Source organism: Mixophyes fleayi, chromosome 1, assembly GCF_038048845.1.
Source record: "Mixophyes fleayi isolate aMixFle1 chromosome 1, aMixFle1.hap1, whole genome shotgun sequence".
Taxonomy (NCBI): domain Eukaryota; kingdom Metazoa; phylum Chordata; class Amphibia; order Anura; family Limnodynastidae; genus Mixophyes; species Mixophyes fleayi.
Window position 1 is genome coordinate 245770684 of NC_134402.1, and position 72089 is coordinate 245842772.

Below are 72089 nucleotides of genomic sequence, written 5' to 3' on the forward strand. Positions count from 1 at the left end.
TGCAGCTAGAAAAATTATTGTTTCACACTGGGGAATATGGGACACCCCAAAGCACTTGTAGTGCAAAATATTAAAAAAAATGCCTCCTCTATCCTCCTCTCTTCCTGCTCTAACAATTGCTAATAGAATTGATAGCAGAATTTCAATAATAATTGAAAGAATAAGGTATACAATAATTGCTCTGTCCCTGCTCTAATACAGCCTGTGACCTAACCCTGCTCTCTCCCTCTGTCAAATGGCGATGGATTGCTCTGGAGGCTGGTATTTATGCATTTCAAATATTGCGAGAACCGAGCTCCGAGATCCGACTATGTCACAATGACGTTTTGCCTCGATTTCAAATCCGAATGGGCGGGAGAGTCTGTGCTCGGTTCGGTACTGTCAGGCGCCGCCCAGCTCTCTAACCTAGTGCCGGGACGGACTCCTTCTCGATGGCCACTCTTCCCGTTGCTAGGCAACGGGACGTCACTTCCGGCACCACCGGAGGTTTGGGCGCATGCGCCCGAACATCGCGTCTCGTTGCTAGGCAACGAGGACGCTCAGCAGCAGTTCCTGTCGGCGGTCAGATCAGCTGACCGCCGACCTCCACTCCACCAATGGGTAAGGACTCAGCACTATTTAAACCAGACTCTGGCATCTCTAGGGTGCCAGAGTATCTAGTCTTATAGCTTGTCTCTAGGCTTTCCTGTGTTAGTGCATACCAGTTACCTGCTTTTCCCAGATTTGACTTTCTGCCTGTTTTGACTACTCTTCGGATTTCCCTTGGTTCCTGTTTGTTATCCTGGTTTGACCCTTGGCTTCCTGACGATTCTTCTGCTTCATCCTTCTGTACTTCGCTGCCTGCACGGATTTGACCCCGGACTGTTTACTACGTTTTGTTCACGTTACCTCGCTGGTGGCTACCTGGGAGAACCGCGACCGGCACGTCTTAGCCGCTAAGTCCAAAACTCCTTGCGGGGTTCCCTGGTGAAGACCTGGGGCGTGGTGTCACACTGCTTTTAATACCTGCCTCAAGCTGTGCTCTGTGCAGTTCATCCCGTTAGTTCCTGCTCTGTGTATACTTACCTGCTCAGTTCCCCTTCTCTGCCTTTGGATTGATCTTGCTGTGTATGACCTTGGACCGTGTACTGGACTCTGCTGTATTGCCTGTGACCTCAATCTCTGCCTGTTTCCTGGATTTGTTGTTTGCCGCCAGCCCTGACCTTTTTGACTGACTTCTGGACCTCGCTTATTTGCCTCATCTCAACCTGGCTATTTGGATTTATTGTCGGATCACTGCTTGATCCCTGGACTCTGTCTACTCTCCTGGACTGCCTTGTGCCTTTTGGACTGGGGTAATATTTATTTTATCAGTACCTGCCATTGTTGCTATACAGTCTCTTTAGGAAACCTGTTCAACCCTGTGGATCTTTTATTTGTGTATTTACTTTAATAAGACACTTTGCTTTACATTTTTGTTGCTATTAGTAAATACACTGGAATCATAACAGTAAGGCCTTCCAAATTATCTAACTCGTGACAGGTACCCGGATAGGCTAAGTTCGGACGGGTTCGTATCTTGGGGAACCGAGCCGGCCCATCTCTACTCAGAAGTAACTTATACAGCTGTCTTCACAAACCATCGTTATGAAAAGTTTTCTTTGGTTCCTGTAAGAAATATATAATAAACGTAGAGTGACCCAAATATGGTCTTTTCTAGCCAATGGAATTTAGCAAATTTTTTAGCATCTGTGGAGCTCTAAAGTGGGCAATGAACAAAAGTATTGACACTCTCCATGTGTGACACCACGCATCTCTGTATAAACAACCAAAACCAGGTAACTTAAAGTAGGCTTCTGAATCCTACTTAAAAATAAATAAATAAAATGCATTAAACGCTTGTTTGCCTTCAGTGACTTGCTGGAAATCATGTTATCTCAAGAAACTTCAGGCTTTGGATTGATCATGACTACGTTAATATAATAATTTTCCTATGACATTCTATAGTTTGCCATTAGGCTGTTATTCTATATGCTTTCCACTGTCCTAGAGCTCCAGGACATGTCTTACTGCTTTGCATAATGAGGAAAGGGAAATACGCTGAAATGTAGTTTGTATTAAAGCTGTAGCACAAAGCCAGTGGCTTTTCCATTCTGACATATACCAAATCTTGTGCTGTACTTTCCTCTGCTTGGCAGATTTGTGTAGAGCAACCTGCTCAAATTTTCACCAGTCCTGTTCTTCAATGGCAAGGCTTTTTGCTGTATATATGGGGAGTTTGCAAATGGCGTTGAAGGGAAGGTAACACCACTGATGCAGCAATCAGGCCTAGCTGTGGCCCCCACCGCTAAACTACAAAGGTTCAGGATGGATGCCCTCTTTTTACACTATGTATATATATATATATATATATATATATATATATATATATATATATATATGACCTAGTTAGAGGGCTTTGTAAATGTGACCACTTCCGCAAGCATACAGAACCAGACTGCCTCCTGTATCACATACAGAGATCGTGCTTTGACTGGCCTATGTCCTTCTCCACCTCCTGGTTCCCTTTGATAAAGGGATTAACCAAGTGAAGAAAGGGAGCAAAATACAAATGGGCAGGAGGATACCTCAAAAGAAGTGGATGTTGGTGACTCAGATTTTGTATCGGAGGCTGTTAGCTTGCCACTGTTTGTGTATGTCCAGATTGAACAGGTGACTTGGACACCTAGTCAGATTGTAAAGGTGATATACATCTGTTCTACAGACACCTTTCCTTGGGAATAGAATATAGTGTGGTATTCTTGCTGCCTGTAGATTACTAAAGACCCTCCCACAATCTAGTTTAATTGGTCCCATCAAATAGATGGCCACCTATGCTTTAACATTAACATTTTCTGAAATGTCTGACCTCATAATCTCTTGCTCTATGACCTCACTTGCTAGTGCTGATATGTGTTAGGTGAATGCTTAGCTGCATAAGTCCTGTTTAGTAGGACTGGGATGTGAGGACTCCTAAAGATGAAGGAAAGTGTTTTGGTTCTCCGACCCAAGAAGAAAATAAGGACTAAATATCAGGTATGTGACTTGTGAGACTTTGCAGGAAAGTAAAGTATCTACTTTTCAGTTGAGGAGTTGTGTTTTCCAGAGCAGAATATGAATACATTTTGTAGTATAACAAATGGCATGTTTTAAAGGCTCTCCTTATTAAATGTCCTTGAGGACCTATGTGGGTAGAACAAGGATTTACGTTGAATGGGTCCTTTACTACGTTCACAATGGAGGCTTGCCACAGACCATTGGTAGGTGGATTACTTTGGTAATTTGTTCGGTTTACATTTGGGTGGGACAACCTGTCCCTTAAAATTGTGTGGGTGCATTCCACTAGATTGATAAAAATATAATAATAAAAATACACTGCTTAATTGGATTCTGATAAAAAGGACCCGTTGGTAGATATTTAGAATGTACGCTCCATTTGGAACTGATGTGAATAATTTATCTGTAAGCGCTGCATAATATGATTGGCCGCACGCACACCCACACGCGATGGTTGTCACCAAAACTGGTAGTAAATTCACAGTGCAGGGTTCAAAGTGTATATTCTGGAGGAAGATAAGGATCAATGCAGCTGTTTATGGAATCTGCACAGCTGGAGATCAAATTTCCATATATTGTTTTTTTGCCAAAAGCTGAGCAAATGCAAAGGGATTCCTTAGTCGGCAAAATTATTTCTATTCTTCCAGTAAAGTATTTGTTTCCCTATGTGTCAGATACATATTTCCATTTGCATGTGCTGGTGGAGCCAGCCATATGGGATTTTAATGAGCCCAAAGCACTTGTAGTGCAAAATATTCAATAGATACTGCTGCTATATATGACTTTTTGCAGCCAGATAAATTATTGTTTCACACTGGGGAATATGAGACACCCCAAAGCACTTGACAGCAAAATATTCAAAATATACTGCTGCTAAATATGACTTTTTGCAGCCAGAAATATTATTGTTTCACACTGGGGAATATGAGACACCCCAAAGCACTTGTAGTGCAAAATATTCAATAGATACTGCTGCTAGATAATACTTTTTGCAGCCAGAAAAATTATTGTTTCACACTGGGGAATATGGGACACCAGAAAGCACTTGTAGTGCAAAATATTCAATAGATAGAGCTGCTAGATATGACTTTTTGCAGCCAGAAATATTATTCTTTCACACTGTGGAATATGGGACACCCCAAAGCACTTGTAGTTCAAAATATTCAATAGATACTGCTGCTATATATGACTTTTTGCAGCCAGAAAAATTATTGTTTCACACTGGGGAATATGGGACACCAGAAAGCACTTGTAGTGCAAAATATTCAATAGATAGAGCTGCTAGATATGACTTTTTGCAGCCAGAAATATTATTCTTTCACACTGTGGAATATGGGACGCCCCAAAGCACTTGTAGTTCAAAATATTCAATAGATTCTGCTGCTATATATGACTTTTTGCAGCCAGAAAAATTATTGTTTCACACTGGGGAATATGGGACACCAGAAAGCACTTGTAGTGCAAAATATTCAATAGATACTGCTGCTATATATGACTTTTTACAGCCAGATAAATTATTGTTTCACACTGGGGAATATGAGACACCCCAAAGCACTTGACAGCAAAATATTCAAAAGATACTGCTGCTAAATATGACTTTTTGCAGCCAGAAAAATTATTGTTTCACACTGGGGAATATGAGACACCCCAAAGCTTTTGTAGTGCAAAATATTCAAAAAAATGCCTCCTCCTCTCTTCCTGCTCCAACAATTGCTAATAGAATTGATAGCAGAATTTCAATAATAATTGAAAGAATAAGATATACAATAATTGCTCTGTCCCTGCTCTAATACAGCCTGTGACCTAACCCTGCTCTCTCCCTCTGTCAAATGGCGATGGATTGCTCTGGAGGCTGGTATTAATGCATTTCAAATATCGCGAGAACCGAGCTCCGAGATCCGACTACGTCACGATGACGTTTTGCCTCGATTTCAAATCCGAATGGGCGGGAGAGTCTACTCGGTTCGGTACTCGGATAGGCTAAGTTCGGACGGGTTCGTATCTCGGGGAACCGAGCCCGCCCATCTCTACTCAGAAGTAACTTATACAGCTGTCTTCACAAACAATCGTTATGAAAAGTATGCTTTGGTTCCTGTAAGGAATATATAATAAACTTAGAGTGACCCAAATATGGTCTTTTCTAGCCAATGGAATTTAGCAAATTTTCTAGCATCTGTGGAGCTCTAAAGTGGGCAATGAACAAAAGTATTGACTCTCTCCATCTGTGACACCACGCATCTCTGTATAAACAACCAAAACCAGGTAGCTTAAAGTAGACTTCTTAATCCTACTTAAAAATAAATAAATAAAATGCATTAAACGCTTGTTTGCCTTCAGTGACTTGCTGGAAATCATGTTATCTAAAGAAACTTCAGGCTTTGGATTGATCATGACTACGTTAATATAATAATTTTCCTATGACATTCTATAGTTTGCCATTAGGCTGTTATTCTATATGCTTTCCACTGTCCTAGAGCTCCAGGACATGTCTAACTGCTTTGCATAATGAGGAAAGGGTAATACGCTGAAATGTAGTTTGTATTAAAGCTGTAGCGCAAAGTCAGTGGCTTTTCCATTCTGACATATACCAAATCTTGTGCTGTACTTTCCTCTGCTTGGCAGATTTGTGTAGAGCAACCTGCTCAAATTTTCACCAGTCCTGTTCTTCAATGGCAAGGCTTTTTGCTGTATATATGGGGAGTTTGCAAATGGCGTTGAAGGGAAGGTGACACCACTGATGCAGCAATCAGGCCTAGCTGTGGCCCCCACCGCTAAACTACAAAGGTTCAGGACGGATGCCCTCTTTTTACACTATATATATATATATATATATATATATATATATATATGACCTAGTTAGAGGGCTTTGTAAATGTGACCACTCCCGCAAGCATACAGAACCAGACTGTCTCCTGTATCACATACAGAGATCATGCTTTGACTGGCCTATGTCCTTCTCCACCTCCTGGTTCCCTTTGATAAAGGGATTAACCAAATGAAGAAAGGGAGCAAAATACAAATGGGCAGGAGGATACCTCAAAAAGAGTGGATGTTGGTGACTCAGATTTTGTATCGGAGGCTGTTAGCTTGCCACTGTTTCTGTATGTCCAGATTGAACAGGTGCCTTGGACACCTAGTCAGATTGTAAAGGTGATATACATCTGTTCTACAGACACCTTTCCTTGGGAATAGAATATAGTGTGGTATTTTTGCTGCCTGTAGATTACTAAAGACCCTCCAACAATCTAGTTTAATTGGTCCCATCAAATAGATGGCCACCTATGCTTTAACATTAACATTTTCTGAAATGTCTGACCTCACAATCTCTTGCTCTATGACCTCACTTGCTAGTGCTGATATGTGTTAGGTGAATGCTTAGCTGCATAAGTCCTGTTTAGTAGGACTGGGATGTGAGGACTCCTAAAGATGAAGGAAAGTGTTTTGGTTCTCCGACCCAAGAAGAAAATAAGGACTAAATATCAGGTATGTGACTTGTGAGACTTTGCAGGAAAGTAAAGTATCTACTTTTCAGTTGAGGAGTTGTGTTTTCCAGAGCAGAATATGAATACATTTTGTAGTATAACAAATGGCATGTTTTAAAGGCTCTCCTTATTAAATGTCCTTGAGGACCTATGTGGGTAGAACAAGGATTTATGTTGAATGGGTCCTTTACTACGTTCACAATGGAGGTTTGCCACAGACCATTGGTAGGGGGATTACTTTGGTAATTTGTTCAGTTTACATTGGGTGGGACAACCTGTCCCTTAAAATTGTGTGGGTGCATTCCACTAGATTGATAAAAATATAATAATAAAAATACACTGCTTAATTGGATTCTGATAAAAAGGACCCGTTGGTAGACATTTAGAATGTACGCTCCATTTGGAACTGATGTGAATAATTTGTCTGTAAGCGCTGCATAATATGATTGGCCGCACGCACACCCACACGCGATGGTTGTCACCAAAACTGGTAGTAAATTCACAGTGCAGGGTTCAAAGTGTATATTCTGGAGGAAGATAAGGATCAATGCAGCTGTTTATGGAATCTGCACAGCTGGAGATCAAATTTCCATATATTGTTTTTTTTGCCAAAAGCTGAGCAAATGCAAAGGGATTCCTTAGTCGGCAAAATTATTTCTATTCTTCCAGTAAAGTATTTGTTTCCCTATGTGTCAGATACATATTTCCATTTGCATGTGCTGGTGGAGCCAGCCATATGGGATTTAAATGAACTGTACAGACAATGTAACACTACCCTTTTAAAATGCTATTTTGTACTCTGCAGTAACTCTTTAAGTTGTACCGATCACTACAATGTGTGTTGGGTCAAGGGTTCTTAATAACTTCATGAACAGTATTCTAATGAATTTTGGTTCAGCTGACAGAATTGGCTTCTTGGTGCAGAGGAGGCTCTTACTACACCCTATAGCAACCATCAGAGGTTTTAATTTTTTTTTTTTTTAAATACACTGGGAAAGACAGAATCTGGTTCATATGGTTACAGTAGTCTTTTGTGTTTACCCCACCTTCTCTATGTAACCGTTTGAGAGCTTTAATCTGTTGAAATACAAGGTATTGCAGTCTTGTTAGCATGGTAAAATACAGGAAGTATAGATAAATATACTCACTGGAAGAGTCCAAATTCTTTTAAAATTCTCTACCTTAACACTTGGAATGTAGTAAAGTTGCTATCTGCTAAATGCCTGTTACATCACCCTTATTTCTTGTTGGCGGCTGTGTTCTAATTTAAAATGTTGGCAACTGCATACTTCACATGTTTGTTATTTTACTGAAAATGTGTCCATGGATTTTGTAGCATACACACACTAGTCGGACCAAGAAAAAATATTGGTGGGGATATTTGTTTTCATGGTTTGGAATGTTCCTAGTACCTTCCACAAAACAATGAAATTACTAAATCTGTTCCAAGGTGAGTATAATTATTTCTGCTTGGATACTACATGGGGTGTAGTTATTTTGGAATGTGTCCAAAGATGAGCTGATAGGATTTCAAGGGAATCTTTTCTCTCACAAACATGATAAATCTCACTGGTATAAACAAGTCCAGTGTGTTCTAGGTTCAAACACACAATAGTAAAGCTCTTCATGTACAGTGGATGCTTGACATAAGCTGAGAAATATTCAGAAATATGACCATTGGCAGCTAGATGTGACTTTCGTGGCTCACAGCTGTAAATGAGAAAGCTGCCAGAATGTTGAGCTGCATTATCTTCAATACATATTACTTATTGTAAGGGATTATAACCAAACATGTATTTAACCTACAACAAAACAAGTAGTAGAATAGACATTATAATGGGAATGCTAGCTGGACCAGACAATAATGGCTTTCACTCACAAACGTGCATGTGAAAAACATAGGAATTATATGATTTAAAACACACTTTGTTTTTGTGGGTAGTTTTTTCACAAAAATTGGAAATTACCTAATTGAATCATCCCCAAAAAAGAAGATATTGTAAGCTAATTTAGGCAGAAATATCTAAATCCCTAATATTACAAGGGAAATACATACAGCATGGAAATAGAATGTATATACATAAAAGGGTAATAAAAATTGCTCCTGGATGAGTTATAAACAGCTAAGGGCAAACATTGCATTGAGATTGCCAAATGCTGGGGTCCCTCTCCCATTCAAATTCTTTTTGACGTGCACAGCTTTTAGTGTGGATTTAATAAAAGTCATTGTAATGGTGGGGGGCATCATATTTTAATAATTCTGTATGCTTCCAATTGCTGGTATCAAACATCTGCAACACCAGACATCTTCGGTACTCACTAGCTTCTAAGTGTCAAGCTCCACTATGACTCCATAGCAGAACAGGGATTTAAGATTTGTCACCAAATAATTATCTCGCCAACAGCCTAAAATACTCAAACACCAGCTAACCCCAAATTATAGGGATTAAAAACCACAATGGGTCAATTAAAAAAAACATTTTTCTCCTCAGTGATTAAGAACTACTGTGGGTGGATCTGAGCTCATTGCTCGCATAGATTGTAACCTTGCAGGCAGGGCCTTCTCACCTCTTTGTCTCTATTACCTAGTATTGTCTATTACTACGTTTCTCCCCAATTGTAAAGCGCTAGAGAATTTGCTGGCGCTATATAAAAAAATGTTGATTTGTGCCAGTTTTAATTTGTAATATTTACCAAACACAAGGCCTATAGAAAACATCAATTAGCTTGAGACCTCTAGTATAACACATAGGGGGGAATTGAATTCTCCGAGTTGTTGTTTAGATCAACACGGGGAGCGCACTGTTATTTACTACGGTAATAGATGTGCATAATTACTGTTCGTACAGTAATTTCAACACTCATTTGTACTTGCAGCTCTGTGAGTAGTCGGCAAAAATCTGTTAAAATTACCGTATGAACGGTAATTCGCGCCCCATGTTTTTATTTAGGAAGACACGGAAATTAAATATGCCCATAGAGTAAGAATCTTTGTTTACAGTTAATTGAACCCACAATTATACAAGCTACAGCAGTGGTTTGCAACCACTTTGATGTAGACATACCTGCTATACAGATGACACATTCATAACATTAATGTCAAAATATTGTAATAAATCCAGAAAGTTTAATAAATCCTCAGTTTGATGTCCTAAGGGAATTATAGCTACCTTGTTTACTTTTACTATTAAAGTATAGTTCACACATAGTCCTGTGGCACATCTTCAACTTAAGTAAGTTTCCTCCTATTACTAAAGGTCTCTTGTGATACAGCCAGCCTTATATACTAGTTGTGTAGCAATGAATTATAGTAACAGATTTTGTTTGGACATGGCAATATGAGCAAAAATTGTATTGCAAACACTATGAACCCGATTCATCTTTAGACATAAATCCCGTTGCGTACAGTTTCTTGCGTGAAATTGCTCTGCCCATTCTCAAACTGCGTTTTCGCCAGGAAATGCAATTGCTCCAATTCATGTCCAAACACAAATGATATTTCTAACTGCCTGTGACTTGAATGCACATAGATAATGTACAGTAAGGGCATGCTGAGATCGAGTGCACATGTTTTTTAGCTAGATCACTTGCACCAGTTACATGGCAGGTGATAGTGATGACTACTTGTATGCCAGAACACATGTTTGCAAGTAAGAGGAATTATAAAAATGCATTTTATGTACAGTACACATTAAGAACTTTCTCTATTTCATGTGTTTAAATATATATTTTTGATTATTAAAGCAATGTACAACTATTATAGAGTGTTTGTGTTCATGTGTTCTGATGGGACTTGTTGATATTGCATATATGCATGCGTGTATTCTGCACGGTGTTCTGTCTGCATACCGTAATTAACATATAGCCAGAGTGTACCTGTGTGCTGGGTTTATAGCTTTGATTTGTCTGCAACAGGTGACATTGGAGAAGGTTCTGGGCATCACAGTGTCAGCTGGAAGAGGTCTATCCTGTGACCCAAAGACTGGTCTTGTCGCATATCCAGCTGGGTAAGTTGATTTTTATTTTTGTCATTTCATAGGGTGTTTTGTACAGCAGAGTGTGTAGTACTTTGTCAGAGAGGTGAAAACAGCAATGTTCTATGTTCTTGCATTTTTAATGTGTCGCACTTCTTACTTTCATAACTAATTTGCGTTAATTCAGTTAGAAGTACCAGTAGGGTCTGTCTCTCTCATAAAGGGCTCTCTCTCCTTTAATAAAATGTCAACAAGAGGAAACATTTGCAATTTAGAAAATTAAGCATGTCCAAGTTATAAACCAAGAATAAGAAAATGGTCCCCATGGGGACAACCCCAGAATACTATGTGTCTATTCTTTACAAACCTAATATTGTGCACATGATGCTGCTCTGAAAGTATACATAATATTCTGTTGGCTATTAAGTGAATGGGAAATGCTGGGTAGTATGGGAGAAGGGGAAAGAGAACTGCTGATTGGCCAGACCAGTTTTCTAATTTTGAAATATGGGGATTTTCTTTAACAGTTTGTGCAATTTGATCGGTTACTAAATTGCTCCCTGTAAGGTTTTTGTAGAAGCTTTGCAACTCATACATAACATTCCTTTCCATTGATGGTACAAGGTTTCTTTTTTTTTTGCATCAATATTTTTATTGAACATTTTCAAAGATATATGGGGTACAGAAAAAAAAAGAGGGGAAGAGAAAATACAAACAAAGGAAAACACATAGGGAATCCCAGCGGTACAAGGTTTCTTATACATTTGTAACCCTTCATACACACCCCTCCCTCCTTCCATGTCGTGACAGCTATGTTTTTCTGTCTTGTAGATGCGTTTTTTCTTTTTTGATGGTTCTTGTATTTAACCCTGTTTGGTGATTAGGGAGGGCACTTCCAATAATTCCTCATGATCTATTGAAAGCTGACTCCAAGATTCTGTCTTCTGTTAGACAGCTATGTGAAGTGTAGAGAAGGTGATACTGTTTTCCTGCTCCAATTTTCCTTTTCATTTACTAGATAAAGTACTAAAGACTGACCACATGATTATGTACAAAGGTGCCCAGTTCTCATTCGTACTGTCAAAGTGCTAAAAGTACACATTGTGTAAGCTGCCCTGTTGTCATTTACTGCATCTGAATAACATGGGATTCTGCCTCAGAAATTGAAGACTAAGATGCGTTTTGTTTCAATTCCCTTCTACAAGTGAAACAACTGGCTCACAAAGTTGGGGCCAGAGTTCTTTTGACATTACATTAAGCCGTTTAATTTGTAAAGGCTAACCACCACAATAAAAATTACAGAGATAGATATATATCGATGGGTAGATCGATAGATGGGTAGGTATATAATTACATCTTCATGTCAAAACAACAATGTTCAGTAATGATAAATTTGCCAGGTGGAGGAGACTTCAGAACTTCGATTTCCAGCAATACGAAACCTGGGGGTAAATGTATGAATACATTTACCCCCTGGTGTCAAAAATGCCGATGGTACAGCTGCTGCGGCATCCATTCATTGTACTTGATACACAATGGTTTTAAGGTGTCAAATTCAGTGTTCCTTTCCCTTCAGCAGGTGAATGGACCACTACATAGTACTGGTTAGTATCTGAGAAACAGGTTCTGCTCGCCAACCAAGCAATTTTCCCTTTGGGGAAGGGGAGTTTCTACTCTAATTTGATGTTCGAGCAGTGATGTACAAACAGGCAGGCCTCAGAGCCCTCCTAATTTATTGTCCGATTTGTTTGTTATAGCTTTTTAACACTGGTTTAAATGCCTGCTGATATGTTGTTCAAGATGGACAATATATTGTTTTAATTTGCTACTGAGTTTGAGTGTAACGTGCTGCACTCTTGAAGGATAGCATTGCCCATGCTGCCCCTGAAGGGTATGGAGTTGCAGTTGCACTAATACATTAATTACCATGGTCATTATTTAATAAGCAGCAATTAATTTACATTGTGTTTATGATATGGCATCTGTCATCAATCAGCTTTGTAGCAGTCTGTCATTACAGATATACTGACTGATATCCAAGTGTCCCATTTCTTTATTTACTAATAAGTCTTTATTTCAGTGTATGGATGTCTGCTCTAGCTCTTTTCTCAGGCCAAGGACCAGACAGGACCAGGTGACCTACAATGAGCCTGGGGCACCCTGTGTCCTTTTCTTCAATTTAGATTTAACACATTCACAAAAAAATGCAATACTGGGTCTAGTACAAAACATTATTGTTTTATTTGCTGTAACTATAAAATATCTTTAATGTGATATTTTTTTTTTTTTAATTGTGATGTTTGATATGTGTTCCAAGAACATGTGTATATGTATGGGAAGAGAGCTATTTGTTTACCTGTGTTGGGTACTATCTTGGAGCGGTGAATATAGCTGATCAGAAACCCTGTGATTGGCACTAGTTACACTGTATTCTTGTTAAAAAGATTGGCAGCACTATTTAACTAGGTGCACTTATATTTATTATAAAACAATGTGCAGTTTCTAATTTAGAATGTTGGCAGTGGCAAACAATACATCTTTTTTAGAGTTTTAAGACGATAGTGCAATTAGTATCTTGTACTTTCAGAGCATCATTTAAAGTAATTGAATCTAAAACAAGAAATGAAAAGTGAAAAGTGATGCATGAGCGTTCCTTTGCAATGTCTTCTGTATGGTATAACTGGTTAATATGTATAAACTTGTGTTGTCACTTGATTATTTGCCATGATATCACAAAATGAGTGGAACCATGTTCGCTATGTTGAGTGCAATATTACATTCTTTTGTATCGGAAAATTTAATACATGGTTAAGGCTTTCTCCATTATGTATTGAAAGAGCAAAGCCAGAGGCTTTGATGGCCAATCATGCAATCCTGTTGTGTGTTTTAATACTGCTGATTTCACCTTCATAAAGATATATAAATAGAGAAGTTGTAAAAAGTGCTGCAAAAATGTGGCAGGGTGGTTAGCACATGAAGAGAAGGGAAACAAGTAATACAATTAGGGAGTAGTGCTCCTAAGGTTTGGAAATGCAGCCCTCTTCTTTCTGAAGAGATTAAATATATAAAAATTTGGAATTAAGACACAGGTATCGGGGAAATAATGGGTATTGTGCATTCAGTGCACTGTGTTAGTCCATTATAAGAACCTCACCTGGGGGTAAATGTATCAAGCTGAGAGTTTTTCAGCGGGTTTGAAAAACCAATCAGATTCTAGTTATTTATTTAGTACATTCTACAAAATGACAGCTAGAATCTGCTTGGTTGCTATAGGCAACATCTCCACTTTTCAAACCCATCGGAAAACTATCAGCTTGGCACATTTACCCCCTGATGTTATTTAATTCCCCCTTTTTACCCAATATCCATCTTTTCCCTGACACCTATGCCTTAATCACAAATTTTTATATATTTAACATGAAGATAAGGGCCAGTTGACATGTGTGCTTGGGGGAACAGTACTTTAAACCTTAAAAGCATTTTTACAAATGAAAGTGAGTGTTTACCCTCCAGTACGGGTACTTGCGACACAGGAGCACAATGTGGCTTCTCCAAAGTCACAAGGAGCCAATACAGAGTTTTGAGTAAGGTCTCAAAGTCTGTATTGTTATCCAATCGTGCCAAAGCATCTAACCCATGAGTATTTTCCCAGCCTAGATCTCCTTTTCAACTTTTGTGATTGTAACTAACCAGTGTTTTGTACTTTTCTTGTAGGTATGTCGTAGTGTTGTTAAATCCCAGGAAGAACAAGCAAACTTATATCCTGAACAGCTCCAGGTGAGTAACTGACTGCAGCCAATATATTATTATTGACTTCTTTGGTAACAATTATGTATGAGCCCTAAATGTGCCCAGTGATTGGTGGTGGTTTGATTTAATAACAGTGCAGGGAGGGTTGGCAGACAATGGCATAAGTGAAGGGGAGAGCTATTCCAAGGGTTTGCTGGTGATGTAGTAAGTTTAAAGGAGTCAGGATTAATTATATTGTCAGTACAATGGGGGCTGGCCATATGTTCAGCAAAGTGATCTGAGAATGGGACCAATGCAAGGTAGAAGGAGGCAATGGAATCAAGGCGAGAACCACTAAAGTATCGCTAGAGCTGGAATAAGGCTCTGGGGGACCCGGGGCACTTAAGACAGGGGGGGTTATCATATATGACAAATAAACAGGCAAAACTGTGTGCACTGCTGTTAGGTACACCCAGCTCTGCCTTCACAAGTAGTGCAGTGTGAAGCAGGGCATACCTCCCAACTGTCCTTTCAGTAGGACCAAATCCTAAGTGAGACAGTCACCGAAATTCTGGACTGTCCCACCAGATTCAGGACAGTTGGCAGACTGTCCTCCTCTCTCCTACCTGTTCTTGCCACAGTCACCACCTGTGGCTGTTGGATCAGTTGCTGCTTGTCTGGATCCTGGAATGTTGGCGGCCCTACATGGAAAAAAAATGGGTACATAAAATTTAGAAAACTCCAACCATCCCTGGCATTTAATCAATAGCACCCACATTTAATAATTAGGCCTATTTCGCTCCCTCCAAACAGCCCCAGCAATAAATTAATAGCGTTTACATTTAATATAACCATTTCCAAAAACATCACGGCATTACATAATTAATATTCACATTTAAATAATAAATAGCTCTCCTTCCCAAACTCAGCCCCACATTCAAATAATAGCCCCAAACCATCCCAGCATTAAATTAAAGGTCCCTTCACTCCATATTAATTTAATAGGCCCAGTATTAAATGAAATTGTCCCACCAATAAATTAAATTGCCCCACCAACACCCCACAAATATTAGCACCCATTAAATAATTAGCCCCAACATAAACTCCACCATTAAATTAATACCCTATCTTCCACCCATGAACTATTACGACAGCCCCCTCCCTTCCCTCTTATCACACAATATATTAAGACCCTCCCATTCCAACCTTTAGCAGCCCCCACTCCTATCCTACACACCCTTTAGTAGCCCCACTCCTATCTTACATACCTTTTAGCAGCCCCCACTCCTATCCTAAACACCCTTTAGCAGCCCTCACTCCTATCCTACATACCCTTTAGCAGCTCCCACTCCTATCTTACATACCCTTTAGCAGCCCCCACTCCTATCTTAAACACCCTTTAGCAGCCCCAACTCCTATCCTAAACACCCTTTAGTAGCCCCCTCCTATCCTACATACTCTTTAGTAGCCCCCCTCACACACACTTTAGCAGAGAGACAAACACACAGTTTAGCAGAGAGACACACACTTTAGCAGGGACACACACTTTAGCAGTGACACACACACACACACACACACACACACACACACACACACACACACACACACACACACTTTAGCAGAGAGAGAGACACATACACACACACACTCTATAGCAGAGAGACACACACACTTTAGCAGTGACACACACTTTAGCAGAGAGAGAGACACATACATACACACACACACACACACACACACACACACACACACACACACACACTTTAGCAGAGAGAGAGAGAGAGACACATACACACTCACTCTATAGCAGAGAGACACACACATACACTTTAGCAGACATACACTTACCTTGTTCCTTCTGCAGAGTCCCCTCACTGCACACATGGGACGGCATCTGTCATGTGACCTGTGTAGGAGACTGCAGCCACAGAGGGGGGAGAGGGGAGGGACCATTATCCGCGGCCAAATTAAGGTAGGTGGCTGGTCCCGGAGGAGGGGCCAGCTACCCAGTAGCACACTGCCTTTCCCCCTCCCCCGCCGTTCGGGAGACGGGGGGGGGGCGCGCTACACATAATTTTTTTTTTTTTTTTTTAATAAACCCCTAAAAAGACACTAGTCGGCCTCCTGGTAGGTTACATTGCCAATCCGCTCCTGGTCACTTATGACTATATAGCTGTCTTTCAATTCTATTAAGCCCCATAACCTGTCACAACATTATTTAAATAATGTAGACTTCTAACATAAAATGCAAATGTATTCCTCTTACTGCTCATTCCTTTTGTCCAGCAAAGTGTAACTGCATATGAGTTAATTGTAATATAGAAAAAGTGTAATAATTCAGACCTAATTTTAAAGTAGGAAAGCTAGTTTGCATAAAACGTATACATATACGTTGTATAGTCTATCTAGTGGCACAAGTGCTGAGGAAGTATGACAGACTGAATTGCATAATGTATTATGTTGAATTTGTTATGGAAAGTTAATTTTACAGCTTAATCATATATCTAACATCTATATTTATCATATCATATCTATTTGTATGTAAGTTATTGCTGAGGGCCTTTTCTGTATTTTCTTTGATCAGTTAGTTATGTGCTGCTCTTTTGTCCCCTTTCAGAAACACTATAACCGCACTTGCGTTTTCCCCTGATGGAGAGTTCTTGGTCACAGGAGAGGCAAGTACCTGATATTTACCATTAAAGTTTTAAATTATCTCCCTAACAGTTCATCAGAAGTTTCAGGCTGGGGAATTTCTTGTAGTAATGCTGTAAGTTGGAAAGAAATGATTTCTTCATAAGAATAGATGTTTTGTGAGATTTGTGCACACATTAATAACTGTGTGTTTGCATGTAACATTCCGAGTTACCCCACAAATTGTCTTGGATCAAAGACAATGTAGTATATGTAGCTGTTCAGTTTTGCAATTCCTTACCCAGTCATGTTGTACACTGCTAAACGTGTAAAGAGAGTCTTGCACTTTTAAAGGTGTTCTCTACCTTAAGGTAACTTTCTTCTTGAATCTGTACTCGTGTAGAGCAGTTCCGGACAAATTTCCCGGAAAGATAGGTGCCAGCTATTTTGTAGGTGTGTGCTTGTGTAGTTTGGCAATAGAAATTATCTAGCAGTGGACAGTGTGTAATTACCCCAAATATTAAACCTTATCACATGGATTGCCCACCTGTACCTACTTTAACCAGTGCCTCTTGGTTCCTCCCCCTCTCTCATGTATTTTCTGTGAACCATTGGAACATGTTTCCAGCAATGACAGTTCCCAGGCACAGCATTATGACATGTTACTGCATCCAGATCTATACTATAATAATACCATGCACAACTCTAGCTACTGTAACAGTACAGACTTTCATAACACTGTGCCTGGCATCTGTAATCAGAGAACCAGCTTTAATGATGCCATGCAAAAAGACTGGAGAGCAGGCTGGTATTTACAGTGTGGAGAGTAAGGAGGGATCACAGGACGGGGTTCTTTTCAGCTTTGATATAGTTATCTGTGTTTGGGGCCTATTTATGAAGCTCTAAACAACGTGGAAAGCTTAGCTTATTGGCGCTTGACCCCAATGGCTAATACCATCTGAATCCTATCGGGAGAGCATCGCAGGAGAGGAATATTCGGATGCTGCTCTACCTTGCGATTTTTAATGCAAATGGCAAAGACTCCGGGTCAGAACTGGGGGTCTCATTACAAACGTAATCGCCAGGACAGCCTCCATTTGGACATGTTGTCCGGACATGACTTTTTATAGTAAATTGTCCCGAAAAGTCACCTGTCGTCATAGCGATGACAGATGATACTTAATGTGGAAATATCCGATGGTTCTTTAAATAGGCCCCTTTGTGGGGGTTTTTCGTTTGTTTGGTTTCGCCCTTGGATTTGACACCTCACTGCTCTGCTCTCTGCATTGCAAATAGTTTTTGTGTTCAGTGGTTAACAAAAATAAGCAACATGGCCTGAACTAAAAACATGGTAGAAGTGCACAGAAGAGAGCCAGGAAGATGAATTAATAAAATAGTCATCTCTCCATTGTGATTCTTATAAACGATTTGTGAAATGTAATGGCTGAGTTGCATACTGCTTGTATGTAGAGTGAAGTCCCCCTCGTAACAGATATGTAAACCACGCAGTCTTTCAGCTCTCTATATATTGTAGGTGAAGGGGGATACCTAGCTGATCTTTACATACTTAATACTTTTCTCTTATCACTTTTTTATCTGTATACTGAGTGGTTATTTTAGTAAAGAGAAGCTCCACTTTAAATTTTAGCATGAACCTCATAAGTTAGTATCTTAGTAGAACTGATAAATTTCTTTCCATCAACAGGATGAGAACACCTGGCAAATCTGAGGGAATGAAACCAATGATTTTAATTGCATATTTAGTTTACACAATTTGTATAACTATGGAAACATTTCAAAAGGTTTTGAGAATAGCCTTATGCTTGTCACTGCCAATGCTGTGTCTTGTCAGTTTAGGTTCACTGGGAGCTTTACCTGAGTTTTCATCTTCTGCTTAATGCCATCTTGTTTGGGGAAACATTGTTTACAGGAGCCAGTGAGGATGAGCACCTCCCAGTCTAAGGTTCTGCTACATGGGAGGACTGGGGATTATTAGCCAAATTTTTTTGATTTTCATGGCGTTCCCTCTTTTAAAAGAGGTCACGCTGGATCAGATACCCTGAAGTTGCATATTTTTAGGCAGGTGATGTTGCTCAAAAGTATTGCCGCCACTTTCTCTCCTGGATATGACTGCATTTTGGTGCTAGAGCTCTTTCACATATTCGGGAATATACTGCTGTCCTCTCCAAACCTTGATACTTTAGCTGCACAGGCATGTCAAACTCGAAACCACAATTGAGCCAAATAATCAAAGTCTAAGATTGTGTGGGCCGCAACAAAAAGTCTCATATGCAATTTTGTAAGGTTTATTATTAAGCAAAAACAAATCTAAAGTTTAATGTTTTTTTCCCTGCTGCTTGGCACTGTGTTCTCCGTGCTGCTTTTTTTCCCCTTCACTTTCTATTGCCTTCTTTCTTCTGACTTCTTCTTCTGTCTTGCTCATCGTGGCACCTGTGTGCTCCTCACTGCAATTGTCGGGTGTGATGATGTCACGCCCAACATTCAATGCGAAGGGAGGAGGGCACTGTAGGCCGCCGCGTCAGATAAGTTGTTTTTGTTTTGTTTGTTTGTTTTTTGGGGTTTTTTCTGCGCTGCAAAAAAAATATGCGTTCAGCATAGGTGAGCCAAAAACTCCAAAAATATCAGTCTCAAACCTTTTGTATTGCATTGAGGAGTAGCAGGTCGAAGGTCATACATGGACACAGTGGCATGACTGAAATAGACAGTTGGACTGTTATTATGAAGAAAACAAGCCTTTGCCAGTCAGACTGGCACTTTCTGTGTTTTCAGTACTAGGTACTATAGAGCTTAACTTGCAGCCATGCCCATGTGTACAAATAGACTTTTTTGGTATTGTGAAGTCATGGTTCAGCTCAAACCAACATTTTCGGTCTCTGATCTGCATCGCCAGACAGCACAAATGTTGGCAGTGTTTTGTTTCCATCTTGTCATTCATTGCCCTGTTCTTCCAGGACTGTCTATTTATAGCTCTTCCCAGATGTTGTGGTGATAGATCCATCTAAGTAGATCTGGTGATTCTCCTCTGACCTCTCATTATCTAGACACTTTTTTCCTACAGAACTGCTGGTCACTGGATGTGTTTAATTTTGATGTTTGTTTTGATTGTGCACCACTCTCTATAAACTCTAGAGACTGTTGTAACTGAAAATCCCAGGAGATCAGTAGTTTGAGATACTCAACCCCCACTTCTAGCACCAGTAATCATTGCAATCCAATCTCTCTTAGGTGTCATTTCTTCCACATTCTGATATTTGGTCTGAACAAATAAATCTCATGACCTATGTCTACATGCTCTTTGAGTTGTTGCCACATGCAGGGCCATAACTAGGACTGTGCAAGCAGGGGTAACTGCCTAGGGCACTATGTTGAAGAGGGTCACAGTTTATGTATATTATAAGTTAATTTGGATAAAACTAGATATTTGTATTGATGATCAGGTTTACCCAATAATGTGGACACTCTGCATATATGAGAGTACATGTTACAGTTTATAGTGGTCTGGTCACCGAAACACAATGGAGGTCCGCTGTTTTGTGGGCTTTAGCAATGTTCACAAGCCAACAGACAATTCGCTGGGAACCAGTATTGTCACTGGCTGTTACTGAAAGTGTAGCATGTTAATTCACCATCATGGATTCCCAATAAAGGGATAGACTGCATTCTTATGTGTTCAGCTGACAAAATGGCTGCCTCATGTGAGAAGGGTTCATTTTAATATTTTTAGATTTGCTTTTGGCAAGGGGCACACTGACATCTTTTATTCTAACCCTGACTTTGTTCACAGAGCGGGCACATGCCAGCAGTGCACGTCTGGGATGTGGCTGAACGAACACAAGTAGCAGAACTTCAAGAACACAAATATGGAGTGGCCTGTGTCTCCTTTTCTCCTAACTCCAAGTACAAAGTGTCAGTTGGCTATCAGCATGACACGATCATCAATGTGTGGTCGTGGGAGGTGAGTTCTGAGTGAAATTTAGGTGTAAAGGAAGTTCTCTGATAGAAATTTTTAGTTTAGCATTTTCAAATTTATGGTAATATAATGGCTTTATTACAGACTAAATGGAATTCCCTTAATTCTCCTTTTAACAAACCTGAGAGCTCCACCCTTGCATAGTCAGACTGCACCCCCCCCCACCCTCCCAAACAAAAAGGAAAATCATAAGACACACCCAGAAGACTTCCTTCTCCCAAGTTAGCGTGTAGTTTCTGTTTTAGTGTTTTTGGTTTTTTTTCTACAGTGGCAGTTCGAAACTGCATTCTCCTTGACAGTGGTATGCCAGGAATTGTATATTCTATGCATGCAGACCTTGTGCATTGGCTAGACTGTTAGTGCCTGGTAAACATTTAGGGACATATTCAATGGTTGGGAAATCCCGCCGCGGAAAATAGTTAGCTGGATTTCAGCTCAGGGAGCTGCGAGCTGCAGTCCAGCGAGTAAATTACTGTATTAACTGTTTTTCCGCGCACGATTACCGTAATAATGTTAATCGTGCGCGAACCGTGGGATTTTCGGTGTTTCCGCCGACAATTGAATATGCCCTTTACAGTCATAAAGAGTATTGTTTTTCAGCATTTTGTATCGTGAACCTATCGTTTCTTTAAAATGGCTGCAGCACAGGGGGGCATAAGTGGGTGGTCCAATGTTTGTGACTGCGGCTTTTCTGTTGGGCCTCCTACTCACACCTCCTTCCAAAACATTGTGTAGCCCCGGTCTTTAGCCTGGGTTGTGAAATATGCCACAGACCAGCACCCGGATTCTAGGGAGGGGAGAGGAGCTATAAAGCCCTGCTCCCACCATAAGTAGTAATGCATTTTCTTTATCAGGAAACCATTGTAGGTAGTGGTGATTGATGGGTGCATATCTGATTGACATTTAGGTTAATGGAGCTACATCTAATGCAAAACGTTTTTTTAGTTGCATTTCCTGACTGGTTCTCTTTCAGAAAAGCGTAGTGGTGGCCGCAAACAAGGTATCTAGTAAAGTGACGGCAGTCTCGTTCTCCGAAGACAGCAGTTACTTTGTCACAGCTGGTAACAGACATGTCAAGTTCTGGTATTTGGATGAGGCAAAGTCATCAAAGGTAAGAGTGGCGCTATAGCTATATTTCTTTGGATTATTTCTATGGGATTGGACTGTGGCTCGATGCTTGGAGTACCATAGCTGTTTAGTTGGGTTAAACTTCAAGATCCAAGAATGAATAAAGACACTACATTGACAAGTCTGAGGAATCCGTATCCTAATAAACAGAAAATCTGTGCCCCTTTCTATAATGTGATGTCACTTTCCAATTGAATGGATTACCTTGTACCCATTTATTACCAATCAGCAGAGGCCGCTGACTACTATTGCACAGTTTTCATTATCTATGTTTAATCCTATTTCAGTTTGGGCAAAATCATATGAAAGGAAAAAGATCCTTTAGTACCCTTCCAACAATACACAGAAGGTTAAAGCACAGATATGTACAGTCTGGTCGTATTTACTCCATTTGGCACTATGCTGGCACAAATGCAATGTGACTTCATGATCTTTATCTAGCCAGCAGAATCCTGCCATGGGTTTAGGAAACATTTGAGGGTGTGATTACCCCTGGCTGTACAGAGCCTCAGGGACACAACTGTTTAAATTACATAATCGTATTGCAGTAGAATTTATTTAATTTTGAGTGCAAATATCTGGGACAATGTAACTGGTAGGTAGAGGGGCAATGCAAAAGAAGGTAGTAATATAATAATATAACACGTATCATTGTACTTACTACTGCACTGCTAATTATGTAAATGCTATTGGCTATGGTACTAATGTTTGTGTTATATTAGTCTTTACAACATACCCAACATCACTGCACTTATTACTAGTCCAGATGTTGACAATTGCATACATCAGTTGAACATGACACTTAGGGGCATATTCAATTCCGATCCCGATCCCGCAGAAAATGCGCACTACTGCCGGTAATACGGTACAGCAGATTAGGTTTGCGGCCCATTCCGGCGCGATCCCGCGGATCAGGATTGGAATTGAATATGCCCCTTTGGACTTAAACTTTGAGGTCATGTGGGCAGAACTTTTATTTGTGCTACTACTTTTAGATTAAGGTGGCATCTGTCTGTCATACATTGGCTTTGGCAGATTACGTGTGATGCATAGTGTCTTGGCAATAGCTATCAGATAAAAGCTGTCATTGTGTCGTGTCTTTTATTAGCAGGTAAACTCTACCATTCCAATGCTTGGCCGATCTGGTCTGTTGGGTGACCAGAGGTACAGTTTCTTTGTGGATGTTGCATGTGGGAAAGGCAAGAAGGCGAGCAGTACATTCTGCATCACTTCCTCTGGACTCCTGTGTGAATTCAACGACCGACGACTGCTAGTCAAATGGGTAACTCTCAGGGTGAGTATGGGCAGTAGCCTGCATGTAAACGAAAGAGAAGATGATGTGGTTAGTGAAGTGGAGAGATTTCACTTAATTCTTGTCAGGGGCGATACAGGTAAACTAGCTTCTCCCTGATCAGATGTTTGGGTTTGATGATCAGTTCAAATGGATGATCTCACCGTATACGTGATCATTGTCTGACTACTATGGTGTCCTGTCTTGTGGCTAAACAGCTGGGTGTTTTATGTCCGTAAATGTCCCCATTTGACAGATCAGGCCACACGGGTAGATCTGCCAATGCATGAGTGGCTTAAGTTACTGTTGTATTTTGCTCTTCAAGACCTAAAATGTAAGCATGGCGTAAACTGAATTCTGAATTCTCATTGCAGATAATAAATTGGTTACATGATCATTAGATCTTGTTTTGCAGTTAACATTTCTTTTGTTCCTTCCACTGTATTATATGGCAAAGCTGTTTATACAGTATAGATAGATCAGTCAGGGCACCATACAGTCTTCATATCTTGGCAAAACATAAAGGAGCATCTAGCTGCATGTTTAGTCTTGTCTGGCTACAGTAATCTTTACCTGTCTACAGTATTAACATTATGGGGCATATTCAATTCCGATCCCGATCCGCGGGATCGCGCCGGAACGGCCGCGAACCTAATCCGCGGTACCGCAATAACGTGGATTTCCGTTCGCAGCCCGTAGGGCTGCGTACGAAAATCCGCATTCTTGCGGTACCGTATTACCGGCAGTACTGCGCATTTTCCGCGGTAACGCGCGTTACCGCGGATCGGATCGGAATTGAATATGCCCCTATGAATCTTAAATTCTGTTTTGTGATGGAGTGGTATGTCTTCCCAATTTTCTCTCAAGTTGGGATCAGTACTCGTTCTCTCTAATTTTTGGTACTTATTTCTTAACAGACCACCATGGCTAGTTGCATCATTGTGAACCAGGACTATATTTTCTGTGGTTGTGCTGATGGCACCATGCCAAAGCCACACAGCCTTGGAGTGGACATTGCCACGGTCACTGAAGCCAGGTAAGAGAATGGAGAAGCTCATTTTCTGCATGTGAATACTTTGTTGCACTTGCTAGATTCCCAGTTGTCTCTGCCAACATTTTAACATCTTTTACTGTAGGCTCTAATCGGGCAGGGACTAATGTGAATGAAATATTCTCTGTACGGTGATGGTGGCACTATATAAATTGATGATGATCTTTTAATTTGGGGTATGAACTGTTTTTTTTTTTTGTTTTTCTCATGATTAGTCTACTAATATATCTACTAACCTTGATAAGGGATTTGGGAAATCTGCTTTAAGTACTATTTATCCAATTAATAGAACGCCTGGGCTCCCTTGTAAGTTCACTTGCTGGGGTTTATCCCATCAGGTATATCCTGACAACTGAATTAATACTTTATTTTTTAAATTCTATAAGCAAAGCATTCTAGAGTATACCATACAGGGCTTCACCAGAGCTGTATTAGTCTGTGGTGGTTTTAGGAAAGGGACTTGCTGGTTTTTCTGTATGTAGAGAGGATGCACATGAGCAAAAACAGAATAGGAGATTGGAGAGCCGTTTATCTAGAGCAGGGGTCGGGAACCTTTTTGACTAAGAGAGCCATGAAAGCAAAATATTTGGAAATTTATTTCAGTGAGAGCCATATAATATATTTTAAAAGTGAATTCAACTAAATGTCAGTATAAAACGCCTCTGAATTTATTCTTTTAAATAATGTTGTTATAATACTCACCATTAATGCAACTTCTGGTGCTGCATGGATTTGCTGATGTCTTTGTAGTCTGGTTGGTACTTGGTGAGGTTAAGCTTCATGCAAGCGTTGAGACTTTCATCCGTTAAACGTGATCGCAGATTGGACTTGATGTTTTTAAGATGTGAGAATGACTGCTCACATGCATACGTAGATCCAAACATGGTCAACACAGCAATACTCACACGCTGCAGTGTGTGGTATGTGACAGGAAGCGCGTTCCAAGTTTTGAGAATCAGCTGGTCTTCGGGTTGAAGTTTTTTCATTTCTGTCCACATGTGCTTGCTCGCCAACTCCGCTTTCTGTCGTGTGATTCTTTCCAAATCTTCATTCAGTGACTTGAACTTATTCACCCACATGTCTGAGGCCTTCAGGTCAGCCACTTCTGCTTCAAAATCTCTGACGGAGACACCAGCAATGTAACTCAGGTCGGCTGTGTTCAGTGAACACTCGGTTGGATGGGTGATGAACTTAAAAAGACGAGCGTGCTCACGAAATTCTGTAAAGCGTGCTTTGAAGGACTGTAGGAGACTGGATGTGAAGCCAGCTAGCTGGTGGAGATCAAAGTTTTGAATGGGCTCACTTGCTGTGCATGCATCTTTAAACTGGCTCAGTTTTTCAAAATGTAGTAAACGACCTGTTTCAAGATCCATAATGAAGAGCTCTAGCTTGTTTTCAAAAGCAAACACAGCTTGTTGAAGGGATAACACTGTATTTCCAATGCCTTGCATTTTCACGTTGAGCTGGTTCAGATGTTCAGTCATATCTACAAGATAGTAAAACTTGAGGAGCCACTCAGTTTCGGCTAGCTCAGGATGCTCGATGCCTTTCATTTCAAGAAAAGTCTGGATTTCATTCAGGCAAGCCGCAAAACGGCTAAGCACCTTCCCTCTTGACAACCAACGCACATTGCTGTGCAAAAGCAGACCAGGATAGTTATTTCCAACTTCATCCAGCAGTGTTTTAAACTGGCGATCATTTAAGGCTCGGGCAGCAATAAAGTTGATCACACGAATGACCAGCGACATCACTTCGCCAAACTGCCCGTCACACATCTGAGCACAAAGTGCCTCCTGGTGTAGAATGCAATGGAAACTTAGGATGGGTCTATTTTCATGTTCACGAAGAAGCGCCACAAATCCTTTGTTTTTCCCCACCATACACGGAGCACCATCAGTACACACTGAGAGAAGTTTATCCATAGGTAGATTTTTTTCTTGAGCAAACTCCATGAAAGACTTGAATAAATCCTCACCTCTTGTGGACCCTTTTATTGCCAGAACAGCAAGACTTTCTTCGCGCAGTGTGTCATCAACAGCATATCTTGCAATCACGCTGAACTGCGACAAATGGCTCACGTCTGTTGACTCATCCAAAGCCAGGGAAAAGAACGGCGCTGCATTTATGTCCTTCACTTGCGTTTCCTCCACTTTGTTTGCCATCATGATGGTACGATCATGAACAGTTCTTGCCGACAGAGGCATGTCTTGTATCCGTTTGATTATCTTGTCTTTGTTCGGAAGATCATCAAAAAGTTCATTGGCTACATCCAGCATGAACGTTTTAGCATACTCGCCATCTGTGAATGGTTTTCCGTTCCTCACTATAGCTAAAGATCCAGCAAAGCTAGCGGAATTATAGTCACCTTGCCGGGTCCATACGCGGAGTTGCTGCTGGCTAGCTTGCACCCTGCTCAGTAGCTCTTGGGCCGCTTTCTTTCTGCTGTCTCCCGCAGGGTATTTTGATGCAAAGGTAGCATGGCGCGTGTCGAAGTGCCGCTTTACATTCGACCGTTTCATCGATGCAATTTTGTCATTGCAAATTAGACACACCGCAGAACCTGCTCTCTCCACAAAGGCGAATTCTTCGGTCCATTCGTCCCGAAATATACGATACTCATCATCTTTTTTTCTTTTCGCCATCTTCTTTGTCGAAGGGTTAGCTTTGAGCTAATGACCAGGGTTGCCAACTATAAAATACAGAATAAGCAACCAATTCGTAAAAAACAAGCCCAAAACAAGCCAAACACAATCCTAAAAAGCCCAAAAACAAGCCCAATATATATTATATATATATATATACACATATACACACACACACATATATATATATATATATATATATATATATATATACTTAGGATTTATTGATTATTATTATTTTTTTTTAAATATGCTTTACAATGACCCTCCTCCTTAGTGTCCATTATCCCCTCTGCTCTATTTCACACCCCCGTTCACACTCCATTCATACTTCATTCACACCCCCATTCATACTCTACTCTAGTTCACACCTTTTATACTTTACCTACACTCGATCTTCTCCCCTGCAGAGTACTCCTCCCCGGCTGTCCAGCAAATGAGGAAAAAAAAAAAGCCCAAAAAACCGCGACCCGCGGCAGACAAAAAAAAGCCGCGACAATTGGCAACACTGCTAATGACCGAGCAGACTGATTCAAAAGGGGGCGTTTACCTGTTTACCCAGCAACGGCCAACGTAGGCCAGTATCATCCAATTAAAATAATGGAAAATTGCTCCTACAGCAAACTGCAGCCCTGAACAGGACATGAGCAGTGAAAAATCGATCTGCGAGCCAGATGCAATCATCAAAAGAGCCACACCTGGCTCACGAGCCATTGGTTCCCGACCCCTGATCTAGAGGATGTTTCAGATGGCTTAGCAGGTTAAACTGGATACTCAAATCTACTTGGTTAGAAAACAAGTTAAAAGTTCATTGACTTCCATGTTGTGACTCCTAATATTTAAAGTTCTGTTATACTCTTAAAGCATACAGGGATTAGAACGTTTGGGGCTGGAACGATGGCCTTATGTATGTGTAGTCCTACTAAACTGAAATGTAGTTGTTAGTACATAGGGATCTTCAAAAGGGTTAACTGTGGGAAAGAAATGGGAAGACCAGGAAGGTGGCAGCAAGTAGGTAGGGGAATAAAAATTGGTGGAGAAGGTCATCATGGAGTAAAAAGGAATGTCTGGGTACTAGGATTATGGGCTGGGGAAAAATGAATGTGGGCAATACTTTCTAATTGGCAGTTGGCACAGCTCCTGCATTAGTAGAAGCACTTCTTTTCTCAATAAGACAGTTTTAAAACAATTAACTTCTGTTAGCAGTGTGAATGCACACTGCCCTGGGAGCAGCCATGTTAATCACTAGTCCTTCATGATTCATTTACATAGGTTATTAATACATCTGGTGCCTTTCAAAGCCCCAAGCAGAGTGACTGGAATTCAGCCTGATTGTTCTGTTGTACTTTTCTCAGGAAGAACAGTTATTTCTTTTATCGATGTTTCCATATGTGGGTTTCTTGTCTGCTGACTTCCAGCCCACAGCTGCGTTTTTTTGGCTTTCAATAAATCCTGTGTTTCCTTCACCAGTCTCTTGGTGTTCAGGATTTCAGTTGACCAGGCGCGGGCTGGGAGATGTCAGCCCGGGGGGCGCACAGGCGGCCGCATCTCATGACACAGGATGCGGCCGCGTCATTGACCGTTGAAAATATGCATATTGCATCCGGGGGAACGCCCGGCCGGCCTACCCCCCGTCCCTAATAGCGGTCTGACTGAGCGCCCCGGGGGGCCGCTGCCCCCCAGGCCAGCCCGCCCTTGCAGTTGACCTCTCTATATTACAGCTTTTTCTAACGACTTGCAGTGATGGTAAAACTATATTTTACAGAGGAATGTCTCTAACCATCCCCATTTTCACAAGTCTGCAAGTTGCAGAGAAACATTTTACATCTAACAAATGCTACAAATCTATGTGCTGTGATTAATAGAGCAAAGTATGAAGCCTGACATCTGGGAGTCATGGTAATAAAATCTAGCATTTTAATAATAGACTATATCGGTGTCAGAGATACCATCACTAGTGTAAGGCTGGCTAAATGTGCTGCTTAGGGGCGACTTACAGAAAAGTTTTTCATTCATCTGGCACGCTAGTGAATGTGACCTGTCGTATTGCTAGATAACATTGGGTGTGATTGTAACCTGCAGTACAAAGCCTGTGGTGTTTCTAGGGTAATGCAGTGTCTAACAAAGAGCAAATGTTTTATGTTTTAATGTGCAAGATTTGTGTTAATGGATTAAATACAAAAATGTGCTACACACACAAGTGCAATATGATGCTGATTCACTTAGACTAAAATGTTACCTTCAATGCTCCACCACTTGTAGCGTCTTTGTGGCGTCTTCATTGCAGTCCTTTGCTATCCCATTCTTTACATGACAGCGTGCTGTGTGCTGCCGTTTGGAGCCAGGAAGGCACGATGGTCTCTATATTGTACAGTTCCCAGTCAGCTCTAAGAACTATTACCCTATTTTTTAGGTCATTATCAACATTTATTTATGTAGCGCCAGCAAATTCCATAGCGCTGTACAATTGGGAACAAACACAGTAATAAAACAATGCTGGGTAATACAGACAGAGGGAAGCGGGTCCTGCTCGCTAGATTACAATCTCTAAGACAATGGGAGTCTGATGCATGAGGTGAAGTTACACATTTTGCATATTGGTCCATTTTCTGACCATGTTATCTAGGCAGTGTCTTTTCCTTAGTGTATTATTATTCATTTATTGCATTGTGTCTGAGGTATGATCCAGTAGCTACATTATAATGTGTGCTGTTTCTGAATAGATTTGTGATTATTGGTTGAGGCCTGACAATAGAGCAACACCATGAAACGTGTGATGCGGACTGTCTACTCTTATTTGGAAAGTGATGGCTTTGCACTTTGTGATACTCCAGGATTCTTAAAATACGGAGACTGTTGTAGAAATAGTAAAAGGACCCGTGAACCCACAGTATCGCTATAGCCTCAGGAGCACAAGTTACACTGTATAGTTAAGAGGGTGATGCAAATATGAATTCAAGATACTCTATAAAATAACCTAAGAGTATATATTCAATTTAAAGCTCTATTTCTGGCCAGAGACTGCATATATTCTTCTTGACACTGACTTAATTTATTAACTTGTATGTAGGAAACTGTTGTGATTTTATTTATTAATAAAACAAATTCAAACCTAGACATCACATTAAGATTATGACCCAAATGTACATATGACTTCTTGCTTAATTACACATGTGCTTAAATGAACACAACGTGTAAGTTGCTTTCTCCATTACTGTACTGGAAAAATTAACAAATATTTTCAGAACTAAAAGTAAGGTTTTTAATTGAGTAATATTCCCTATTTTTCCTAGATCATCTTTTTGGTGCTGGAAAATGTGCACAAAAGTTATTTTGTACAGATAAGCTTTGCATACTATATTTGATAGTGATCTGACTGCAGGAAATATGGGTGGTGGGGGAAATCTAGCTAGTTATGTACAAGTATAATAGTGCCACCCAGTGACTAAATTAAATAAAAAGTCAATGAATTTGTTTGACCTTTTCCCTTTCAATCTTCCAGCCGCCTTTTCTCCAGTGCCGCAGACGCGAAGTACCCAGACACTGTCGTAATGACCTTTGATCCCACCAACCAATGGCTGTCTTGTGTGTACAATGACCACAGTCTCTACGTATGGGATATTAAAGACATGAAGAAAGTGGGAAAGGTGTACTCAGCTCTGTACCATTCTTCAAGTGTATGGAGTGTGGAGGTATGACCATGCCAACAGATAATATACTCCATTTAACTATTTATATATAAGCAGCTTGTATTTCTTTATTTTTCATGTTTATCCAATAATACTGCTTAGACTATCATGGGCAAAACGTTGCTTTTCATAATGTAAAGACATTTTAATGGAAATTGTATATTGAAAGACGATTGCTTCTGCAGTGCAAAGTTTCCCTTTTAATGTGTCTAGTACTATAAATACTTTCTAGACCATGCTTCTGACTTTTACTTTATTATATGTAATGAATGTGAAGAACGGAGTAGGAAAATATTCACATATTTGACATTGAATCTTTTTAAATTATTTTTAAACTTTTATAACATAACGTTAGTAAATCCTCATCATTTATTTATATAGCGGCAACATATTCTGTGTTCATGCTATAGATTCTTTATAAGCTTTTTTAGTTATAGCTAATTTATTTTATATCTTAATCATTTTTCTTCTTGGGTCATCTCACCATTTTTGGTAATAGTTTATCCATACATCTTGTATTTTTGGAATTTGCAGATTTTTACAATGATATATAATTTCTCATGTCTATTATTATCGCCCTCAATCCTGTAGGTATACCCAGAGATGAAGGATTGCAGCCAGGCCTGTCTTCCACCCAACTCTTTCATAACTTGTTCCTCTGACAGTACCATCCGTCTCTGGAACATGAAGACGTCAAACATCTATGGCGCTGCCCTGCACCGAACCATCCTCAGCAGTGTAAGTGTCTCTGCGCAATTTACTATCTGCTGTAAAGTCTTAGACAATGTGTAAGGAACTAAGCTCTCCAGTAATTAATGTTCATGCATAAAGGATGGGAGTTATAGTTGGGAATTGGCTGGATTAATGATTCCCTCTACTTTTTTCTGTCCTCTGCATTATGAATGATTGCTTTTGTCTTCTAAGACAATGTTCAGGAAATTTAAACCCAACATTGCTACTGCGTCATATTTATTTCTGTTTTGATTCTGTTACATGTTTTTCTTCATCCTGCTCATCCTTGTGTCCCCAGTTTTTAAATATGAGCACCTACCTGCAGCAAAAATCAATCCTCCATGCTCACAGTCGAGATCTGTGCAAATCTTTTGGGCAACAGAGATCTGTAAAGTAAGGGCAGGAGATATCATGTGACATGGGGTAGTGAGAGGAGGGGAATGGAGGTGAGCAGGATGCCAGAGTTGTAGTGGAAGGAAGCGGGTTCCTTTGATAGCAAAGTGGTCATGTGAGAAGATTATGATATGAAATGTACATTATATCAAAGTTCATGCATCCAGCTTTTTTTATTTTCATTCTTTGAAGGTCTTGCAGCCTCTCTTTTTGTTTTAGTTAGTTTTGGTTTATGATACCCATGAATTAAATATACAAATATCCCATTGTCATTTGCATCACCAGGACCTGATGAAAATTATCCTGGTTGACAGTAACACAGAGGCCCTGCTGGACACAGACTGTATCTCTGCTGGACTAGGAGATAAAGTGGATACTCAAGCACTAGACACCAAGATTGGCATTCGCTCAGTGTGTGTGAGCCCTAGTGGGCAGCACTTGGCCTCAGGAGACAGAACGGGTACACTCAGGTGACGGCATGTAGTGTATATTTGGAGGAAGAGTGGGCTGAATGTATTGGCAGATCTAACCTGTATCTTCACTCTCACAGGGTGCATGAGCTAAAGTCCCTCACTGAGGTCTTGAAAGTAGAAGCCCATGACTCAGAAATAGTTACCAGAGACTGGTAACTATCTCCTATATCAGAACTTACAATAAATGTAGCCTCAATAAATACCAAAAAAATGTACTTTTTGGCCTACTTTATATTGATATAAATGAGCCATTTGTTATACTGACTTATTATATATTAGATGTGTATAATATGTGCTTTGATATGAGTTGATTAATTATTCTGTATGTAGTATGCTGATTATCTTTTCCCCAAGGCCTTTGTTATCCAAGGAGAGTTGCTTATTTCACTTGCTCATAGATAGGACACAGATTAACCATGTCCTGCACATGGGGTACAGTTGTATTTACAGAGCTTTTCTGTGTTTTAGCCAAATCATTTGTGAAAAATGCAGAATTCAAGTTGCAAATTAGTTCATCTACATTTCATTCACACCAATATAATATTTACTGGAAATTGTCTTGTGGTTAATACACAGCAATAAATGTCTAACATGAGTCAAATCCTATGGTGGTTTTGTGCTCTCGAGTTAATGACCTCCTGATTTCATGTCATTGTGCTGTTTCTGAACTAGGACTCTATTTCTCCTTGCAAACACAATCTTACATGTGTTTAAATCACCAGAAAATAATTTACCTTGGTGTTGTGCTGGTTTTAGACAAGCTGGTTAGTTGTACTTGCCAGTAAAAAAAATAATGCAATTTAAGCTATCTTATTTTATTTTCTCCCTTTGAAACTATCAGGAATGAATCTCTTGGCCTTTGCCAGCCATGACAGACTTATCCACGTATTAGATGCGTCTAAGCATTAGAGTCTTCAGCAAATCTTGGATGACCACTCTTCTTCTGTCACCGCTGTAAAATTTGCCGGTAAACTATGTTGAATGCTGATTGAATGTTTGGTTTTAGAGCGTCTGTCTTGGCTGTTTTTTTTGTTTTTATTTTTCCTTCCCCCCCCCCTCCCCCAACATCTGAGCACAGGCTACTTGGCCACTTTAGGATTATCCAAGTCAGTCGTCCCAATACCATTTGTAAATTGCTGAATTAATTAAGAATCCTTGGTGCCCATGACACCTGTTCTTGCCAGTTCACAATTTAGTACACAGGGTTTTTTCCATAAACTAGTATGAACAAGAGATAGAGGTTGGTTGTTGGAGAGACCAATGATCCTTCAGGATAACTGTTTTTTACAAACTGTATTAAGGAATGTTGCTGCAAGCAAAGCACTGTTATGCCTTCTGTCAACACCTTATGTTTGGTTATACGACCAATGTAACCTGTGGATGGGAGGTCCTGGCCCAGTTCTCTTTGACATTTCACTAATTTACCCACACAGATCATTTCTGAATCTTGTTAACATTATCGATGTGGAGAGTGCTTTGCAAATTTTGCTAAATCGTATGCTGGATGAATAGACTTGGGGTGTATTATTAATAAAATGTTCAATGAAAAGTGGAGCTTGTTTTTCATTTGAAATGTGATTGTGTGGTTTATTAATACCTTAAAGAAACTCTGTTAAACCTTTTTATATGGGATTTTATACCCCCTGCCCCCCCCCCCCCCCTGCCACCCCCTCCTGCACTCTCTCTATTATTACACTAAGAGGAACCCTTGAGTGGACAGATCCAATACACTGACTGAAATACCAGCAAGCACCCATTTGATGTTGGCAGCGGTCATTTCAATCCATACATTGGATCCCTCATCTCCTGCAGCTCACACTTCAGTTAATTTGTTGAACACTCCTTTCCTGCAGCTCTCAAGCAGTGGTAGGAAAAATGTTATTGAAATGGTTTGAAGCTCAAGCTTACACATAATCGGCCAACAAATCTGGGTGGGTTGTTGATGTAATACATAGTATAGCAACACAGTGTCATATTTGGCTAGAGATGGTCACTGACCCCCGTGTTTTGGTTTTGTATTCGGTTTTGGATCTGGATTACCTTCGTGTTTTGGTTTTGGTTTTGCAAAACCGCCCTTGTGTGTTTTGGTTTTGTTTGGTTTTGTTTTGCTATTTTCGCAAAAAATAAATTTTTTTTGGTCTAAAATAACCTAATTTAGTGCTCCACCAGTTTCTTAGATAAGTGGGGTAATTCTAAAGCTAATAAATTATGAAAAAAACAGTTTAATCCCTGGTAGGCCGCCCTTAATTCGAACACTTGTCTGCAAATTATACAGACAAACCTGGTTGTCTACCTCCTCCATCTTTGATTATTGGCAATGTAGCCATCGTCTTTGGGTGTATATTACACCCTACACTTGTAGTTGAATATTAAAAAAAGCAGCCTGCACAGACTGTGGAACTAGAAAGTAAAATTAAATGGACCACGGTAGTTTGGTGGCTATCTATGCACCCCCCACCCTCCACTTGTAGTTGAATATAAAAAAGCAGCCTGCACAGACTGTGGAACTAGAAATTCAAATATACAAAGAAATGGACAAAGGCAGTTTGGTATCCGTCTGCATCAGACCCCCCCCCCCCATCCACTTGTAGTAAAATAGAAAAAAAAACAGCCTGCATAGACCGTAGAACTAGAAATTCGAATATACAAAGAAATGGACAAAGGCAGTTTGGTATCTGTCTGCATCAGACCCCCCCCCCCCCCAATCCACTTGTATTAAAATAGAAAAAAAAGCAGTCTGCATAGACTGTAGAACTAGAAATTCGAAAATACAAAGAAATGGACAAAGGCAGTTTGGTATCTGTCTGCATCAGATCTCCTCTCCACTAGGAGTAAAATAGAAAACTATTCAGCCGTTATATAATCTAGAATATAAATAGAAATTGAGAAAGGCAATTTGGTATTTGTCTGCATCATAATCATCAACATCCTTATTAGCGCCCTCGTCACCTCCACAAATCTCCCCCTCATCCTCTTCTATTTCCAAAGTGGCATCCTCAATTTGTGTATCAGCGGCTACACTCGGGCTGTTCAGGTACACATCAGTCAGCAGAACTGCTGAAAGGGCCCTTCTTTATGGGTACACTAACAGAATGTTTACGATTAGACATACCACTGTTGGATGGACTCTACACAGGGATTGGTGTCATTTGTGAATCAGAGCAAACATTATCCTCTAATGCCTTACTGTTATCTTGCAGCTTGGCTTTGACGCGTAACAGTAGTTGTGCACCAATTGTAGGCTGGGTAACTTTTTGGGATCTGCCACTAATAGCCAAAGGCGAAGGCCTCATTCTCTCTTTGCCACTGCGTGTGTAGAATGGCATGCTTGCAATTTTTTTTTTATCGTCACTTAACTTTTGCTCAGTTACACTTCTTTTTCGCTTCAATACAGTAAATTTTTTTTTTGTTTTTGTTTTTTGCACTAATTTGGAAACACTCTGTTGTTTGACATCGCCTTGGCCAGATGACGTACTGGGAACACTAACATCAGGACTGGTGACAGAACCTGGTTGCTCATTCTGATCATATGTGGACTGCTTTGAATCCATTCTGAGCGCAAAGCACTGGGGAGTGCTAAAAATTATTTGGTAGATACTGCTGCAGATATGACTTTTGACAGCCAGAAATATTTATGCACAATTATGGGGGACACCCCAAAAGCACTGAGGAGTGCTAAAAATTAGTTGGTAGATACTGCTGACAGATATGACTTTTGACAGCCAGAAATATTTATGCACAATTATGGGGGACACCCCAAAAGCACTGAGGAGGGCTAAAAATTAGTTGGTAGATACTGCTGACAGATATGACTTTTGACAGCCAGAAATATTTATGCACAATTATGGGGGACACCCCAAAAGCACTGAGGAGTGCTAAAAATTAGTTGGTAGATACTGCTGACAGATATGACTTGACAGCCAGAAATATTTATGCACAATTATGGGGGACACCCCAAAAGCACTGAGGAGTGCTAAAAATTAGTTGGTAGATACTGCTGACAGATATGACTTTTGACAGCCAGAAATATTTATGCACAATTATGGGGACACCCCAAAAGCACAGAGGAGTGCTAAAAATTAGTTGGTAGATACTGCTGACAGATATGACTTTTGACAGACAGAAATATTTATGCACAATTATGGGGGACACCCCAAAAGCACTGAGGAGTGCTAAAAATTATTTGGTAGATACTGCTGACAGATATGACTTTTGACAGCCAGAAATATTTATGCACAATTATGGGGGACACCCCAAAAGCACCGAGGAGTGCTAAAAATTATTTGGTAGATACTGCTGACAGATATGACTTTTGACAGCCAGAAATATTTATGCACAATTATGGGGGACACCCCAAAAGCACTGAGGAGTGCTAACAATTAGTTGGTAGATACTGCTGACAGATATGACTTTTGACAGCCAGAAATATTTATGCACAATTATGGGGGACACCCCAAAAGCACTGGGGAGTGCCAAATAGTAACAAAAAATAATAAACCTCTATCCTCCTCTCTTCTCTAGCGATTTTTGTTAGAGCAATTGCAAGAAGAATATTGGATTCTCTGTCCCTGCTCTAATTAGCCTGTGACTACACCCTGCTCTCTCACTCTGTCAAATGGCGATGGATTGCTGTGGAGGCGTGTATTTATAATGTTGAAGTATCGCGAGAACCGAGCCCCGAGATCCGACGACGTCACGATGACGTTCGGCCTCGATTTGGATTCGGAACGGGCGGGAGAGTACCGAGCTGCTCAGCTCGGTACTCGGATACCCAAAGTTCGGGTGGATTCGGTTCTCGGGGAACCGGACCCGCCCATCTCTATAGTTGGCCCATACTGCTTTAAGATGTTATCCATTCTACAGCCCTGCCCATATAACCAGGATTCCAGCTGGAGTTCAGCTAACGTGTGTATGTTAATTTTACAGCTAATAATGGGAAGATGCAAATGATCAGCTGTGGAGCAGATAAAAGCATTTACTTCCGTACTGTCAAACAGGTAAGTTAATGCAAATATCTTTACCCACAGACAGTGCAAACAGCAACCAATTTATTTGTGACAAAGGTAATCTAAGACCCATAAACAGAGTTGTGGTGTCCATCTGTAATGAGTAACATGACTGGATAGCAGTTCTTCTATAGTTGCTGCTTTGACTCAGACGCCTTAAAATTTATATTGAGTGATGTCTTTACAGACGTCGGTGTGACTCAAGTTTGCCTGTGGGCATAATAAATAATATGAATGTTTTCTACCTGTCATCACAAGAAACATCAATGAGGATTTGTCTACTTTACTTGACTGTGTTGAAAACAAAGTATCCTAAAAAAAAAAGTTAATACTAAAAAATAAATGTTTGTTTCCTTTGAATAGAAAGCTGAATTTCTAGTACTCCGCTTTGATCAAATTCATCAAATGATTCCTGATGTTTTTGTAGCATATCCCGGCCATTTTGTTGGTGGGATGTTGGCAATAAGCAAAGAAAAGGGTGAGGTTGATGAAAAGGAATCCTTAATTTTTGTACAAAATAGCTACTATAATATATAGGTGATTTAAGGTTTTATTAAATCTAAAGTGTTTTTTTTTGTTTTTTTTAAAATATGTCTTATATATGTCTTATAACTCTACTTTCAGAAATGGGATGGGTTAATTCATTTTAACCGCACACACCACAAAGTACGTAAAACCACCTTAAATGACATGGATGTGGATCCCAGCCTGAAATATGCAGCTATCGGGTGTCAGGACCGAAATATCAGGTATTGTCCATGATCAATAATGTGTGTGTTGGTCTCCACTGTTCTCCAATGTATGTGAAGTAGTTTATAGCACCACTGAACTATGTTGGACATTGCAGACATAAGCAATGAATAATGGGAAACAATATTGTTGTGTACTTGATGCTTTGAGAAAGCCTACTTCATGGGTCTATATAAAGGGTAGCATTTTTCCAGAGATATTGGTTATCTTCATATTGCCATATTCTGTATACCGAAAGCTGAAAAGGGGGATGGTTTACTTGGACAAACTTTTAAAAGTTTTATTTTTGTTTAATTCTTGTTGGACACTGAAAACACTGGGTAAAGAGGAGAAGGGGAACTTTACATCTCTCCACAAAATTTCAAACTTCTCCCTCTGTACACCCCCTCCCTAGGCTGCTGGGACTTTTCTCTTTAAGTGCCTGTTGAAACGGGGCACTATTTTCTAAGCATTTTTTTTTTTTTTTATAAACCATTTGTTTAATATTTTAACTGCACTGTCTTAAACAAAGCAGCTGAGGTTCTAGGATGTGTGGAGCAGTCTGAGGAGGTACCGCAGACTGTACCTCCTCTTGTTGCCTTCCCGCTGCTACCGAGGGAGTGCCTCAGCCCCAGGTAGTCACCACGATCGCCGTGGCTCCAGGACTGGACCAGCACTGGAGGCTCTGTTACAAACTAAGGGAGCAGGACTTATGCTGCGGTCAGCCCCTGGGGACTACAGTGTGTGTACAGTGTCCCTGATGTTCAGGGTGATGGGTGGAGGTGTCATTGTGGGGCTGCTAACACTAGGCTAAGCACACCAAAAGGAAGAGACCACAGCTCCTTTATTTCCCCTTCTACCCTTTTCAACTGCAGGGAAAGTAGTGTACATGTGGGCCGTCCTATTTTGGGACCATAGGAGAAATTATGCAGGAGAATTTCAATTGGAGTTTAGTTGTGTCCTAAAGGGTTAAATCAGATTTAAGAGACTGAATATAGTTAAGATGGTCTATTAGATTTGAACATTCCTCATGGAGATATAAGAAAATTTACATTTTATAAATTTAGTTTTAATGCCACCCAGACATTATTGCTATGCTTCCTCTGTTTCTTGAGGACAGACAAAAGTTGTAGGGGGGTTATCGTTCGTAGCGTTTGGAAGAGAATTGTGGGATTAAGTTCATTTTGGTTGCGATAATCCTCCCCAGCCACTATATAGTCTATTTGCTCCACATGGAGAGATCCGATTTTATTCTAGCAATGCATTAAGGAAAGTTCTCCTAGTAAAAATATTCATAAGAGGGGGTATTTAATACTCCCAGATTATTTTGTGGCTTAAGTTTAAAACATGGCCTTTAGAGAAAATAATTTTGTAACCCGAGAGTGCCAATTCCTCTTAGCTCATATAGGACAGGTAAGAAATGTTGGGGTTGAGCAAGGGGCAAGAGAATGTCTGCCAGCAATAAGGTTTTAAATAGTTGTGCTCCTACCTCCAGTCCATGAATAGACTCTGATCTTCTGATCACAGTGAAGACCTGAGGCAACCTGGTCTAGTCCCATTAAATATTGGTATTGTCTTATAGGGTTCCAATAATCCTTTCTTAGCCACAGAGGTAGTGTATAGGTCTATAATTCCTGTAAGGAGTCCAACTTTGATCCTGAAGGCTTTCAGATTTTGAAATATAACTTTCCATGAAATTCTATGGAATATCTTTTTGGCATCAAGGGACAGAATTATTATTGGTATGTTCTTTTTGTTTATCATCTAATCTTGTACAAATCACTCTCCTTGTGTTTGTTTGTTTTTTTCATTCACCTAATAGAACACTAATTTTTATGTGATGTTGCTGAGACTAAATTTAAATCAATACAAAACAGTGCCACTTAGTGGCCATAATGAATAGTAGTACATAGTACTTGGCACTAAATTCTACAAAAAGTCACCTAGACATTGGGAGTGCTGTTGCTTTATTCAACCAGAAGAATCCTATAATTTCTAATATTTAATATCTACTGTTATGTCTTTATTGTATTAGCAAAAAAAGCCCATCATCCCTATTGACATGTCACAAATGTTTAACTATATCATCATCTGTTAGGTTTTTTTTTTGTCCAATTTTTTTAATTAAAAGTAAAATAAAAATCTACAACTAACTCATATATTAGTTTTTACTTTTTTGGGCTGGAGACTCTAGCTACATTTGTCATATATTAAAGCATCTAGATGGACAGCTTCTGTTATAAATAAATACGCTTTTTTTTTCATGAGAAACTGGTTAAAGCAACCATCTTGGAAATGGTGATTTTGGATACCAACCAATTGTGAGCCAGGAGTTTCATATATGAAATAGGGCTTTACTGAACTTAAAATATAATTAAGTTAATTATATATGTAGACGTCCTCATACATTGCCAGCATATTTACCTTTCTATTTGTTATATAGCTGGCTGTAACTTATTGTTCTGTTATCAGCCATTCTCTGCACATGAGGCTAAATGTTGCAGAAAGCAGTGCCCTTGAAATATATTTTGTATGTATGTGTGTTTCTATTTGTAAGCCAACCTGTATGCAGTTTAATGACCTTTTATTGACACCCGTCAATAGACTGGATTTTTACGAACACGTTAACGTGCAAATTTAAATGCAGATTAGAAAGTATCAGTGTGACTACACAGATCATTTGAAAAGGTAAATGTAGGCAACATTAATAGAATAATTTTAATTAATGTGAAAGATTGCTTTCAGCCTTCATCGAAGAATGTAGATATCCCATAGGTAAACGTTTTGGGTGAAGCGCAGGATCCTGTATAGGGACCGTGCCAAATCTCTGTACATTTGTCTTGTATTTTTACACAAATGCTCGTGCCAAAATAATGCAGTGTAGCACATGTATCAGAAATGTGTCAACAGGATCCCTGCATCGTGACCACAACAAATTCTCTGTCTTGGTCACGATGGAGGGATCCTGTTGACACACTTCTGATATGTGTTACGCTGCATTATTTTGACAAAAGGCAATATGACATGCTTGCAACTGTAGTGGACGTGCATCACAAGCGACATAAAAATGTTGCAACATGCTTCCTGGCTCAGAGCACAACCTATAAAATTTGTAATTACATCCAGTTACATTGTGTTCAAAACAATTACATAATCTAATTTATAAACAATATTAATCAAGTATCATACAAATGCTTACAATATTATAAGAGCTATCAATTTATGTATATTTATATATTAATTTATACACAAAAAGTATTCTATTCTTGTGACATAAATAACGATTATATACACTTGAGTAGCTTTATAAATTAACACAAAGGGGTAAGTGTATTATGGTCCGGTTTTTTGACAAAACCGGACCATAATACATTTACCCCCAAGTCTTGTATACAAAACTTTTATATAGGACATGTCATATATAATAAACCAGCACAATCTATCAGACTGTGAAGAATATTGTGAATTAAAGATTACAGCATGTTATGATAGAATGTCACTAATTCAAGAGCCATAGCATAAATATGTCAAAATGACCAATAAAATGCTTTAAAGTATATGCGATAGTTGGTAGTCCACATATTATCCTTAGGTCCAATGGGTCCAGAAAATCTCATTGTACTATTTTTGTCATCTCTATAAGAACTGAGTCATTAGGGAGACCAAAGCAAAAGAAAATGAGTAACTTTGCACCTGGGCAAAACCATGTTGCATTGGAGGGGAAGGTAAATTTAAAATGTAGGGACAGATTTATAGTTTGGGTAGGGCATGTCTTAGATCAACTTTAAACTTAGTGTAAAAATAAAGCTATTAAGTATTTGCATGCTACATGAAAATGCAGCTAGTATTTATTTTTCCTACAAAATAATAAACATTGCTCCCCTTGCATTGTTACATGGTTTTTCCAGGATCAAATTTACTCCTTTTTTTATTGCCTTGCTCTGCTTAATGACTCAGGCCCATTATGTTCATCCATAACATTTGGTGTATTTAATTTAATTATTCATAAACTTTCCTTTTTTCTTAACCAATCTTTCATACCACCTCTTAGTGAGGTTACTGAAACCATTATGGGATGTCTTAATTGGATACCATACCTCATCTGCCAAAAATGCTTTGCTCCCCGACAAATCAATAAGTGTCTAGGCTAGATCTTTTAAAACTTTCCTTATATATGGGTCATCATGTTTTCATATTTGTTTTTGGTATTCTCCTGCGTTGTGGTTGCGATTTGTTTTGACGCTTGAGTCACTGTCTTTGTCAGTAGCATTTGTGATGGAGAAGAAGATTTGAATGTACATGTACGGCTATGCTTTGATAAAAGTGCATTGCATTCGGCCCGGATTCTTGACCTATGGGATATCTACACTCCTCAAAGGCAAGAAAATAGGAGTTTCAGGGATTGTTCTCAGCTCTGTAAAACCACATTACACCATAACCATTATTTCTGGGTGCAATTTGGTAGCCCATGTGCCCTCCACACTTTTTTTTGTTTCTTACTCTGCTGGGTAAAAATAGTAATTGATTTGTTGAACCATCAGTTCAGGTATTGACAGCTGGCATGCTTGGCTTTTATATGATGTATAAATAACACACTTTCTGCTATTCAGGATATTTAACATCAGCAGTGGGAAGCAGAAGAAGTTGTACAAGGGGTCACAGAGTGAAGATGGGACTCTCATTAAAGTAAGTATATTCTGTTCACCAGCTCACTTTACCATCTAATTATCCCATTTGTTTACACCCTCACTGTGTGTTGTTGTCATGCAGTAACCGGATATATTATATGTATGTAAGTGTTCTGTAAATGCTCACATTATTCTTTGCACAGAACGGGAACAGTTTTTACAGTTTTTACAGGATTTTGCTTGCTTATCTGACTAAGTTTATTCCAAATGTATTATTTTGCGTGTCTGTAACTTTCTTAATGTATTGCAATTTAATGGGTATTATGACCTTTCATTACAGTGCTGTTTCTGCTGTATATGGCTCTTATCTGTGGAAGTCCAATATAACAATCCCCAACATTTTAAGTACTAAATACTAGCCTTTTGTGCCAAGTTTACGTTACATCTGTCCTAAGATCATATGGGGCAGCACGGTGACTCAGTAGTTAGCATTGCTGCCTCACAGCTTGAGTCATGGGTTTGAATCCTAACATGGCCCAGTATGGCTTATATATGTTCTACCAGTGTTTGTCTGTACATGTATAGTCTTGGGACTATATACTATAGTGTTTTACAAGTACTGTTGTCCTCCACAAACATACTAGTTAGTGCTGGGTGGGTGTAAATTTAGACTGTAAGTTCTGATGAGATAGGGTCTGAATAGCATCTGAGCACACCCAAGATGTATAATATATAACATTTATTTATATATTTTATTGTTCTTTGTTATTCACTGCTGACATTGATGCAAAGTGAGCAGACACAAGTCATAGTGGGTTATTTGGAACTGTACTGTTGACTTGGTTACAAGCTATCATGGATTTCATGCAAAGTACATGGCTCTTGTATAAAGTGCTCACGCTGCTTTCCTTCTTCCTGGAATGAAAAATGTGAGGTTTTTTTTTATTATAATAAATCCGTTTATTCCGCCTTACCAACCTGTCATCAAGTTGTTATAACTTGACAGTTGTGACACATAACTGCTACAATTCGCATATATTAGAAATGGCTGGCATTTTAAAGGCACATTATCCTATATAAAACAGTCTAGCTGTTTCATGAAGCAAACAAAAAAAAAAAAGCCCTTAAGGTGAAGATTTGTCACTCATATTTTACTTGTACATGTAGCAGTACATCCTTACCTTTCATTTGTTTCCATTCCATGGAAGGATGTGGTTATAATTCGGGGAACAACCATAGACTCTTCAGCTGCATTGGAACTACAAGTTCCAGACACTAGGTTTGCCTGTGCCGGTACATGTAGTGGACTTTTTACAGCACCTACCTTTTAGAACCATGATTGTTATGTAACACCCCTTTTTATTTTTTTTTCTCACCGTCAAGCAAGTGGGTGTTCAGTTTGCGCAATATAACATCACTCAAATTAACAGTTGTGTGCAGCAGTGTAATATCAGGCACTTTAGCAATACTCTCCTTGCTCAATTCAGCAATATCTATCCGAAATACTTTCATCTAAACTGCGGTTCATTATTTTCTTTCTCCGAGGTGCAATTTTCCTCACAAAAACTCATTCTGGTTCTTTCCAATATGTACTGCTACTAGCTTGAAAAATGACTGACTGACAGTTAATACATCCGTTAGGTATGGCTCAGCAAAGGTTCCAGATAGCAATATAGGGTAAACTGGGTCCTCTTTAAGTCTCTTTCCCTAATTCTACCTATCCCTACTTCTATGCCCTCGTCACAAACAAAGTCCAGAAAAGAGGCTTACTCTCTATGTTCGAGTCTCCCCTCCTGTTCCCTCACTAAGTACTATGGAAATATATATTAAACTTTGTCCCGTACAATAAATAGGAAATACAGGTTACTTATCACTTCCAGGCTCTGTCACCAGCTTCACGATGCTCTTCTCAATAATATTCTGGTTCTGTTCTCCACAAGCACATTGGATCCGCTAAATGGCACTAATATGTCATCACTCCCTATCTGAACTTCAGCCACGCTGTCATCCACATGGGATGTTGCTGCCACATCTACCACACGTTGTAGCAAATTATATGCCCTGACTCCCTCAGCTTGAGTCATTTTGCATAATTTATATACCTGTCAACGCTGTCTCTCAGTGCCACAGGCATATCCTGGCTCTTTCCACAGTTGTTGGTTCCTTTTTTTAGGGGGGGAGGTTTCCATCCACTTACACTTTTTTTCCCCCTCCCTTGTTGTATCCATTGTGCATGCATGGATGTTCGCATCCGCCAGCACTACAGTGACTTTACAATTCAGTGATTGATCTTGCTTGTATTTTTGTGTCTGCCTGATACATTTACTGAAGATTAGCTTTGAATTGGTGGAGTAAGGTTCCATGGTAAATGTAATATCTTGTCCATGTGCCATGGAGAGGTTAGGCCAGTGTTTCCCAAACCCAGTCCTTCTTTCCCCTAACAGTACAAGTTTTCCATATCTCCTTGCTGGAGCACAGGTATATTCATCACTGACTGACACATTGTTACAGATCTACAGGTGGTCCTAATTATTTCACTTGTCACCTGAGGACTGGGTTTGGGAAACACAATGCTAGACCCTGTCAGTGCATGATAAGCTCTGCTGTGCAGCTACTGCAGAAGCCTGACACTGAAGCCCTTAGTTTTCTGTGTTAGGTTTACTACACATAATTGCAAAATATACCATATGAAGAGTTCTATGCAACTAGATGGTTTTGAAGAAGCCTTTCATTCTGTAACCAATATCTAAATATTGTTTGTGCTTCCTCCCAGGTTCAAATTGATCCGTCTGGACTCTACATTGCTACAAGTTGTTCAAATAAAAAACTCTCTATCTTTGACTTCCATACTGGGGAATGTGTGGCCACCATGTTTTGACATTCAGGTAGTTTAATCAGATTGTAAATTTGTATACATACAATGATTTATAATGTGCAATCTACATTTACTAAGTTACTGACTGTATATATTTTTCTTCCCCCAGAGATTGTGACAGGAATGAAGTTTACGAATGACTGCAAGCACCTTATCTCTGTGTCTGGTGACAGGTATGAAGGTTATTTTAGCATTTTGATAACTGTTTCTATCAATAACACAAACTGGGAATGTTGGCTATCAATGACTCAAAAATTTGAATAAATGTAGTATACATTTTTATCACCATTCATTGTTCAGCTCTGTTTGGTAGTCTTAAAGCAGTCTGTTTTTAAAAGGGTTAAATTAGATTTAAGCCTTTGAGAGTGCTAGCATAAAGTGGGGATCATTTATGACCTTTAGATTAATTATTCATTCATACCCTTAGAACTCTCACTCTCATTGCCTTCCTTTGAAGTCCACTCTATTTGTCTATTTTATCTTCTCCACCTTTGTGTTGCTGTCATTTATTGCCCCCTTGGTCCTGTTTCCCAATTTCTTGACAACTTTGCAGCCTGGCTCACTTATTTCCTATCTTTTGACCTACCTTCTCTTTTATTAGGCGATTTCAACATTCCAATTGATAATCCTACTTTCTCTTCTACTTCTAACCTTTCATTTGCTTCCTCCATTGGATTTTCCCAATGGACCTCATACAGAACCGCTACATGCAACAGTGCTCCAGCACTGCAGAGCGCCACTGGAGGAAATCTTCACATCTGCTGCACCACTTTGCAAATTTCTACACTGGCTCCGTGTCCTCCAGAATCCAATTCAAATTACTCACCCTTACCTACAAAGCCCTCAACACCACTCCTTCATACATCTCAAATCTCGTATCAAAACACTTTCCCTCCCATCCTTTTAGATCTACCTCTGACCTGTGCCTTGTGTAGTCTCTGAGAACCACCTCTCACTCACGTCTACAAGACTTCTCCCATGCTGCTCCCCACTTATGTAATTCCCTACCACGCTCGATCAGATGTTCCCACAGCCTTCACATCTTTAGATGTTTTCTAAAAACTTTTTTTTTTTCTTGTAGCTTGCCTTATTCATGCTAGTGCACCCTCACAGCTGTACCAATCTCCACTCTAAGTCTCACTCGCTCCTCTTGTTACAGCTGTGCCCTCTTCCACTTAAAATGTAAGCTCTCTAGTGAGCAGGGTCCTCCATACACTTTGATTTCATGTCTACGTTTATTTTGTCTGCCTTGTATGTCCTTGTTTTATGCTAGTCCGGTTTTGCCCTCTGTACCTAACAAAATAGTACATGTCACAGAAACAACCGATCTTTAGTTTGGCCTGGCCATAGGGTGTTTTTTTGGTTTGTTTAGTTTTTACTATGCCTTTGAACAGTTTTAATGTGACCATGTGTTTGTTTGCCTGAAGTGTCAGGTGAACTTTAAACTGTTAATACAGTTTATCTTGTGTGCACAAACTCACACACTAGCTTGGCTTTACATTTCCTTAGAGCAGACTAACAACTTCTGATTTTTTGTGTCTGAAAACCTGAAACCCTTTGGAAGGAAGTGCTTATTATCTGCAATATCATTGGTTCCTAGAAATAGGTTGAGTTCTTAAGAATATTGGCTCAGCCCACAAAATGGCCACCTCCACAGTGTCTAAAGGTAACAGGAGCAATTTAATATTGTTAACAAAAACAAACTAAGCTCACTTTCTGCAGCTGTGTATTCATCTGGCGTCTCAGCTCAGAAATGACTATCCTTATGCGCCAAAGATTGGTCGAAATGAGGCAACATGGGAAGGTGGTGGAAAAAAGTACTCCACACAAGACGACAAATGCAAGGTAGTGAATTGTGATTATCAGATCTCCTCTTCATGATGTGTGTGTGTGTGTGTGTGTGTGTGTGTTTGGGGCCTTGCAATACTAGAGCGATGTCTGCTGTGATTTTCAGACCCATTTTTAGTACCCACTAAACAGGATAAAATACACTTCTTGATGATCTTTATTTAAAACCACGGTTCTTGCATATTTGCTCTTGGTCTGTTTTGAACAAAATAAACACAATTGTCCCCTCCTTCTGACACACATTTACTCAAAACAGGCCCTGCTCACTTTTATCACAAGTCTATTTTTGAAAGTGTTCCATGATGACACAAGTGAGTTGATGGCAAAATGAGCCTAATTTTGTGGCTCACCTTATACAAATAACTATTAAATCTGGTCACACACAGGCCAATCCTGATGCTCTGCCTGCACCCTAAACAGGATCAATATCTAAGTTTAGAATTGTCTGTTGCTTAATTGGACAGATGTGACTGGCACTTCCAGCATTCTTGGGCCAATTGCAACTACATCAACGTGATAATGGCAGTCATCAACCACATTTTCCAAAATGCTCGATAATGATCCTATTGGTTTTGATCAAATTATCATTGGATATAGGACTGAATTTGGAGGATCAAATACACAACCACATTGGGCCAATTGTCCAGTATTGCAGCATGTTGGTCAAGTTTGTATTTTTATCTTGTGTTTTAGGATTGTTCATTTTTATGGTAGATAAGAGAGGAACCCCCCTACCTCTCTGTCTTTAAGACAAAATACCTTGTAGATAGTGTTGGGCTTTGTACATACATTACAGGAACATATAAAAAAGGTGTTAGGGGGTTGTTGAACTGTTTGTGGAGTGGCTGTTTTGTACTTGTACCTTGATAGATAATTCAAGACCGGTTTGTAGTAGTAACGTGTGTCTTGATGGTTGCAGACGAGAGACCATTGCTGTAATGTGTTCGGTTCCTGTGCTGTCCTCTGACAGTGACAAAGAAGGGTTTGATGAAGAGATCACTAGTAAGTAATTACTTTCAGCTGACCACTCATGAACGACTTTGCAGCTGTGTACCTATCTATTGTGGTTTTCTTCTTGTTCTCTAATATTATCAAAGTTAAGTAGTACATTATCATTTCTAACAAGTTCTGACTTAAAAAAAATTCCAGAAGAGATTCTGCAATGCTGTAGGAATCTATTTTAAGTTGCACTCTTATTTACTTGTTCCAGTGTTCTATGTCTCCTCCCATTTTTTTTTTCCTTGATTAAATTTGTAGTCCCCTATATCCACTGCCTTATTTTCCCCTATTGCCTCTTCTCAGCAATCTGCTGCCACCTACATTTTTTTCTGTGACAGTCACCAACATTATTTACAGTTATTATTCAATGTATGAAGTTCCTTCCCTTTCCTGTAAATGTGTGCAGCAGATTGTCAGTGTGACATGTTTTACGGTGGTTCTTATATTTAGGTGTGTGTTTTTGTTTTTTCCCTTCACGAAAGGTAATTTCCTCCTCTGACTCCATGCCAGCCCTAAAGAATGGGTTAATCCTCAATCAGCTGAGTAGACGATGTTAATTCCCCTGAAAGTTATACAATGGGACTCCTTTCTATGTGCTTGTTTTTTTTTTGTTTGTTTAACGGTCTCTACAAAGCTGAGTAAGGCAGCGGTGTATCTAGTACAGATTTGTTGTTTATTTAAATTTTTATGTGTATGTGGGCTTAGCTATGATTCCCGGGAAGATCCAGAGGGTTCACATTTACTACTATTAGTTAGTAAATAGGGATAAATCTGGTACACTACCTAACAGAAAAAATTTAAATGATGTGCACAACTGCCACATCAGATAATGATGTCCCTTCAGGATCATTGCTTGCATGGAGAGCGGTGAATTTGATTGTAGAAAGCATTGCTGAGGCCTAGTGCACAGCCTGCAGCACAGATCCAGGACCAGCCCTGAAAAATTTGAAAGACTCCCTTTCCAGGTAAGCTCCTAGCTAGGGGTTTTCTCATACGTCCAATTGGGGGACACTGCTATAGATAGGGGTATAGTAGGTGATACCAGTAGTCCAGGCACTTAAATAGTTAAATATGTGAGTGACACTCCACCCCTGATATACCCCCTCCCGCAGGAAGGATATTCAGTTTAGTTTTTGGGCCTTTGGAGTAGCGCATATCAATCATCGGGGAAATACGCGCAGTGCTAGGGCCATGAGCGAAGTGACCAAGATAATGCTGTGAGCAGAGAAACGCTTCCAATTATATCGGCAATATTCGTTCCAGGTGTAGACAACTGGGAGGCCGTTTATCTCTGCCAAAACAGAGTTCATCCGGGAGAATGGTCCCTTTATCTGGAGGTCTGCAATCTACTGGTTCAACGCTGGGGCTGTCCAGAAAAAGATCTGATGGCCTTGCGGTTGAATTTCAAGGTCCCTCTCTTTTGCTAAAAGACCAGGGACCCCGTGGCGGGATACATGGATGCTCTAGTGATCCCTTTGCTGTTTCACCTAGTTTACCTATTCCCTCCCCTTCCTATGATCCCGAAGGTTCTCAAGAAACTGAAAAGGGAACGAGTGAAGGCCATCTTAGTGGCTCCGGACTGGCCGTGCCGAGCCTGGTACTCAAACCTGCTAAGAATGGTAATAGAACCTCCGTTCAGACTGCCTCTCAGGCCAGAATTAGTCACCCAGGGTCCCCTTTAGTGCCACTCGTTAGGCAGGTTGACTTTAATGGTGTGGCTATTGAAACCATGATTCTGAAGGCCAGGGGTTTTTCTGCTAAAGTAGTTAAGACCATGATCAAGGCCAGGAAGCCTTCATCAGCTGCTAATTATTATAGATCATAGAAGACTTATGTTCTATGGTGTGAATCAAATCATTTTCACACTTCCCGTTTGAAGCTCTCTAGGTTACTGGCCTTTCTTCAAGCGGGTTTGGACCAGGACTTACGCTTAACCTCGTTGAAATCACAGGTTTCAGCGTTGTCCATTTATTTTCAGAATAAACTGGCCTCCCTCCCAGAAGTTCATACTTTCTTGCAGGGTGCGCTTCATATTTTGCCTCCATTTGTTCATCCTGTCGAGCCATGGGACTTGATTTTGGTTCTGCAGGCTTTGATTAAGGATCCTTTGGAGTCTTTACAGTCGGTGGAACTTAATTTCCTTAGTTGGAAGATGGCTTTTCTTTTGGTGGTGACTTCAGCACGCCGAGTTTCTGTGTTGGGGGCTTTACGGGCTTTATCTTGTTCTCTTCATGAAAAATCAAAAAAGGGGAGAAGGGCGGTGCTTCACACTAAGCTCTCTTTTGTCCTTAAGGTTGTTTTCCGTTTTCATTTAAATCAGGAAATCGTTGTACTTGCCATTCCTCAAAGTACTAGGTCACGGGATCAGTCTTTGTTGTTTTTGGATGTAGTCAGGGCTCTTAGGTGCTATGTGGACCACACAGCTAGTTTGCTCAAAACCACAGATCTTTTTGTGCTTTGATGCGAAGAAGAGAGGTTGGCCTGCTTCTAACGTCGCTTTAGCTTGGTGAATTACCTCTACCATTAAGCTGGTTTATTCAAGGTCAGATAGACCGTTGCCAGGAGGTTTGTCAGCTCATTCCACTAGGGCTGTGGGTACTTTCTGGGTGGCGCGTCACTGAGCTTCTGCTGAACAGCTGTGCTGTGCGGTTACGTGGACGTCTGTTCACACGTTTGTGAAATTCTATAGGTTATAGGGCTGTGCATCACAGGATGCCAGCGTTGGCTGTAGGGTTCTGCGTGCAGCCATATCAGAGCAGTCTCTCCCTTAGGGGGCAGCTTTGGTAGGTCCCCTATGTATAGCAGTGTCCCCCAATTGGATGTATGAGAAAATAGGATTTTTGTACTCTCCATAAAATCCCTTTCTCGTAATTCATTGGGGGGACACTGCACACCCACCCTTGCTCTGAATGTTGTATGGTTGACTGTGTGGTGGTGATTAACTAACTTAGTTGACCACCTTCGGGCTTTGTTAGACATAAACTGAATATTGTTCCTCTGAGAGAGGTATAGCAGGGGTGGTACTGACTAGAAGTCTTTACTACAAATTCTAATTAGACAAAAGTTCTGTAAGCGAACAGGTATATTAAAAAATAGAATTAAAAAAGAATGCATACTTCAATGAATGCATACAAAGATGTTGCTCAATATCATTTAAAGTTTTTTTGGGGTTTTTTTTTTAATGGGAGTAGCAAAGTGCCAGACTTTTGAACTATGTAAGGCACACTTTTTGTTGTTGTTATTTCTTTCAAAGACAAGGAACTGTTTTTATGTGTACTGCAACAGAGAATGGTTATGAACACCCTGTAAAGAAATAACAGGCATGGTTTTTGGACAATATATTTATCACTTTACTCATGCTTTGAAATCGCCACAGCTTTAAGCCAGGATTGCATCCTGCATTGGGTAGTGCTCCCTTTTTGTTTTGTTTGTTTTTGTTTTTTTTAATGAATTTGTGGTACTCATAATCCCAATGGATTACTGTCCCCAATGCAACACTTTCATTCCTGAGGAAGCCTGACCGCAAACATGTGAAACGCAGTAGTTTAAAGAAACACTTGATGACTGGCGGTTTCCAAGCACATTCAGAGATACTGTGTCTATAAAACAGCTGTGCATGCAGTTCAATATAAATATTGCTGAACAAGTGAGCTCAGATTCTGGAGGGAAGCTGCTGACATACATTCATGGGCACGAACGATCTGCCTTTTTTTTTTACCACAATAGACTGAGAGAAATAGGGTTGTCGAAACACTAAAGTCTTATAGTTATTGAGGAGTAAAAATATTTCCTCTCCACTATCAAACTTTTTCTGGTGTTTCTAGCGGGGGGAGGGGCGGGGCGGGGCTGTTTTGTATTAAAGTAAAATGCTTACTAGTATTTGGAAAGTTGATGTATTTATACAGTCATGCAAATGCAAAATTCTTATATTTTTCCACGTAATGTATTTGCAGTAAAAATGCATCCACAGGCTCAAACTGGTCCAGAAAAAGAACAGGAGGCCATACAACATCGGACCTTACCAGCCATTACAATGAAGACAGAATGCCGGTCTTCACTAATCCAAGGCAAGGATGTAAAGCCATCTAAGGGCAAGTTAAAAAAAATGCTAAACTTACATAATTTTGGCTCTTTATTTTCTTTTTTGTTACTACATTATTATTCACCTCCATAACATTAATTTACAGTAAATTTTTGTCAAGTGACAAGAACACAGCTACCTCTCCTGTTTCTGTATGAGCAATGTCACTGGAGAATAGGAGGTGACAAGAACACTGCTACCCCTGTTTCTGTGTGAGCAGTAGCACTGGATCTCCTGGGCAGGGAGGTACTTATGGAATCCAAAACCCACAAGATCCAAAGACTCAACGATGACGTTTTGCCTCGATTCTGATCTAAGTGAGCGGGAAAGTACAGAGCCGGCTCAGTTTGGTACTCTGTTTGGCGATGTTCAGGGTGGTTTTTGGAAAAACAAGCCTGAGCATCTCTAATGAATATACACAAATTAATTTCTTCGATTTATTAATTGGATTTGCCTAGACATATGGGTATACAGTATATGCCCGTTCTAGCTACCTTGCAGGATGCTTTTTTTGGAGATTAGCCGCACAAACATGCAGCATTGATAATACAACGGGTAAACTTCTGGTTAAGGAATGGGATCAATTTTAGAAGCAACAATCCAATTTTAAAAGATTCAATAGTGGGATTCAGTACCTAAAGTTGATGTTTGCAGTAGCCTGTCTTTCGGCAAAAGCTGCTGTCCCATTAGAAGATGGAGGTCCATTAAGAGAAATGTGTATATAGCTTCATATCTCCTCATGAACGGTAATTAAATCTGGAGTAGCCATTACTACTTCATGGATTCAAAGGGAAAACATTCTGGAATCAAGAGCAGTGTGGCATGCAGTACAGCATTTTCTGCCTCAATTGCAACACAAACATATTGGAAGAACTCTTCAGACATCCAGATGGTGATGGCATTAATAAACTGAGAAGGAGGTACCAAGAACAAAACCGCCATGGCAGAGGTATTGTCAATCTGAGATCTGTCAGCTCTTCATGTAGCAGGCGAGGACAATGAGGTGGAAGATTATCTTTTTCTGTATCCATTCCACCCAGGGTGGATATTGTACAAGGAGGTGTTTCAACAGTTGGTGGAAAAGTTTTGGACCCCTCAGATCTGATGGGGACAAGTCAAAACACAGACAGACTGATTCTGCTCATGTCACAAAGAGCGCAGAGCAGTTGTATTAGATGCTTTGACAAGATCTTGGAATGTTAAACTGGGGTATGTGTTCGCTCCTGTTCCTCTCATTGCATGCACACTGAAGATCATCAGTGGAGAGGCTGTGGAAGAAATAGCAGACGTTCCATTCTGGCCTTGTCCACCATGGTCCGCAGTAACATGGGTGATGCTCCTAGTTAAACCTTGGTCACTACCGCTTCAGTCAGATCTTCTATATTAAGTGCTTAATCACCCAAATGTTGGAGGCTCTTCTTGATGGTGTGGAGATTGAGTGGTCATTGCTCCAGAGTGTAAATTAATCTGACAAGGTTATTTGAGGCGGTATTGCAAGCAAGAAAAAGTACTAGAACTGTTTGAACCCTTACATGAAGTTTCACAAAAATGGCTTGAGGTATAATTTCATCAAATAATTATGGTTAGATTTTATTGGAAATTATAGTTATTAAGTAGTAAAAATATTTCCTTTTCACTATCAAACTTTTTCTGGTGTTTGTGGTTTTTTTTTTGTTTTGTATTTTTTTTGTTTGTTTTTGTATTAAAGTCAAATGCTTACTAGTATTTGGAAAGTTGATGTATTTATAGTCCTGCAAATGCAAAATTCTTATATTTTTCCACATTATGTATTTGCAGTAAAAATGCATCCACAGGCTCAAACTGGTCCAGAAAAAGAACAGGAGGCCGTACAACATCAGACCTTACCAGCCATACCAATGAAGTCTTCACTACTCCAGGGCAAGGATGTAAAGCCATCTAAGGGTAAGTTAAAATCCCACTACTCTACATTTTTTTCAATTTTCCAGAGACACCGTGCGTGTGTGCGTGTGTGTGTGTATAGATGCATGTATATTTACTTTTATCTAAATCTTGACTAGTTGTTCTTGTAGTAGCTTTACTCAGCTGTTGGTTATTAATATAATCAAGCATACTTACCTATAATTGTAAATATTATAGTCACTATTTATATTTTCCTGAAGCTAAACATTAGCAAAATATGATAGAAACACATACTGCATGAATATTGGGGATGTTCACTGACCCCCGTGTTTTGGTTTTGATCTGTATATTTTTTTTTTTTTTTTTTTTAAAGTAAAGCGCTACGGAATTTGCTGGCGCTATATAAATAAATGTTGATGATGATGAAAGTATTAGCAGGCGTCTGGAGGTCTCTCTGTAACCCATAGGGGTAATAAATCTTTTCTAGTATTGAGGAATTTGCCTCTTTATCTTACAAAGGCTTTCAGGACAAAGTGTACTCTTAAGTCTGGGCTCTAGGGACAGCCAACCTAGATCTGATGTCACAATGGTGGGTTTTGTAGGTGCACAGTAAAAGAAAAGGGCAGATTGAGTTGTAAAATGCATCAAGCTTGCCAAGGTGAATTTGGGGGTTGTATAATAAACTGCATCGCCATCGCCGCAGCGCGAAAAGCCAATGCTTCAAACATTCAATAGAGACTATTTGAAAATACACTAAATACAGTAGGCGGGGAGTATAATTAGCAAAAATAACCATTTGGGTCAACTACATACATTGAAATGCCGTACTAATCATTTTATACTAATAAATGTGACTTTCTGTTTCAGTGCATCGGGTCGGCTTTGAGCCGTGTGAAGTGATTGGCTCAGAATTAAAGGACAGCCTACGACGGGCATTGAGTCTGTACCGATCGGTGGGTGAATTAAATGCTAACTAATGAATATGCATAGTTTGTATGGTGTATTTAATACCTGCAACTTTAAATGGGTTGTCTGCTTTGGTACCCTTTTTTCTTGTAGCAATTGGAGGGGCCTCTGTTCTCCTCGTGCCACACACTTTTACTTTTGCCCCCTACTTATGCCATTTTGTTATAGAAGGGAGCTGCATTGAGCTCTTAAGGGCTTGCGCAGTTCATGTGATTCAGTTGGATAGAATGGAGAATTGAATGCATCTGTTTGGATAGGAGTGGCAGCCATCCACTATGGTGCTGGATTCATGTTACCATTCCTGCCCTGGCTCATTGAATTGTATGGGTGGATCCCGTCCCAGGATTAAAATCTGCACCCTCTGCGAACTGTCGAAATGAAGTGGTTAAGCAGCCGCATCAGGTAATGGTTGTCCCGTGGGAGGTAGAATTACTTGCCTCATTGCTTACATATTTACTTCTGGTACATTGTCTTGTCCATTGATGAACTTTATTTCTCACTTATCCAATTGGAGGACACTGGGTTATAGCTCAAAGTAGGACACTGGCACTTTAAAATAAATTCTCATAGCTTTTCATTCTCTAAATGCCAGCTTGTGGGCAACTCAGCAGAACATGGTGCTTTACTGAGTTGCATCAACAGCGTGTATTACTTTTATTTTCCCTTATGCTTTTGACTCTCACTGTGGTTGTTTGAATTCACAGCTGAGATTGAGTTTACCGCTCCAGTACTGTAGATTAAGAAGATATTAAAACTAAAAATCTAAATCCTTTATCTCTGCTAAAAAGGCAACAATTTCTTATACAACCTTTTAAAACATACAAGGTTAATTAGCATGTACAGAATGTGAATAGAACATGTATAAATAACGGTAATAGAAATCAAAACCTTTTCATGACCACGTTTAAATGTTATATGTCTTGTGCCGTTACGCCGATTTTCCTTTTTATTGTCTCTTTATAAAAGACAGTGGTTTAATTATAAAGTGTATTTATATACAGGTTCTATGACTGCAAATCGCAGGAGGAGTCAGGCACCTCAACCTTTATGTAGCACAGATGTGTTCAATGTCAGCGACATAGAAAATAGTCACAGTAGACCGTCTTCAAATTAATATGTTGCGATCACTATCTGCCAAAGGGATATCAAAATATGCTGGTGGATACTTGCGGCTCCTACTCAGTTTGTAAATGCACAATGGTTTATACCAGATGCTGTTCAGCCATCACACGTGATGCTGCCTCCCCATATGTTGTAGAACTTTCACACAGTGCGGTGTCGTTTACAAAAAGTGAAGGATCAATCACAAAAACTTACTGCACGTAGTACGCAGGGAGAATTCACAAAACTTCCTGGTGAAAGTGTGGATATTAAAGCAGGCTAGCTGGGAATGTAAATCCAATCCCACAATGTGGAAGCCAACAACGTTATCCAGACCTGATATGACCACAGACATGTAGTGCACGTAACAGTAACAAAAGCTATGAGAATTCATGACACTGTCGAAATTGGACCCACTATTCGCGATGGTCTCTGTGTCCCCCCAATTCATTCGGAGAAAAGGATTTAACGAAAGTAGAAAAATCCAGTCTCCCTATGTAGTTTTAGCTAGAAGTTGTCTTTACAGCCAATTCATTTGTCTACTTGTGGTTTATACTGAAGAACTTTCAGCCATTTTAATCAAGTGAGGTAAATATTTACAATATGTGGGTTGCAAATGTAATACAGAGCAGTCTTCAGTATGTATGTTGGCTTGTGTGAATTAATTTGTTTACTCTGTGTGTAATAAACCATTTACTGTATATATGGGTTTCACATAACCTTTAAAATTGGTACAAACAAGACTATGCTGTATTCTTAGTTCATGTCTACATGGCTCCTCTTTTCATGTCTAAATTGTACTGGCGTTTTGACGGATTATGAGAAGCAAGAAAAACTTTCCCAACTATGCTCTTTGCTCCAGTGCCTTTCCACTGATAATGTATTCTTGTTTTTGGGAATGCATTTCATTTTAAAATGGAATACATATTTGGGGGTATTATATAAAGGGAAAGCTAAATGGAATGTAAAGTTTATAACATTTTACCTCCTCTAGGTGACCATATCGGGCCCAGCAACAAACCTGGATCACTACAGGATAGCAAACCGTCTAACAGAGACATTTGGAATAGTGAAGAGGGAGCTGGAGTCCTTAGAAGATGGAGACTGGGACAGAGATGTGGAAAGATTAAACTTCAGACTGAAGAGTTCTTAACCCCTGTTACCTTACCCCTATGACACGTTTAACCAAAACCAAACTTAACACTAATAAGTAATGACACGGACAACTGTTAAGTTTAACTAATTTAAGTTGCGATTTATTAGATTATAATTTGCTTAGTTTTAGTCTGTGGTGGAGAAGGCAAGGATGGTGAGGCGCCCCAACCTATGTCAAACTTACCAAACAGTATATGGCCATCTGGCATTAACCAATGGTCCCAGGACCAGTCCTATATGATCGGTTGGTGCTAACTCATGCGTCCGCACTACCCAAACAGTGTATGGCCATGCGGCACTAACCACTGGTACAAGGACAACTCCTTACTATTGGCCGGTGCTAAATCTGGCGTCAGCTTGCATGCCCCCTTCTGGGCTCACAATGTCCTGCCCATACAGAGCAGGCCAAGGAGTTCTGTTTAAAGAACCAAGAGCCAAGGTGCTTCGAAGAGGGTAGTGCCCTTCTGCCAATCAGCGGTAGCACCGTGTAACCGGTTGTCGACTCACCAAACTTGTCTTCCTGCCACAAATCTGTTCCGCAAAGCAAAAGGTTAATGACATATAATAAACACCAAACATATAGGGAGGGTGCGGTGGGATTTCCAGCCGGGTGAGAAGGAAGGAACATGCCTGGACCCGGCTCATATCCTCTCCAGGGAGTCAACACCCACCCCCATCCCATTGGCTGGAAACTGGAGAGGGGTTAACCCTTAAGTTGCAGGTACCATTTGTTATCCCTATCATCTGAGTTTAGCGATGTTTCGCTTATGGCTGCACTTGTCATAAACTGCAGACTGAAGAGTTCTTAACCTCTGTTACCTTACCCCTATGACACGTTTAACCAAAACCAAACTTAACACTAATAAATAATGACACAGACAACTGTTAAATTTAACTAATTTAAGTTGCGATTTATTAGATTATAATTTGCTTACTGTGAGGTGTACACTGTCTGTTCGATATCAATGGACTTGATCGGCTGTGACTTAAGGGTGTTTAAGGCTAGTTCCACCTAACAAACTTATTACTCTACCTACATTTTGATTCAATTTTTTGTTGATACGCCTCTTAATAGGGGAATCAATAGGGCATCCCCATGCTCATCTGGATATGACTTTTGACCAACAACATCCTTCTTATGCTATAATCAAATCGAGGGACTTACCTAGCCCAAATCATTACCACTACCTGCATTCCTAACATGTCCTGGGCACTATCTTTGCAATTTCCAGGAACAGCAGGGGAATAAGGGCTGACCATTGCCTACCTTGTCTACCTATCCATCAAATATGAACCTGCTTGTGGTCGATAATAACAGAACTTTTCGCCCAGTGGATGTAGTAATGACCAACAACCACACCCGGATCTTTTTGACAAATTACCTGTGCTTAGAACAGAATACACTCATGTCAAGCCGCGCTTATGCTGACCGACTGCAACCTTTACCTCAATGTACCCCCAAAATGCTCAGGAGATTATACCACAAATGGGGTAAAGCAAGTGCAGAAAAAGGCTGGGGGAAAGGGAGGGGGGGGGGGGGGGTTGGGGAGTCGCTAACCCCAATGAAGGCGAAAATCCAAAACCCCGGTGGCTCACCACTAATCAGGCCTTAGTCCAGGGAGAAAAGGTGGGAAAGATCCTTCATGCCCCCACATAAAGTGACGGGCGGTTAAGCCTAGCACTACCGACAGGAAGAAAGTGGTGAGGGGGGGAGATAAGGAAGAAGGGAAGGGACATGATTAGAGTCAATACAACATATCACATACAAAATAATTTACCCATCCTTACCCCTATAAAATTGTAGCCATCGTTAGTTTGATGGCAACCCAAGACTATGTGCGTATGTAGGGACTAGTGTTGTCAATGCAGACTCGCGCCTGAGCCGCAGCAGTAGCTGCTCCCCATTCTGAACGAATGGGTTCAACATCAATGGCAGCGATTGCTAGTCTGGTGGCACCAGAGGTCTACGGCCGTGTATATTCTTTATAAGCAACATGTTTCCACCGTCCCAGGGACTTAATATTGTCGATGGAAGCACCTGATTGTGCTGCGGCAGTAGCCTCCCCACTCTTGAACGAGTACAAGGCGGGCCAGGGCTTTCTGTCTACAGGAACCGAGAGCCCAGGTGCTTCAAATAGGGTAGTGACTTGCGGCCAATCAGCGAAAGCACCGAGTGACCGGTTGCCGCCTCACGAAATGCCTCGGACTATAAGACAGAAAACCCGCGAAGCGAGTACTTCATGCTACTGGACATATCGAGTTATCCCCATGTACGGGTAATGTCATCCAACGGCCTCTACCCCATTGATCAGTTTAGGAACCAAGGGTTTACCAGGACACCTGTGAAGTAGCCATGTTAATGTCCATAGCCAGTAGTACAGCGCCAATGGTGTGTTGAGACTGGGACCCTAGCTCGCCCACTCGGAATGCCCCATATCAGCTAAGGAAAATATTGTGCTGAATTATAAAAATTCATAAAGGGGAGATGCATTGTCACGGTCTCCGACGGTAGCAGGTCTTTACGATGCAAATCCTAGGGTTCGTACAGTTTGGCACTACTCCAGCAGGGCGCGGAGTCTAACGAACAGACGGTGTTCACCAGGAACCACTGCAAAGCAGTATGGTCTTAGCTGCGTCTGCTCGCAGGTCGCAGCCCCTGCTAGAGTGCTGAGCGAGACCCTTTGGAACGCAGGAGAATAGTGGGGATGGAGGCTCAGAAGACCAGAAGAGTAGTAGATACTTGGTTGGAGCGTGAGCTCACTAGACCAATAGAATAGCAGGTACTTGATTAAAGCGTCAGCTCATCAGACAAGATAATAGCCGGTCCTTGATTGAAGCGTCAGTTCACCAAACAAGATAATAGCCGGTCCTTGATTGAAGCGTCAGCTCACCAGACAAGATAACAGCCGGTCCTTGATTGAAGCGTCAGCTCACCAGATAAGATAATAGCATGGAGAACAGTCACAACAGGTTCTCAGGGGCAACTGAAGAACAGGCACTGTTTTATAAGTTACATGCGCAGACTCAAATCCAAGATGGCGGCGCCTGGGATGGAGCGGACCGCCGGAGCCAGGTAAGTTTGTCGGGGGTCGGGTGGCCTGCCTGATACCCCGGCGGATGACAGTACCCCCCCCCCCCTTTAAAGATGGGCACCGCACATCTACTGCAGGGTTTTGTAGGAAATTTTTTATGAAATTTTTCCAACAAGCGAGGAGCGTGAACATCGGAAGCACGAACCCAGGAGCGTTCCTCAGGACCGAAGCCCCTTCCAGTCTACCAGGTATTTCAGGCCACCTTTATCATACTTGTAATCTAGAATTTGTTTAAGTCCAAACTCCTCCTCTTGATGGGCTCTAGGAACGACAGAAGAGGATACTGATGAGAATCGATTGATCTTCAGTGGTTTCAACAGCGAAGCATTAAAAGAATTAGTAATACGGAGAGAAGTTGGTAAGCGTAACCTGAAGCAAACCGGATTAATGACTTGAGAGATAGTGTATGGGCCAATAAACCGTGGAGCCAGTTTCATGCAAGGAACTTTGAGGCGTATATTCTTGGTGGAGAGCCACACCCGATCTCCAACTTTAAAGATGGGAAGGACCCGATGTTTCTTATCAGCAGCCAATTTGTAGCGTCTAGATGACTTCCTGAGACAAGTTCTTACTTGAGTCCAAATGGAGAGAAAATTGTGGTACATTAGGTTTGCAGCAGGAACCTGGGTGGGTGAGAGGGCTGTGAATTTAGGAAGAGGAGGGTGGTGCCCATAGACTACTAGAAAGGGAGATTTCGAGGTGGATTCATGGAAGGCATTGTTATGAGAAAATTCAGCCCACGGTAGGAGATCTACCCAATTATCCTGATTAGCAGAGGAGAACATCCTGAGATACGTTTCTAAATCCTGGTTCACCCGTTCAGTCTGCCCGTTGGATTGGGGGTGGTAGGCAGAGGAAAGGTTCAACTTGATTCCCAGTAGTTTGCAGAGGGACCTCCAGAATTTGGAAACAAATTGAACTCCACGGTCCGAGACTATTTCGAGAGGGCAGCCATGCAGTCGGAATATCTCCTTAATGAAGTGGGATGCTAAAATGGGAGAGGATGGAAGACCAAGAAGTGGGATGAAGTGGGCCATTTTAGAAAAGCGATCAACCACAACCCCCATATGACTGTACAGTTCTTGCTTGGTGGAAGATCGGTTATAAAGTCCATACTGATATGGCTCGAAGGTTCCTGAGGAACCGGCAGAGGAAGTAGTTGGTCGGCGGGACGTTGATGTGAAGATTTGTTTTGTGTACAAATACTACATGAGGAGACGAAGCCTTTGATATGGGAGTGTAGACTAGGCCACCAGTAATTTCTGGAAACTAATTCCGTGGTCTTGCGGATGCCTGAGTGACCAGAAAAAATGATGGAATGGAAGTGTTTCAAGAGCTTATGGCGGAGTCCAGGAGATACAAAGGTTTTCCCAGATGGAGGAACAGGAGACTTGAGCTGTGTAGCAGACACTAGACAGTTAGGGTTCAGGATAGGATGAGACGGTTCGTCCTCCGAGAGCACGTGCGCAGGAAATGCACGGGAGAGAGCATCAGCTCTTTTATTTCTGTTCCCAGGCTTGAAGGTAATACGGAGCTCAAAGCGAGAAAAGAACAAGGACCATCATGCCTGTCTGAGGTTTAAGCACTGAGCGGTTTGGAGGTATAGAAGATTTTTATGGTCGGTGAAGATTGTAACCGGATGTCTTGCCCCTTCTAGAAGATACCGCCATTCCGACAGGGCCACTTTGATTGCCAGTAATTCTTTATCCCCTATGGCATAATTCTTCTCTGCTGGAAGGAACTTTCTAGAATAGAAGGCACAAGGGTGGAATTGACCTTGGGGAGATTTTTGAGAGAGCACCGCTCCAATGCCCACGTCTGAAGCATTGACCTCTAAAAAGAATGGTGAAGAGGAGTCGGGTTGCCTGAGAATAGGTGCAGAAGCAAAGGCCCTTTTGAGGAAGTCAAAAGCGACCACAGCAGTTGATGGCCAGGATTTAGGGTTGGAACCCTTCTGTGTAAGGGCCACAATGCGTGCTACGATGGTGGAGTAGCCCATGATGAAGCGCCTGTAATAATTGGCGAAGCCAAGGAATCGCTGGATAGGTTTCAAGCCCAATGGAAGGGGCCATTCCAAGATTGCCTTCACCTTGTCTGGGTCTATTTGTAGTCTAGCTCTGGATACAATGTAACCTAAGAACGGTATTTGGTCGAGTTCGAAGGAGCACTTCTCCAATTTACAGAACAAGTGGTTTTGGCGTAGCCTGGATAGGACCTCTGCTACGTAGAGACGATGGGATGAGAGGTTAGGAGAAAAGATTAGAATATCGTCTAAATACACGACGAGACAAACATAGAGCAAATCTCTGAATATTTCATTGATGAAACTTTGGAATACAGCAGGTGCGTTACAAAGGCCAAACGGCATTACAAGATATTCGTAATGACCATCACGTGTATTGAATGCGGTTTTCCACTCGTCTCCGGCTCTGATCCGAATAAGATTATAGGCACCTCTTAAGTCTAGTTTCGTGAAGACACGAGCACCCTTGATACGATTGAAGAGCTCAGTGAGGAGTGGGATGGGATAACGTTTTTTTATTGTTATAGCATTCAATCCGCGATAGTCAATGCATGGCCTCAAAGATCCGTCCTTTTTTTTCATAAAGAAAAAACCCGCTCCGGCAGGGGATGATGAAGGTCTGATAAAGCCGCGTAGAAGGTTCTCCTTAACATACTCTGACATAGCGGAAGTCTCAGGTAATGATAGTGGGTATAATCGACCGCGAGGAGGAATCTTCCCGGGCAGGAGTTCAATGGGACAGTCCCACGCACGATGGGGTGGCAGATGTTCAGACCGAATTTTATCAAAGACATCCAAGAAGGAATGATATTGCTTGGGTAGAGTCGTGGGTTTAGGTGAAGTAGAGATGGCCCGGAGAGGTTGAACTCGAGTAAGACACTTCTGGAAGCACTCCGGACCCCAAGAGAGAAGCTCTTGGGGGTAGTGTTGCTGGAGCCAGGGTAGTCCCAGGATGATGGGAGTCCTGGTAGAGGGAAGCACATGGAATGTGATTTCTTCACGATGAAGCGCTCCAACAAGGTTTGGTACGGAGTTCCACAGTTCCATTAGCAATTCAGAACCCATCTATGGCTGTGATGGAAACTGGAATTCCCAAAGGCACGATTGGTATGGAAGCCTGTGAAACCAAAGAAAAAGAAATAAAATTTCCTGCAGCTCCAGAATCCAGGAGGGCAGAGGTAAGAATGGGACCGGAGGGCCCGTAGAGGGTAACAGGAAAGGAACAGATCTTGGGAGTTTCGATAGAGGGAGAGGTTTTGGAAAGCCCTAACCTGACCTCTCCGGAGCAGGTTAGGGTCTGGCATTTCCCGGCCTCTTGGAGCAGGAGTTCAGGAGATGTCCTGGATCAGCGCAATATAGGCACAATTTGTTCTTGAATCTTCCTCCGGGGTTAGGCAAGAGCGTCCAATTTGCATGGGCTCATCCACCGACACCAGATGGGAAAAGTGAGGTGCAGGCTAGTTGGGGTGCGCCAAGAAGCGTCCTTCTCGAAAGATCTCTCCCGAAAGTGAAGATCCACACTGTTACAAAGCGAAATCATGGCTTCAAGTGTGGAGGGTAACTCCTGTGAGGCTAAGGTATCTTTGATTTTGTCAGATAGACCCTGCCAAAAGGTAGCCACAAATGCATAATTGTTCCAGCGTAATTCGGATGACAGCGTTTGAAATTGAATGACGTATTGGGCCACCAAGCGGGAACCTTGACGAAGGCGGAGGATGCTGGCTGCTGCTGGGGTGATTCTTCCCGGTTCATCAAAGATTCTGCGAAATTCTGCTATGAATGCAGCGCTATCAGCCAGGAGTGGATCATCATGTTCCCAAAGAGGTGAAGCCCAGGCTAGAGCCTGGCCAGATAGTAGTGATATTAGATAAGCCACCTTGGATCACTGAGTGGGAAAGTTCTGTGGCTGGAGTTCAAACTGTTTTGAACATTGATTGAGGTAGCCCCGGCATAATTTGGGGTCCCCGTCAAGCTTAGAGGAAGTTGGAAGATACAAAGTAGAATTGTAGGGCAAAGGTGCGACAGGTTCCGGAGGACTTGCCGTCTGGACAACTGGAGGTACTTGAAAGGAATCAAGGTGGGCAGCGAGACTTTAAAATCCTTGTAGGAGCTGCCACTGAATTGCATCCTGTTGCTCCACTCGGCCAACCAAATGCTGCAACATGTCTTTCGCTGAGGGTTCCACATTGGGATCCGACATGGTAAAGAGAAGTTATGGCCTGTTATTACTGTCACGGTCTCCGACGGTAGCAGGTCTTTACGATGCGAATCCTAGGGTTCATACAGTTTGGCACTACTCCAGCAGGGCGCGGCTGCGTCTGCTCGCAGGTCGCAGCCCCTGCTAGAGTGCTGAGCGAGACCCTTTAGAACGCAGGAGAATAGTGGGGATGGAGGCTCAGAAGACCAGAAGAGTAGTAGATACTTGGTTGGAGCGTGAGCTCACTAGACCAATAGAATAGCAGGTACTTGATTGAAGTATCAGCTCACTAGACAAGATAATAGCCGGTTCTTGATTGGAGCGTCAGCTCACCAGACAAGATAATAGGTATCCGTCTGAAATTCTCTTCCGCATATCATCCCCAGACCAACGGTCAGACTGAAAGGGTGAATCAAGACCTTGAAACGTTTGTCAGAATTTTTTCCTCGGCCAACCAGAACAATTGGGTGGATCTGTTACCCTGGGCAGAATTTGTTCACAACAATTCCTTTCACAAATTTACGTTAGCCATTCCTTTTTCTATTGAATTTGGGAGCCATCCTCATATCCCGGAGTTTTCAGCCCTTCCTCCCAACCAAGTTCCAGCAGTTAATACCCTTCGACAGGACTTTCTATCGATCTGGTCTCGAGTCCGGAAGGCTCTTAAGAAATCCTCTACTCGCTACAAGTTAGCGGCAGATAAAAAACGCAGAGCTGTTCCTCTTTTGAAAGTCGGCGACAAGGTGTAGTTATCTACGAAGAATATTCGTCTTAAAGTGCCCTGTATGAAGCTTGCTCCTCGCTACATTGGTCCTTATAGGATCGTTCAAGTAATCAGTCCGGTTTGCTTTAAGTTACGGCTACCACCCACTCTGCGAATTGCCAATGCTTTTCACATTTTCCTATTAAGACTACTCATTATCAATTGGTTCACTGTTCCTGCCACACCTATTACTCCTCCTTCCCTCCAACAAAGTGACTAATTCTAGATCAGCCATATTCTGGATTCCAAGACTTCTAGAGGAACAATCAAATACTTAGTGGACTGGAAGTGGTATGCTCCCGAAGAGCGTTCCTGGGTGCGGGCTGCTGACATTAGTGCTCCACTTCTACTCCAGATTTCCGAAGAAGCCAGGTTATAGGTGTTCGGTGTCCACCTCTAAGGAGGGAGGTACTGTCACGTGCCGGGTTCCCGCTGTGTCCCCCCAGGACCCAGCGTGCGCTTCCAGTGCTTTCCTGCCCTGTTCCCCACCAACCTGTCTTACCTGATCAGCGGCGGCAGTCCTGTCTCCTTCCAGCGCTGTCTTCCGGCGGTCGGCAGTTCTGCGCATGCGCAGAAACTCCAAGAATTTTTCATGCCTTCTGCTGCCCTCTATTGGCTGTCCTAGTTAGGACAGCCCTATATCTTGTCCTCCTACTCTAGGTTCAGGGCTGGTTCTTTCAGTCAGTCCCTGACCTTAGTACTGGAAACAGCTCCCGTGTTTCTCTTATTCTCCTGAGAAGTTCTCACCCTGCGTTTAAGTATACAGGCTCCTCCAAGCTCCTACGCAGCTATTTCTCCGGGAAAACCTCCTCTAAGTGGCTACGCCGCAGAAGTTACCTGTAAACAGCTTCCAAGTGGCGACGCTACTCTATCCCTGAAAACCGCCTCCCAAATGGCATCGTTGCAGAACATCCCTGCTAATTACCACTCCCAAGTGGTAACGCTGCAGAACATCCTTGCTAAATACCGCTTCCAAGAGGCAACGCTACTCTGTCCCTGCAAACCGCCTCCCAAATGGCATCATTGCAGAACATCCCTGCTAATTACCACTCCCAAGTGGCAACCCTGCAGAACATCCCTGCTAATCACCACTACCGATTGGCAAGGCTACTTTCTACCTAATTCCATGCTCCTTCTGTTGTGGTTCGCTGGGAACTTCCCAAGGGGGCCGCGACCTGCAAGTGGAAGCCGCGAAGCCCATATTCCCTTGCGGGAATCACTGGTGAACACCTTTCGCTTGTTAGACTCAGCGCCCCTAGCTGAAGTCACGCCAATCCCGGCTGAACTACCAGGATACAGTTGTCCTTCCTTGGTAATGTGACAGGAGGCCACTGGAGGATAGTGAACTCATTGTCATGTCTGTGGAACCAGCTTCAGATGACGTGTGCTTTGTGCCATGGAGCATTATCCTCTTGGAAGTAACAATGGAAACACCATTACACCACCTTCAGCGTTGACAAAAGGTATTAAGGATCCATGTAGTCATGTTGTTTTTGCCAAATTCTGACCCTACCATCTGCAAATCGCAGCAGAAATTCATCTGTCCAGTTTTAGTGAGCCTGTGCTCACTGTAGCCTGATTTTCTTGTTCTTAGCTGACAGGAGTGGATCTCTGGGTGGTCTTCTGCTGCTGTAGCCCATCCACTTCAAGGTTCGATGTGCTGTGCATTCAGAAATTGGTCAGCTTGAACCAATCTGGCCATTCTCCTCTTACCTCTCTAATTAACAAGTCATTTTCTCCCACAGGACTGCCAGTCACTGTATGTTTTTGTACATAATTTTCTGCAAACTCTAGATATTGCTGTTCCTGAAAATCCCAGGAGATCAACAGTTTCTGAGATCATCAAACCACTCTGCAAAGAGGATTATCTTCCGCACTAGAGTCCTTTAATCAACTTTATGTAACGAATGATTGACACAGAGTGGCCCAAATAAGATAGTGGTGTCTAACTTGTAGTAGAATAGTATTCTTACAAAAATCTGCTAATGAGGGTGCTGCTTCCTGTAGCATGAATTCATAGTTTTCTGAGAAAAAGAAAAGAGAAGAAATACTAACTGGGGGAGGCACACCCCACATGTGTAGTCAGATAGCAATTTTAATGAGGGTTAGTGTATTCCCAAATTCTTTTCTAATAGTTTATATTGCTCACGGACATGAGATGAATGAAAGAAACACACACAAAAACAAAATTTTATTCGTATAAATTAAAATTATATATATTAAAAGCAAAATATTAAAACTTAGTGGTGTAAATGAGTAGCTACAGATATATATATATATATATATATATATATATATATATATATATATATATATATATATATATATATACATATATATATATATATATATGTATATGTATTTCGGTAATCCTCTTTATAAGGCTCTTATTAGGAGTAAATTCATATAAATGGTATGGTGCAAAATGTATAGAACCAAATATAATAATGATTAATATCATAATATGATTATATATATATTATTCATCATTATATTTGGTTCTATAAATTTTTCACCATACCATTTATTTGAATTCACTCCTAATAAGAGCCTTATAAAGAGGATTACCGAAATATATATATATATATATATATATATATATGTTAACCCGTGCATGATACTCATGCATTCTAGTCAAATCAAGCTACTTAAGGTCTTAAAAAGGTTCTTGTCATGCATTTGGACCTAGCCCAGGCCTCCTCAGGGGAAGAGCGTCAGTTCCCGACACAAGCGGCCTTTTTAATGTGTGTTCATGAGATAAAATTACCTCACGAAAATGAGTTTGACCCCTCAACTCGCAAATTTAGCCTTTACTACCCCTCCCACGGGGGGAAGGGAGGATGATGGAAGTTAACTGACTTGACTATTCTAATTTTTTTGTCAAATAATGTCAGTATACCAAATTTCAGGTCAATTGGATGAGCCCTTTCTGAGAAAATAGTTTTTTACACACACACACACACACACACACACTAACGCACGCCTCTACACATGTGTGTTCATGAGGTAAAATTACCTCACGAAAATGAGTTTGAGCCCTACCAAAATTTCAGCCCTTTTTGAATTTAGTAGGTCAGTGTATAACTCTGCCCAGCAGGTGGCGCTGCAACTTGTTTTTTTTTCCCACACACACACAGACGCCACTAAGCATTTATATATTAGATATATATATATATATATATATATATATATATATATATAGCTACTCATTTACACCACTAAGTTTTAATATTTCGCTTTTAATATATACAATTTTAATTTCTTTCTCTCTTCTTTTTCTCAGAAATCAAACCACTTTGTCTGGCACCAACAATCATTTCACAATCAAAGTAATTTAGATAACATTTTTTCTTTATTCTTGTGTTTGGTCTGAACAACAAATACAACTCTTGACCATTAATATTACCATTAAACATCCCATACATCAGCTCCTAAATGGCACTACCCTCACCCAATATGACATTATTACATCCCCAAATAACTAATAAACCCACCCTAGATAACACTAATTCATCCCTCGAGATACCATTAATATACCGCCTGATAACATTAATAAATCCCCCTAGATAACAATAATACAGCCTCCAGATAATATTAATACCTTCCCTCTCCCCCAAATATCCTTGAAGGAATCTCTCTGGTCTCTGTACTAGCCAGTGTTCAGAGCAGAGGAGAAGAGATCAAATAAAGAGAAGAAGGGGTGCAGACAGGGTGTAGTAAAGGAACGGATCCTTGATGAGTTAATTGGTAAACAGACACTCTCTCTGGATGCCATGTGTTGGTAGGATATGCATTTATAGGTAGCAAGGTTTTCACAGTATTCTCGAAGGGTGAAAATACTGATCAGATATACACTAATTTTTGCCCTGGTGTCTGTAAAATTAAACCCAGTTGGAGAGTTTTTGGATGCTGCTTGCTCCATTTCTGTGCATTCAAAGAATGTCACCACACTTGAAAACGTACATTCATCATTATGGGAGCTCTTTGTATACATACTCATTAGGGGTTACATCAGCACTGTATTTTTCCATATCAATGTCCCATTCATTCCGATAGCCTGTTAATTTCAATGGAGTTGTGTGCTACATTTAGAAACTCCATTTTAAATTAATTGACAATTGACTGGAGCTTCAAAGCATTGCTAATTGTTCTTTCCACACATCAATAGAAATTGAACTAACATCTATTAATGTGTGATCAAAGCCGGGAGTCCTAGGGACTCCCCTCACTACTGTAATTGGCAGAGTGTATAACCAGAGTCCTGGTCAATTCCGTTTACAATAATCCTGTGACAGTGCTCCTAGTAGAGCAGTTTGCATTGTTGGATATGGTTTTTTGATTTTTATTTCCTTTGATTACAATTTTAGAAGGCTTCCAGTAGACTACAAGAACAAGAATTACATTGGGTTACAAATTAAAAAGATTTATTTGGATACAATTTAAGAAGACACCATTGGATTACAGATTAGATTTCCAAATAGATTTCAAATTATGAAGATTCTATTTGATTACAAATTAAGATTTTCTTGTGAATAACAAATTAATAAAATCGCATTGGTTTAAAAATTAAGATGATTCCTTTGGATTGCAAGTAAAGAATGATCCATTGGAATAACAATTAATTACATTTTTTTAATTAGTAATTTTGTGAATGATAGCTTGGGGAGTTTCTATTTCAATTAAAGTTTATTATACAATAACATGTTAGTGTTTTATTCACTTTTTAACTATAATCAAATGGTTCCATTATTGAAATTATATTTTGTTAACTATTATTATAGTAGTTTTTATTTTCAATATTGGTGACGGTGGTTTACTTGGCAGCCTTGCCAAAACACCTTTTCCTGGGACTGGATGGAGGAGATAAATTTAAACAAACAATATGGGGCAAATTCAATTGGCTGCAATGTTCTTGAGAACATCGCGACCGAGCTTTGTTATATGGTAAAAAGTAACGCTTACTTTTGCTTCCATACGTGGCCGTACGTGGTGTTTTTTTTAAATGAAAGTACCACTCACTATGAGTGGTCATCTCCTTTAATCATACTTGTGTGTTGTATTAAATGCAAACTAGCTTCACTAAATCTAAAACATCTTTGAAATTACAATATGTATTTATCTATGTTTTATTGAAGGAAATGTCTTTAGAGTTTACATGTAAAAGGAAGTGTGAAATTCCAAGTATATTTGACTTAGTAGAATGCATTGATAATATATATAACTTTTATTGATTGGTTTTAAGATTATGGGCCTGATTCATAAAGGCACGAAAAACCAATGTGTGCATTTTTTTTTTCTTTGCTTCTGCTCCTTGTTGAATATGGACGTGAGTATGCCCAATTCATGTGCGTCCATAAGGAGCCGATGTAAAGATGCGCCTGTTGTTGAATAAGGGACTAGGTACGCTCTGGTCTACCAGAAAAGACACTGCAGGATATGTCCAATACATATGTGGAATATAAAGTCACAAAAGAACATACAGAAAAAGCAAAAAAAAATATTAATGTAACCAGTTAATAATATAGTCAATAATAACAAAACATTAAAAAAAAAAAGACCAAAACTTTAATTAGATGTTGCCCTTACTGTACTTTGACTACATGCATACACCTATTCCCCTCCCTGTTCCACCCATGAAATCATAGGCTGTAGTAAGGGTACTTAACGCTCTAAGATGAACTGGACATTGCTGCATTCACTGGCATACGGTTCAGTTCTGGGCAGGCGCAGAACGATTTGGCACGTAACTGTATTTATGTTTCTTAATGAATCATACCTTATGTATGATTGTGAAGATTCTTGTGAATTTGTTAAATACAAACTGTCTTCAGATTGTTTCAGGAGAAATACTGTTTTTATGTAGGCCTGTTTTATAGAAGTTTACAAGTCTTCCACAAGGTAGCACTCACCAGCTGACTTGCAGGCAAACCTAATAAGTTTGCTATGGTAAGGAAACTTGAATATGTAAAACACCATGTCACAGGTGTACATGTAAATTTAATTGGCCTTCTGAGATATAATTACTAACACACAGAAGGTTGACTAAATTAACATTTCCTAAAAGAAATAGTAAATACAGTCATCACTGTAACCAAGATAAATATTCTGTCACTAAAAAAAAGCAGGTTATTGCATCATACTGAAATATTTCATATTAAACAAAGTCTAACTCTATTATATAGGTTTGAAAAAATATTTTTGTATTTTTTTAATATACTTATTAAGGAATGAATGTATAACAATATTCTTGTTATATAACTTTACCTAGTTTCTATAATGGCACTAAAGACTTTACTTGCAGTGCTCTGACTTTATTAGAGAGTCCATTGTTTCTCTTCCCCATAATCCAGACAAGACATTTTCAAAACTCCTGTACGAGTTTGTTGATGCTTCCTTAAGAAATATTCTGATTTAGCTCTCACTTTAAATCAGTTCCCCAACTCCTTTGGTTTATATGTCAATCT

At 40.5% G+C, this 72089-nt stretch overlaps 1 pseudogene; it reads left to right on the forward strand.

Moving 5' to 3' along the window:
- Positions 1-6501: 6501 nt before the first annotated feature.
- On the forward strand, positions 6502-58285 carry LOC142147147 (mitogen-activated protein kinase-binding protein 1-like; annotated as a pseudogene).
- Positions 58286-72089: the final 13804 nt, after the last annotated feature.